Source organism: Choloepus didactylus, chromosome 1, assembly GCF_015220235.1.
Source record: "Choloepus didactylus isolate mChoDid1 chromosome 1, mChoDid1.pri, whole genome shotgun sequence".
NCBI lineage: Eukaryota > Metazoa > Chordata > Mammalia > Pilosa > Megalonychidae > Choloepus > Choloepus didactylus.
In genome coordinates, this window is record NC_051307.1 from 50,504,578 (window position 1) to 50,576,666 (window position 72,089).

The 72,089-nt window shown below is 37.3% G+C and overlaps 2 protein-coding genes and 2 pseudogenes across 2 annotated transcripts; 3 read left to right on the forward strand and 1 right to left on the reverse strand.

Annotated features, from left to right (window-relative positions):
* LOC119508748 overlaps positions 1–6,699 on the reverse strand; it is an 8,300-nt pseudogene extending 1,601 nt beyond the window's left edge.
* Positions 6,700–12,242: 5,543 nt separating this feature from the next.
* On the forward strand, positions 12,243–13,987 carry LOC119508832 (annotated as a pseudogene).
* Positions 13,988–36,040: 22,053 nt separating this feature from the next.
* LOC119508937 (ubiquitin-conjugating enzyme E2 variant 1-like) lies at positions 36,041–37,679 on the forward strand. The gene is made up of 2 exons (XM_037802681.1): positions 36,041–36,239; positions 37,411–37,679. The coding sequence occupies exons 1-2, from the start codon at positions 36,041–36,043 to the stop codon at positions 37,677–37,679; spliced, it is 468 nt and encodes a 155-aa protein (XP_037658609.1).
* Positions 37,680–49,917: 12,238 nt separating this feature from the next.
* On the forward strand, positions 49,918–52,098 carry LOC119529605 (actin-related protein 3-like). The gene has a single exon (XM_037830200.1). The coding sequence runs from the start codon at positions 50,049–50,051 to the stop codon at positions 51,303–51,305; it is 1,257 nt and encodes a 418-aa protein (XP_037686128.1). The 5' UTR covers positions 49,918–50,048; the 3' UTR covers positions 51,306–52,098.
* The last annotated feature ends 19,991 nt before the right edge of the window (positions 52,099–72,089 follow it).

The following is a 72,089-nucleotide window of genomic DNA, read 5'->3' on the forward strand; positions in this document are numbered from 1 at the left end:
TAAAGACACGGCCTATAACCTATAGCTCTTTTTAATTATTGTGTCAAACTACAAAACCATTCCAAAGCATTACATATTCATTTTATCCTTGATCTATCATTCTACTTCAAACCTAGAAATATTGCCTTTTGTTCATTTTAAGAATTTAACTAAAACTTGATTATATGACTTAATTATATGAAGTTATTTATCTCCAAGAATTGTTGATAACAGAAGAATTAATATAGAGGTATAAAAATAAGTTCATACATATGCCAGGTTGTGCTAAAGGATATGAAGAAAAGAAAAGCAGGGTAAGGAATAGAGCAATGGAGGAACTATTTTAGATATGGGGGCAAAATCACTTTGTTACATTCACATTTAAGCAGAGATCAGAAAGGAAATTTGTGGTCAAGCCATGAGGATATCTAGTTGGGCTTACATTCACTTCTATGCACACACTCATACACACACATCACTTATCAGGATAAACATTAATTTTGTGTGACAGTACAGTCAAAAGGCAAAAGGAAAATATTTTCCTATTTTGAAATTATGGGAAATCTTTTCCATAATTTGCAATGTGCTTTTCTTGCCATAGATTTAGTACTTACCATTATTACAGGGAGCACTTACTATTTTCCTTTATTCCCTGCTTGCAGGTTGTGGCCTTTCAAGCCTGCCAGACACAAGAGTATGACCCATGCTGGTCCACATACTTGTTACAAAAAGAGAAGCTTTGAGATAATTGTGCCAATAGAATCACAACTAAGTTCTTTACCAGTGATGTTCAATCCCTCAGTTATTTTTTCTAGGTGGAATGATGGTTTGGGCTTATTCTTTTGGTCACATAAGTATAAGCCACCCCAAAGAGATTTGCTGATAAAAGTTTCAAAAAAGATCATTCTCTTGGTGATTTATAACTGAAGATGATTCAAAACCAACAAGCACAGTTCCACCAGTTACCCTTCCTTCCTGTTTTTACCTCCAAATTTTCAGGGGTTCTGGAATTGGATTCATTGGATTCCTTGGGTACAGACCATAAGTTTTATTTCTATATATGTGTTGTTCACTCTCAAAGTGAAGGGAGGGAGGGAGTGGAGGAGGAGGAGGAGGAGAGAGAGAGAGAGAGAGAGAGAGAGAGAGAGAGACCCAAATACCATTTTAAATGCCAAGCTATACCTGAATACCAGGCTGCAGCAATGTAATCAACAGCATCAATTTGTGACATCTTAATCTCAAATTTAATATACTATATATGTCTCATTGTATTGCCTACATTATGGACTTTTTATTGAAATAGAAAAGATCACCTCTCCATATTCTAAAATGACTTCCCTTAGTAGATATGGCCTGTATCATTCTATCCGACCATAAATGCATTGCCCTACAATAACTACTAACTTTTATTAAGTATTTGCTAGGTGCTGTTGTAAGTAATACTTATTACTGTATTTAATAAGTATTAATATACCCACATTCATTTAATCGTCATATCAACTCATTGTATGTTAATTTACTCCCATTTTATAGATGAACAAACCGAGATGCAAGGAGGGTAAATAATTTGCCCAAAGTCGCAGAGCTAGTAAGTGGTAGAACATCAATTCATAACCAAAACACTCTTGCTCCAAACCCATATTCTAGAACATTAATCACTATCCTATACTGCCTCAGTCTTCCCATTAGTTACTTACCATTCTGTCTAGGATTTCTCCCAATCCCATTTCTTCTTTTTCAGGCAGTCCAGTTGAATAAGATTTTGGGTAATTCACTTCTCCATCTGCCACAAGAAAACACTCAACAAGTTCCTTGCCCCTTTGTTCCAAGCCTCTCCCCACAGAATATCATATCAGTGATTCCACCACTTGTCGATATTGAGGCATCAGCTTCCTTGGATACCATTTTAGTCCTGAAATAAACACTGATTGACAAGAATATTGTATTCTGTAATAATTGACATATTCTTTCCCTTTTTAACATTATTTTTCATTTCATATTCATAATCAAGTGAGAATAACTTGGCATTCCAATGATTAAATTAATACTTTTTCATAAAGGTAGCAATGCTAAGAGCTTTCGATACATTAATCTTGTCATCCCTTTTACTTTTTTTTCCTTTCTATGCAATAATTATAATGGGAAATTATTAAGCCAAGAGTTAAAAGATAATTTTAGAGGGCTTCATTATGAACTCACTAGATATTTACACAGACTGCCCATGTTTTAAAGAGATAAAGAACATTTCAAGGGAGAAAAAGTTATTTAAAAGTGAGGAGTGGGTTCTAAAACACTGTAGTAAATACAGCTTCTCTGGTTCTAATCCCAGTTCTATTTCTAACTTGCTCTGTGAATTTTGGGCAGTTACTTACTTTGTCCATCTGTTAAATGACATTGTTGAATTAGATTATCATAGAAGCTCATTCCTACAGTAAAATTCTATTATTTCCATATTATTGTTGACAAGAAATGGTGAACTGATAGAGACGGTCTTTCTTTCGGAACTGATATGCCAGATGTTTGCAACAACGAAAAAGATATTTATTCAAATGCCACAATAAGGTCACATGGTTCAGAAACAGAATGAGTTAGAAACAAACAAAAGCAGAACAACTGTATTCCCTCAAACCTCTGTCACTCTTCTTTCACTATAAGGGCTTGCTTAATTCTTATGTATTTTATAAACTCTGTGGGTGGGTACATATTCATCAAGAGGCAACTTCTACTCTCTCTAAAGAACCAGATGGACAAAGTTCCTCTAATATCCTCATCTCTCCTGACTAGTTTTGAAGGAGTTTTTAAGCAGCTCTTACCTGCCCACTCTTGGCCACTAACTAGCAGACTTGTAAGCGTCCCAGGTTTCTCTAGGCCAGTCTTCTCAACTTTGGCTGTACATTGCAGTCACCTGGGGAGCTTTTAAAAATACCAGTGTCTAGGTCCCACTCCCAGAGAATCTTGTTTAATAAGTCTGGCATGGGGCCTGAGAATGGGAAATTTTAAAGCTCCCCAGGTGATTCTAATGAGCAGCCAGGGTTGAGCATTTTGCCTTAAATTCTGAAAATATTTGAAGGACTCCTGACTCAGGCTCACTTCAAATTCTGGGCTCACTTTTCAGTATCAGTTACTCTGCAGCTGTCCTGGTATACTCTATGTTTAAAAAAACAGAAAGAAGGAAAAAGAGCACATACTACTCATTTGTGGCTGCAAGAAAAAAATTGCTGTTTTAAAAGAAAAAAAAGAATGCAGATTTTTCTATATTTGAGGGACTTCAGAATTCCTTTTAGGTAGAAAATGGCTCTTTTCTTTAGAAAAAGATGCCCAGTTTTTGGTTCTTCTTTTTTTTTTTTCTCATTATGAAAGACAAAATAATGCAGTTTGAATGAGAAAACATATAAACGTTTTATTTAAATATAAAACAATTTTTACTTTGAACAGTTGATCCTAGGGGCAGCAGGGTGTTTTTGTTGCTGTTGTTTGGGTCTTTGGGTTCTTTTGTGATTTTACTGAGTAGGGGGCATCAGTGGGAAGGGGGTGGTCAGGGATGGAAAGTTTAGAGGAACTAGGAGATTTTGCAAAGAGAATGTAGTTCTCAACACCACAGATGCAGATAGAGCCCAAAGGAAAAACATAGCTGGTAGCAAAAAAGTTCCCTGAGACAGTGTGTGATTGATTACTAGAGCCGTTTCTTACTTGATGCTATAATTCCCCTAACCACCAAAACCTTCCCAATTCTTTAATAAAGCTTTATTAACTACTAACTCATTAATGGCTATCTTTTCCTCATGCCTTGGGTAATAAAAGCTAAATTACATTTTGAGGTAAAGCCAGCTGGAAAGACTGGAGGAATGAAAATGTAGGGGGGGGGGCGGGCAGAAAGAGAGAGAAAACAGCCAAAACCAGGAATTTGGTTCAAGAGCCAACAAGTAACAACCAAGACGTGTAAGCACAATCTCCAGGAATTCGCAGAACTATTTGGGAGGAAAATGAATTTTTTGGAGTCTGAACTGTGACGGAATTCAAATCTATTTCATTTAGAAATTAAAGAAAAAAAATTGTCCCACTTAAGGCTAGAGGGTTCAAGAGGGTTACAGAGTGATATATTTATGGAGAGGGAGAGTCCTTGTAACAGATTTATTCCTTCTTCATCAGTCCCATCTCACTTTTTTGGGGGGATGAGTACATCACAAGGTCCAAAGAAGATCCTTGCAGCTGTCATCCTGTAATGGAGACTAAGAGCCTACATGTAACCTTTATCAAAGGCTAAAACCTTGAGGGAATTCCCAACTTCTAGATAAAAGTCTTGACCTCTTTGAACCCTGTGAAAAGACCTGTGGGATTTGCAACACCTTTTTATCTAAAGTTATAGTTGTTTCTTGTTGTTGTGAGATGGAAACCTGAGCAAAAGAAAAATAATAAGCCATAAATTGTCCGATATTAGGGTAATTACAGGATGCTAAGTAGATTCCAAGTTTATAAATGAGGTAGACTTTATTGAATTACTAGTAGTTTGTATCTAGATAATATTTTTCTTCCTTCAAAGGTCTTAAAATTATGTCTGCTTAAATTCTCAGTAATGGCCAATTTTACTAGACTCATGAGAGATTCTTGATGATAGGTTTGTATTTCTTTTTTTCTTAGAGGTATTTATTTTCTTATAGAAATATTGGTATAATTTGTAATCCAGTGGTTCCAAAATAACATAAAACACAAAAATAAGTAAAATATCAAACACATAGCTAGTTGGCTCTGTAAGAATCATCTTTGTGGCTTAATACAAATGCAGATGCCAGAGCCCAGCTGCCATAGGACAAGAGTGAGGAGCAGAAATCTATTTTTCTAAGAAAAACATGGAGTTATTTTGGAGAAACCCTAGACCATATGATGGATCTCTCCATTGATGTATGGCTCTGCAGTTTAATTATTTTAGGCTGCTAAGAGAAGATGCATATAGTCTGCTTGTGTTGCCCAATAATGTGCTTTGTTTCATAGTTTTATATCTTCTTTCCAACTCCTCTCCTGCCTCCTTTTCCTCTTCTTCACAGTTCTTTTTCACCTCCATGCTTCCATCTGCTCATTTATAGAATTTCTTTCTTTTTCACTTGGAAAGACAGTGATGTCAGAGGGAGACACTGAAGAGACAAACTTCAACCAAAAATGAACTAAGATTCAAGAGACTGATTATATTTAGTTACAAAGACAGGAAACTGTGGCAAAATACTCTGCAATGTGTAATATGCCACATTCTATAGCACATCTGAATTCAGATTCTAGAGCCTGGCACATATCAGGTCCTTAATAAATATTTGTTGATTTAATGAAAGAAAAAATAATCAAAGTAAGAGAAGTAGTATAGCATAAAAGCTAATGCAAAAGTCTCTGCAAAGGACTTTACAGAATCATAAACAAGCAAAATTTCAAGAAGATATAAAAAGACTTTAAAGCACACAGATTAATTTTAAGAGAAGCACATTATTTCTAAAGTTGGGAAGAATGTTGAGCAGGTTTGTCGTGAGCAAAAATGTCACTGGATGGTCTATAACATGTACATTATATCCTGCTCCACTCTTTTATATCCCCAAATATATTTTTAAAACACTTTTTAAAAAAGCAAATTTGCCACTGAATGGTGCTTTATTTTGTTCACTTTTTCTTATCATGCCAAATTTCTCCCTATTTATATCAGCCTTGAAACAGTTTTACTTTTTAGCCATCACCTTATTGTTTCATTCAAGATTCATAATATATGAGAACTGAATTACATTCTTATTTCTTCATTGCTTTGGAAAATAACACTTTGATGAGAAAACAATTACAACTGAAAAAGAAGGGATCAATAGATGACTTAATTAACTAGAATCTCACAGAACTAGGGTAATTAATACGAGAAAATTTCAAAAACTTAATTGACTTTCTGCTGATTGTATCATAAAGTTATAAATGTTATAGAACAGGGCAGGGATCTTCTTCCTTAGAGACGTTATGGAAAGGTGATAAGTTCTGGAATTGGGAAGAGTTACTCTGCTTCTTCCCCCCCCCCCCCCAAACCTGTGCATTTATGAATTGACCCTCCTGGCTGGCTTTTTTTTTTTTTTTTTTTTTTCTTTATTAGAGAAGTTGTGGGATTACAGAACAATCATGTGTAAAATACAGGATTCCTATACAACACCTTCACTGATGTGCTTCTTTTGCTATCTCAGTATAGGGTAGAGGAATCATAGTGCTTTTAAGCTGAAATCTACATGATGATTGGGAGCCAAATAAAGGAATATCTGAGAAAAGATCATTCCAAGCTGAATAGCAAATGCAAAGCAATAGAAAAGAACAAGCTCAGTGGGTTGAAGAAACACCCAGAAGCTGTCCTTAGTGGGTGAGAAGGAGAGTGCACGAGGCAGAAAGAGGTAAGAAAGAGGCCTAGGCAAGAGTCAGATTATGTACAGTTTTGCAGGCAATGGTAAGAGCTTGGATTTTGTTACAATTACACTGCAAGGCAATCAGAAGTTTCTAAATAAGAGGAAAAGGTATTCTGGCTTATATTTTAAAAACATTACTGTGCCTGCTTTCAGAGATGAGCTATGGGTACACAAGAATGAAAGGCTGGTTATGAAGTTTTAACAAAAGTACAAGAATGAAATGATGGGTGTTGGACTTGGAGCAGCTATGAAAAGGATATGTGTTGGCTGTTACCTTTTGGTACTTGGTGCTATCCCCTCCTCCTATCATCTCCTCGGTACTGCAAGTGCTGCAAACTGAGAATTGTATTTCCCCAAACCCCTTGCAAGCAGGCTTCTGATTTAGATTTTTCCTGTTGTAGACACTCACACAAGATTTAGGAGAAGAAAAGGAAATAGAATTCATTAAGCCTCTCACTTTACACAAGTGACAGCCTAGAAAGCACTTCTGTAGTGGTGACAGTGGCTTCATGCAGCTTCTTAGAACCAAAGTCCACTGTCAAATGTCCTGCTTCTTTGATGAAGTTTTAGTATCAGCTTCTTGAAGTTTTATAATTTGTAGGTTACATATCCCACCCTGACATTTACTCCTCTACTGCTTTCATCAATATTGCAAGCACCTGATTTCTGTATCAAATATTTCTGCTTGAAATGTATAGATTGATTTCTGTTTCCCTGAAAGCATTTAAACTGATACCATATTTTTCTTTGCCTAGGAGTATTTCCAAGAAATAGCCCCACAAAGATGGAAATCTAGGAGTAATTATCTGTCTTGGTTGGGTTTGAACATAGAGATGACCTCATCTCCAAGGGAAAATAGGATGCTGGTCATACATGCCATCAGATGACATGACTATTAGTGTATGAGTGAGAATTTTAAGGACTCTGCAAAGGGTTGGTCACTTCTGGATACATTGGAAAGACGACAAATAAAGTCATGAGTTCAAGGCTTTAAATCTGTTCAAGGCATAAGCAGAAAACTGGAGAGTTTCAATGACTCTCCTTAAAAATCTCTTACCTTGTATCTACAAGAGAAAAAATGACCAATATAGGCAAAAAACAGATCCAAAATTTATTTCTGTGAGTTTGAACATTACAAAATAGACAAATTCAGAGCATTAAAGGAACTCTAATTTGAAAGTTTTAGTATGAACAAAAGGAATGGGGCCCTGAGACTTGAAACGGGGACATTTGGGTTGACTTAGATCAATCTGAGAAATTTGACACTATAAATCCTGTTGTACTTCCTGGAGTAAGCAGCTCCTTCCTTGAGTGAGGAAATGAGGGAACAAACCCTCCCTTATCTAATCCGCAGTAGCTACCTTTCAAAGATAAGCCTATCTATTTATAATCCACCTATCACCCCTCATTATTTTCAGCACGATAATTAGAACATGCCTAAGATAAAACCCATGAGTTCTGCCCATAAATTATATTCCAGAATAATTACAGAATTTTGCTAACTTTCATTGGAAAGTCATGGAGGAATATATTTGGAAATGGATTATCATGATGCCTTACCAGGGAGAAGAAACTTTGGTTTTGGCTAAGTTAAAGATATAAGTATCCTGGATCCAATGAGTTAGCTCAGAAAGCTAGAAGAGTCTCCAGCAATTGGCTCAGGTGGTTGACTGATATGTTGATTGAACAGTGTCCTGCATGAAAGTTCAGTTGCCAAAGTGTATTAGTATAATGGAGAGGAAAGAATACGAAGATTTGGAGAGAAGGGAAAGTTTGAGCAGATTTATGATGTATGATTCACTCATCTACCTTTATATTATGGCTCTCAGGAAGGGCCAGAAAACACTGCCTTCACTGGGATATTAAAGGAGAAGAATATTCATAAAATGTATCTAGGAAAGCCTCTGTATTTGCTGTGCTCTTTATGTGGATGGAACTGTGAGAAGCTGCTATCAGAATGAGCTCTCTGATTTTACTAGGCATATAATCCAAGAGTGGAAGCATTTATATGCCTGAGACAAAGTTGGCAAGATTACCAAAATGAGTTGTGGATGTGACATGTAATCAGAATGTTTCACCTGCAGGAATTTTTGTTGGTGGTTAAGTGATTATGGTGAATCTACTAAAGAATTAATTAATGTACTTAATAATAATAATAATAATAAACCCTCTAAGCCTGGTATACAGGGTCCTAACATGAGTTATCAAAATTGAGGTTCTCAACTTCTCACTGAGATCCTAGACCTCAACCAGTTCATATTCCTGAAGCCCCTTGAAAGCAGGTCCCTGATAACACGCAAAAAGTGTTTAGAATAAATCATCCTTCTAGTCTTCCTCAAAGGGACCTATAGCCATATACCAGGGTCATTGTGCACTGAAGAGAAGAAAATACCCAATTGTTGTGGGAGATTATTGGACATTGTCTCTAAACTGACACTATTTCCTGGGGGCTCAAAATGCTTCTGTGGTCTACTAATCAGAAAGAGCTCAGGTGATAAACAATGAATTGGACCCAGTTGGCCTGTGTCTTCCAAGTCTTTGAAGGTAATGTTAATCCATGGTTTCCCCCAGGTATTGGCTATGCCATTTTTTATATATGATTCTGATAAGAATCAACAATTTCAGAGGCTTCTACTTGGTCCTACCTACCATAATGGTCCCAATTTTATTGGATTTGAACCGGGAAAATAATATCAGGTTATTTAAAGAGACATCCTTATTTACTTGCCTTTTTGGCCATTGAAAAGATAGACCAGTCATGAAAAATGGCAGCACACTCCTTTAAACTTAAGGAGGTGGTGACATATTGCAGCTGGTATTTCAGATGAGGTATCTTTGTGAGAGCAAATTAACATATCCATTCTCATTAGGTGTGCAGACTTTTATCTGGGCAAGTGCTCTGCTTCCCCCTTCTGATTCTAATTATTAATGATCACCTAGCAAAGGCAGAGGTGATTTTTATTCTTTTATTTCAGGAGTATGTCACATCTATGACTATCTGTCAAATCTAGTGTTCGACACCTCACAGGACATTACACTGACCTGGTGAATAATTAGTAGCTAATACCTTAAATGTGTTGTTAGGACATATGCATGCCAGAGGAAAGAGACAAACCCCATGAAAATTCAGAGTACTGTCATCTCCATGAAGTTCTAGCAATGCATTAGAACTGAGGAATATCTAGAAATGTCCCTCCAAAGTGAAAGAGAAGTTGCTTTGCCTTGCATCTCTATGACTTAGAGAGAGACACAGTGCTTAGTGGGATTCTTTGGATTTTTAAGGTAATGTGCACCACACATAATATGCTGCTCTGAATCATTTATCAGGCAGCTCTTATAGGGTCCTTGTGGTAGGCAGAATAATCACTTCCCAAAGATTTCCACATGCTCTGGAACCTGTGCATATGTTATCATTCATGGCAAAAGGGACTTTACAGAAGCAATTAATTTGAAGACCTTAAGTTAGGGAGTACTCCTAAATTATCCAGGCAGGAACAGTCTAATCACATGGGTCCCTAAAAGCAAATAGCCTTTTCCAGCTTTTGTAAGAGAGATGTGACTATGAAAGAATGGTCAGAGAGATACAATATTGCTGGATTTGAAGATAGAGGAATGGGATCATGAGTCAAAGAATGTGGGTAGCCTAGAAACCAGAAAAGGCAAGGAAGTGGGTTTTCTCCTGGAGCCTCCAGAATGGAAGGCACCCTGATGACACATTTTGTTGGTTCAGTAAAATCCATGTTGGACTTCTAACTTACAGAACTATAAGATAATAAATTTGTGTTGTTTTAAGCCATATAGTTTGTGGCAATTTGTTACCCCAGAAATAGAAAACTAATACAAGCCCAGAGCAAGAAAAGTTTCTGAAGCTGTTGCAGACATGGTGCAAGCTTCTTCCCTGCTTGGGCAATGTGACTCAGAAGATTCAGTGGGTCTCCAAATAACTATTGCAAGTGGGAATGCTGATAGACCATCTGGAAAGCCCTGATAGGAGAATCATGATGCTGATTCCTAGAGTTTTGGAGTGCAGCTATACCTTCTTATACAAATAAGATATTCATATTTCAAAAAACTAGCTCCTAGGCATGCTACTGGGCTCAGACTTCTCTCAGAAAAGTGCTTAGGCTACTTTTCAGAAAACCTTAGCATGTATATTAAAGAATTTGAACATGTGTCAGCCTCTTATGACCTCACCTGGCATGACCTTCATATCAGTCTTTCCACTTGCCTCAGCCCTGAAGAAAAAGCGAGTCTGGTAGAGACCAAATGTCTCACCTGGAAATACCAAGTAGATAGGTAACTTGAACTGCCCATTTATGAACTAGTGTTTATCTGCTCCACCAAACCACAAAACTGTATGCCCATAGTATGTACTAGATCAAGATCAAGCTTTAGTAGTCCCTGAAAGCACAAGGAAATTATTTATATATATATATTGTGTGTGTGTGTGTGTGTGTGTGTGTGTGTGTGTGTGTGTGTGTGTCTTGGCACCTCTTCCTACTGTATTATCCCCTCTCTTTAATTTGAACACCTAGGTAGGTTTCCCATGACAGTTAACTGGTAAAAAGCTCAAGCCAGGTTTGCTAATGCTACCTAAGGCACTTATTACAGAGGAGGTGATTAATAATCAGGGAGAAAATATAATCTGTTCTCTGTGTATCATTCAGCCTCTTTCCCTAGTTTGTAAAAAGACAAGATTATTAAAGTTATGTACAGGCTCAACAGTATGATATTCTCCTTACCAAGACTTACTTGACTTTTGCTCCTGCTGTGTTCTCAAACTGCCAACAGCAGAAGTCAAAGCTAAGTTTCTACTATGGCTCTATTCTCTAACAGACTGGGCAGCTACATTGGGGCAGGGTGATTACATTGGATTGCATTAGATTGTTTATACCATGGAGGAGGCAAACTTTTGTCTTTACTATTACATACACTTATTCTGAATATGGATATGGCTGCTTTGCCCCAAATTCATTTTCCAGCTCCAGCATCTATTGCCTTAGTCATGATTTTAGAAGCCCTTGCAACATTGTTTCTGTCTGAGAAACTCATTTTTCTGCAAAAGAAGTAAAGGAATGGGCTTCCTCCATTTTACCAACCAGAATTAGCTTGCCTCATGGAATATTGGAAGGCCTATCAAAGACTCAGTTATGGGACCAGTGGGAGAAAACATGTGAGGTTGGGGTGCTGTCTTGCAAGATGCAAAACAATCTTTGAATCTTCTTTTGATTTTTTTGGAATTCTTCTTTTGGAAGTAGCAACGCTTCTTCCAAAGCCAGAACCAAGGGAACCAAGGAGTGGAAGAATGTGGGGATGGCTCCTCTCACTATTACACCTATTCAAATTATTTGTTTGCTGTCCATAGAATGTTAGATGCTGATATCTTAGTGACTCTCATTCAAAAAAAAAAAAAAAAAGAAAGAAAAGAAAAAAGAAAAAGAATGCTTCTTCCATCAGGGAATATATAACAATTCTTTAATTGAAATAAAATTGGCAACTTTCTCAGTGAGCTTGCTTCATCTTATTGATCTGCTGGCTGACTGGCTCCCCCTTCTATCCATACAACAGGCTATCTGCACCACTAAACCTGTATTTTGTCATAGTTCTGTGGCACATGAATACGAAATTCCTCTCTCTCAGTTCCAACTGCAAATTCTTAGGAAAGCAAATCTGAATAATCTCACTGAGGTCAGATTCTAACCCCAATCTGATTAGCAGAGTCCAGGGGGCCAGTGATCAAGGTCAGAGGCCAAAGAGATAAAGGAGTCATCACTGTTTATTCCAACATGTGCCTCAGCTCCCCAACGGTCATGTTCATTATCTCACTAATGCCTCACATCAAATGCAAGGGAAATGCCAACTGAGGACTCCTGCCCTCTGGGCTATAAATATGATAGACTTGAACCACCAATTCCGTATTCTGTGGAGGTTCAATTGCCTCCCCAGTATGTCAGGAAATTCTCAAAAGGATTGTATTCTCCCTCACTGAAACAAAACCATCCACCTGCAAAGAATCTGAGGGTTAAACTTTTAGGCCTGGAATCGTACTGGCTGAATGTTCAAACACCCAGCTCAACGGCTGCCCACCTGTTTCTCCTGAGCATCCTCCTGCTGCTGCCGCCACCCACCCAGGGCCCCCTGTCACGTAGACAACGGCTCTGAGTGCCAGCATGTCCGGAGGTTCATGCCCGGTGCAGGGCTGGCCGGGAGGGGCGTGGACATGACCAGCCTCCCCCGTTCGGGCTCCTTCCTGGAGGGCACACATGGGTCCCTATGGCCTGACGACTCCTGCAGCCTCTGTGGAAACACCCTGCAGCAGGGCGCCCTCCAGCGTCTACCCCTGGCTCTCTTTGGTGCCTCGGGGTTCTGGCTGCCAGCATCATATGGTCTTCACCATGTTCGACTCTCCGGAGGAGGTGGCCCAGGAAGTGGCCGACGGCATCCACAAGCCAGGCGCCTATGTGCAGGTGGCTATGGCGGGCTCGCACTCTCAGGTGGCGGACTTTGCGGCCCAGAAGGTATTCCGGGACCAGTACAGCTTCCGCGCAAACTTGCTGGAATGCCGCTTGTACGGCTTTTGCCTGGTGCATAATTCCCCGCTCCACCCTGATTTCAGGCAGGCTGTCAGGGCCCTACCCCCCCCCCCACCCCCTCACTTCAACGCCTCCACTAAGCCCGACTACTTCGGGCTCATCTCCAACTTTGGCACCCACTTTATCCGGCCATGGAGCTCCGGGGCCGGATCGCAGCCGTCACCGCCCTGCGCACCTGCCAGCTGGCCCCGGAAGGGCTCATGGCTGATGACGTGACCCACTGCTTGACTGCCGAGGCCACAGTCAGCATAGGTGGTCACGCCAACTTCTCAAAAGAAGTCAAGGAGTGTGAGGACCACGTGGCAGACTCCTTCCCCCCAGGCCTACCCCGAACGCTATTCCGAAGTGGTGGGCGGCCACCAAGCCTCTATGCACCAACTGCTGCTGGGGAGCCACACTGGGCTCCCGCAGTTCTCGGCCTGGGTGACCTCACTGCAGGACAGCCCTGGCCTGGTGGGCTACAGCCTGGAACTCCTGCATGTGTTGCTGGAGGGCCAAGATCCACGGGATGTGCTGAGGTGAGCTATTAGTAGGCATGTGACAGACAGGGCCCTCCAGAGGGACTGCAGCTGGCTCTGCTCCTCGGGGCAGCAGAAGAGCCTCAAGTACCCCTGCCAGTGTGTGTGTCATGGCCCAGCAGTCACCAACCAGAACTGCTGTCCACAGAGGAGGGGCCTGGCCAGGCTGGAGGTGACCATCATCCAAGCATGGAGTCTGTGGGGAGACGGGATCACTGCCATGATGCCTATGTGAAGGTCGTCTTTGGTGGCCGGGAGCTGAAGACAGGCATCATGTGGAAGAATGACAACCCCAGGTGGATGATGTGCCTGGGCTTTGGGAACATGCTCCTGGCCACAAGGAGGCCCCTGAAGGGTGCAGGTCTGGGATGTGAACTCTGGTTGGGACAATGACCTGCTCGGCTTTTGTGACCAAAGGCTTACTGCCCAGATGTCGGAGGCCAGAGATACCTGTTATCTCAATCAATGGTTTCTGGAGTTCACATAGGAGGTGACTTGTGCCCCACACTCGAGAGGGGCCAAGTGCCCACAGTACAGGCCGCAGGGAGTCTTGGGGGAGCTCCCAGGGAAATGGGGGAACCGCAGGGGTCTGTGTGATGAGGGCTGGTGGCCGTCCCCTGCGCCCAGAGGCCTGGGGCTGCCCAGCTTCCCAGGAGGCTGGAAGCAAGGAACCAGGAAGCTCTTAGATCCTGTGTCTTGGGCTCGGAGGGATACAGGCTGGCTGTAGTTTATGAGGAGGGCCCTTACAGGGCAGATAGAGGGTCCCCAAGAGAATGTGGGGACAGGAATGGGACCTCCCCCACTTTCCATTCCACCAGATGCCTTCTGCAAATGCACTTTCTTCGGGATTCCTGGTTGTGAAATGAATGACTGAATTTTTGTTAAATTCTTAACTGCGCTCTCCAATCGCCATGTTCAGATCAGAGGGGCTGATTCCTACAGTTTTTGGGCTCTGAGAATGAGGACGGCCAGCTACAAATCATGAAGATTTTATAACATGGATCTTGGGCTGCTCTCTGACCCTGCTGGACCCGTCCTGAGCTCCCCCTGCCATCCTGGGTGTGCAGTGGCTTCAATGAACTTCACCTTGTTCAAGTCCCAAACCTCCTCAGAGTACTTCCTGGCCTTTTTTCCTTCCTTCTCATCCTGGATTGGGAACCAAACAAGGTAGTCCAGCCTCCCCACCCCCCTCTCCCCTCAGTCCTAATAACCTTCTCCTGGTGGGTCCATTTATGGGTGAACTGTTAGTCCCTCTAAAATTGGGAGGAGCTGCTCTGTCATTACATTTCTGTCAATGGAAATGATTTCTGAGGAAAAGAAGGTTGTGTACAGGACTTTAAGCAATGCAGAGGGTTCTACTAAAGTCCTCTTTCTGAGGTGCCTGAGGGTCATAGAATCCCTCTTGTCCTTCTCCCACCTGAGGGTTCACGCTTCCTCTAAGAACCAGTTAGCTTTCATCCAAGCCCTTAGCGAATTGACAGAGGGACCCAGGCTTTAGGCAGTTTCCCCACCTGGCTACATCCTGCCACTTCCTGAGGAAAGGTGATAAGCTCTGCTGGTCGTCCCCAGGCTGGGGGTCCCCAGCACATCCTCCTGCTCCCGTCAAGGCTCCCCTCTCACTTTGCCTCTGACCTGGGAGGAAGGGGTTTGCTGTAATCTGCCACTCTCTAGAAAGACTGGACTGTAATGTTTAACAAGACATATCCCCCCATTTCCTGATGACAAGCTTTCAAACACAAGGGTCTCAGATCTCCCCTTTCTTAATAGAACCAGAGCCTCTCTCAGAGAAATAGACTCTCACTGTGAGCTGGGTCTAAGACCCTGGCTTATCCAGTCACTTTTCTCAACCAGTGCACACCATCCAGCACCTGCTTGATCCTCTCCAGTGATGGGGAACTCACTACCTCTAAAGGATGCTTGTTTCCATGATAGAACAATTCTTAATTAAGTCAGCTGCTTAGCCTAAGTGTTATTCTCTCTATCTTCCTTCTACCTAATGGTTCTAGCCCTTTCTGTGGCATCTGGAGCAACCCTGTCTCTTGGGCAAGGCCATGATGGACAGTGGTAAGGACTCTGTAGTGTTTGTTAGTGGGGCTAGTGTGCCAGTTTGGATATATTATGTCCCCAGAAAAAGCCATGTTCTTGGATGCAGTCTTGTGGGGGCCGATCTATTAGTGTTGATTAGGGTGGAATCTTTGGATTAGGCCGTGTCCGTGGAGATGTGACCCACTCAAATGTGGGCAATACCTTTGATTGGATTATTTCCATGGAGGTGTGGCCCCACCCATTCAGTGTGGATCTTGGTTGGTTACTGGAGTACTTTAAAAAGAGCCGCACAGGCCCAGATGTTTGCTGCAGCTGAGAGACACTTTGAAGACAGCTGTTGAAAGCTGACATTTTGGAATATGCCATTTTGAAACACAACCTGGCAGCAAGCGGATGCCAGCCATGTGCCTTTCCAGCTAACAGAGGTTTTACAGATGCCATTGGCCATTCTTCTCTGAAGGTATCCTGTTGTTGATGCCTTAGCTTGGACAACTTTATGGCCTTAAGACTGTAACTTTGTAACCACATAAAACCCCTTTATAAAAGTCAATCCATTTCTGGTGTTTTGCAAAATGGCAGCATTAGCAAACTGGAACAGCTAGTCACATTCAGCATGTTTCCCAGTTCCCAGAGCCCTTTGACAGGCAGTAGACAGGCTAATTTGGGCACGGACACCTAGCTATATATACCAAGAGAAATGAAAACATGGTCATAAAAAAACATGAATGTTCAAATGGCATTATTCATAATGCTCCTGTTCATAGCCCCAAAGTGGAAACAACCCAAGTGTCTATCAACAGATGAATGGATAAATAAAATGTGGTATACCATACAATGGAAAATTACTCAGCCACGAAAAGGAAAGTACTGAGACAAACTATAACGTGGGTGCACCTTGAATGCATTATGCCAAGTGGAAAAAGCCAGATCCACAAGGCCATGTAATCTATGATTCTGTTTATATGAAATGTTCAGAATAGGCAAATCCATAGAGACAGACAATAGATTAGTGGTTTCCAGGAGCTGAGGTGGGGCTTGAGGGCTTGGAAGGGGTGTGACTGCTAATGGGCACATGGTTTCTTTTTTGGGGTAATGAAAATGCTATGGGATTAGATAGTGGTGACAGTTGCACAACTTTATGAATAAACTAAAAGTCATTGAATTGAATTTGATTCACTTTAAAAGGGTGAATTTTATGGTATGTGAATTTCAATTTAATAATTATTTTCTGGATATGGAATTATTCAATTTTTTTATTTCTTGTCATGTCAGTTTTGAAAAGATAATATTTTTAGGAAATTTATTGATTTCATATAAGCTGTTAAATTTATTGACACAAAATTGCACATAATATTTTGTTGTGAGTTTTGTTGACCTCATTGGTAATGTATGTTTTCTCTCTTTTTTCCTTTATCTGTCTTGCTAGGGGTAAAAAATTTATTAGTCACTTGAAAACAAACAAACAATAAATAAAACAAAACAAACCTATTCAGAAATATCATGCATCATACTAAAGAATTTAGGGTTATAGAAAAGGGTCACATCACAGGAAAATGTCAACAAATCCCACTGTAATGTTTCTCCTCAGATTTTTAACAAAACCTTCATTAAGCATTCAATGCATGCATTGCTGGGTCTCTCTGGTCAATTTTCACTCAGAGACCAGAAAATCAAAACACGGTCATCAAATTCTTTTGTGTTGTACAATTTAAGTCTCTCTTAACTATAGTCCTACAAATATTATCTTTGAATTCCACATATTTATCAAGGTTCCACTGCCCTCAACCCCCAAAAAAGTCTCCTCTTTAAAAATCTATCAGGTATTGAATGATTAATGATACAATGAATTTATCAAATGATAATTTTTCATATAGTTTAATGAGCATGAGAAATTGGAATGATTATCCCCAATTTAAAGAGGAATGACATGAGACCAAGCAATTGTAAGTTAAATGCCACGTTGGAAAGAGATGGGAATTGAATACAAGTATGTTTTCTTCCAAATCCATGCTGTTTCTGCTACAACAGCCTTACTCCCAAATGATTATTAAGGCCTTGCAGTGTGCCAAATACTTCATTTATTCTTCAAAATAACCTCGTAAAGTCGGAAGTTAGGATATTTAAAATTTGGCATCCAGTCAAGATACATCAGTTTCCCTACCTTTCAAATGAGGGATTTGGACCTAATTATCCGTGTGGCCCCTTTTGTTTCTAATCTTAGGGGACCATATTATGTTTTCTAACTGTCATTCTTCTTTACTTTGTCTGTAATATCAACTTTACTCTGCCTTCATAAAACCACAAGCACTTTATTTCTAGCATTTATCATATATATGTTAGAGTTGATTTTTCATGTGTAGTTCTGTTAGCCAGCTATATTCTGGAGGGCAAACCAAGTATTTATTTTTAGGCTCCCAATGCTTGCTTATAGTAAGGTCTTAATGAATACTTGCTGAGTAACAAATGAATACATTTGATCTAACTATATAATCTAGATCTGTTATATGAGGGAATGATTCCTGTTCATTAATAGGCTAATGTGAAGGGTTACATTAATGTTCAGTACCAGTCAAGAGAAAATACTCTCCTTTAACCAAGCAGATTTTATTTTAACAAGTGAAGCATACAAAAATACATTTGCAAAAGTGAAAATGAATTAATTCATGTGGGGAATGTGTTTCTTGTTGTTTGTTCATTTGTTAATATTAAAACATGAGTAAAAAAAAGAAATTGTGTTCACTCTGGCCATTAAGCAGCTTAGTTTGGATGTTATCTCATTGTTAAATGCATTTACTCATGCGTTTCAGGTATTTTTGTACTTATAAGACAGTATAGCTTAACTCCACTTTAAAAAATAAGAAAATTGGATTTCTTTGAACATGTCAATGGGACAAAAAGTCTTTGAAAAAAATATAAATTATTTGACTTTGCTGTTAATTATCTGTAGGAGTCATATGTACCACCCTTTTTTTCTGTGTGGAGAAAAAAGATCAGTTTGTATTTATAGGATTTAGATGAAAAGCTCAATTAAAAAATTAATTAAAAGTTTCCTCTGTTTGGTTCTATTCTGTTGACCAAACATCTCCTGGGCCTGAGTTAGGTGGGAGGTGCTGTGCCACACTAGAGTTTTGATCATGCTTGAGTCTGCTCAACTGCTTTTCTAAAGGGAGATCAATTGTTGCTCTTGATATATGCATGAAAGTTTAGGTGCATTAGTATTTCCTTTTACCAAAAATCTAAAAATAAAAAATAAAACAGAACAAAAAAATCTGTATTCATCTTGTTAGCAGTTGAGTTTTTAAGCCAGTTTGTAAGGAATGTTTTAGATGTAAATGTTCTTAGCAATTAGGTTTGCTTATTTGATTTTCTTGTTTTCTTCAGTCAGAAACATTATCTTATAGATAACATTATTTCATGGAGATAACTGGAAATGAAAAGCAAGGAAACAATTTAACTAGCTAGTGTGATTAGTGGAGATACATAATTGCCTGCCTATTTACTTTGAAGCTGTCATTTAATGAAGTGGTTCTAACTACAACTCTAACGGAGAAACATTCTTAATTTCTTTTTAATATTTCCCTGTGTCTGGAAATATAATTTAAAACAAATTTAAATGCTGATTTTTAAATTATATTCTTCCCCATCAGCACTTCAAGTTGTTTCTCTGTTTATAGACAACAAAACAGAACATTTAAGATGCTATATAAAATAAACAGCCAGTCATTAGAAGATAATCATAGCAAGTCCAACCAAATACCAATTCTTAACCAGTTAACCCAACTTAAATGTTTATTTATTTCTTCCAGTGTTCTTAATATATTTATTTTACAAGTTGTAAATTCTCATATGTTTTCTATATTACACATTATTTATAAAAATATTAAAATAAAGTATTATGGAATTTTGTTCATAGAAATTGTGTAATTGATATGTTGAAAGGTCCCCATTAAAGATATCTACTGAGCATTATGCTGAATGAAAAAAGACAATCTCAAAAGGTCATCTAAAATATGATTCCATTTATATACCATTTTCAAAATGGCAAAATTATAGAAACGGAAAACAAGTTAATGATTGCCGGATGTTAGGATGATGAAGGAGAGGTGATCGATGTGACTATAAAGGAGTAGCCTTGAGGGAAATCTTTGTTGTGATGGACTAGATCTGTAACTCGATGGTCATAGTGGTTACAGTAATCTACACATGTGATAAAAGGGCATAGAAACTTCACCCACACATTGTGTCAATGTCAATTTCTGGGCTTTGATATTATGCTCTACTGATATATGTCAGATGTTCATTGAGGAAACTGGGTGAAAGGACACGAGACCTCTCTGTACTATTTTGCAACTTCCTGTGAGTCTATAATAATTTTGAAATAAAAAGTTTAAAAATACACCTATTGAGGAAGTATAGCTTACGGACTCTAGAGACAGACTGACTGGACTGGAATCCCAGCTTTACCTCCTAATAGCTGTTTTTACCTCTTACCTGCTGTATGATCTTGGGTAATTGCAGGTTACTGGACCACAGTTCTAATCTGAAAAATGTAGATAATAATGTTCCCTACCCCATATATGAATAATTTAAAACATTGCCTAGCATATAGGAAGTACTATATTGAGGGTTTTCTAGCATTATTATCATTATCAAGTTTATGGATTCCATGATTCATGGAATCATTAAGTTAGGATTTGTCTTAAAATTAGAGTCCCAGTTTGCCTAGATATTCACTGTGTAGGACTGTTGTCCCAACCTACTTATTATTAGCATCCTCTTTCACTCTCAAAAGTTCCTATTGGGACTATAAAAGATATAGTTGCCTTACTTAAAAATCTATAATACTAACCTTGGCTCAGGTGCATGCTGTTGCTCTCCAGCACCTTAATCCATGGCTTAAAATTTTCCATTCCATCTACCATTTCTAATGAACAGATATCTTACATTTTCATTGCCTTGGCCAGAATCATTACAGCTTGTCCATGTTTCTCTTTAAATATAATGTCTGGAGTCAACATCCATGCAGATGTGATCTGCATCGTGCAGTATAGTTTGTTACTTCAAATTTTGGATGCAATTGTTAATGCAGTTTAATTCCACATTCACTGCATTGGCAGACATGTCACCATGTAAGGTGCATGTATAATTAGTTTTGAACCTGGACTCTATTTATTGGAATATCCCATAATACATATTAGAATTCATGTTCTTGATACCAATATTTTGATTTAGTTAGTCAGATTATATATTTCATCAGCACAGCAGTATAATAATCAACTTGAGAAAATAATCCTAAATTGCAAAATGTAACCATGTTCATTGAAATGTAGGTGATGGAGAATATAATGTCCATAAATTCACTTTGGGGAGAATAAACATGTTTTCAAAGAAAATGACTCTAAGCTTCCACCTTGAAACTTATAGCAGGTTAATTTGGAGAATATGAGGCTAATGAGAATGTTGCATTTTTGTCTGATATATTGATATTAAAGAGAGTTTTTAATTTAAGCATCTTAATCTATAACAATTTAACCACGGTTCTACTACTTATAGTTCATATAATCACCTTCTAGTCATAAAACATCCCAATGTACTCCCTATGGTTATCTATGTTTTATTACTACCAGCCTATAACAGCCTGTGTAGAGATATAGTTTTCATTGCTTCACATTAAGATATAGCTCAGTGCTACATGATAAGTGTCTTGGAATTGGTTGTTAAACCAGACCTGTGAAGATTTACCACATAGCAACTCATTTTTGCATTTCCTGCAAAGGAATCCTTGCAAAAAAAAAAAAAATAATAATAATAAAAGAATAACTGTGTCTCTAACTTAAAATAAATTGACATGATATATATTATATAAAATAATTCTTAATATAGCACAGTAGAAGATTATATGTGTATGTGCATAGTGAATAATGGTTATAATCCCATATCTCATAAAATACTGCAATAACAAAATTACATGTGATTTTTGTATCTTTTTAATTTCCAGCTTAGCCAAATGATCATCAGAAATCACTTCCTCAGCATTGAGAACTGTAACTGAATTACATAAAAGGCTTGGCAAGTGGTAACCTGGGCTCTTGAGCAAAGTTACTTGCAGATGAAATACCAGAGTACTGTGGACAAGGCAAGTCAAAGACTCAAGTCTCAGCCTGGCTCTGTCACAACTGGCTATACATCCTAAGGAAGTGTTTAACTTTGCAGTGTGTTCAAGTGCAAATTGGAAATAATGAAATGATAAGTGTGTTAAACACTTTGATAATTGTAAAAAATGTGAGGTTCTTGTATGACAACCTGGTAGAGATGTTTAACAGGTGATCCCGAATGAAACATTGCTGCTTTGGAGAAAGCTTCTGGCAGATCAATTGTCCAAATGTTCAATAATGGAGATTCTATGGTCACTAATTCCTCTCTTTCGAGAAACACAGAACTTACATCTCTTGTCACAATAATGAAGTTGAATTAGATGATCAATAAGGCTACTTTCAAACCCAAGATCTGATGAATCAAAGATACATAATTGGGGCAAATTTGCAGAGAATGAGGCTTCAAACTATGGTTGTGAGTAAAAATATTATGGGAAACAATAAAGAGAAGAAGGTCATAAATAAAACATTGAGGGTACGATAGGAACCCCCAAAGGAGAAATAAAAGGGTTGGTTAGACTAGTGAGAGAAGAAGCAAAACTATTAAAACGTAGGAGAGAAAGAAAAGAATTCAGTATTTAATGGACACCTTGCCTCTGCTAGGCATCTGAAAAATCTTTTATATGCTGTGTCTAATTTGATTCTTACAATAGAACTGTGAAGTGCATTTTAAGTATTGCTATTCAATAGTTGTGGTAATTTGGGTTCAAAAAGCCTAAGCCAGAAAGGGTGGAACTGCAATTAAAATCCTGGTCTAGTTTCTGTCCTATGCTGCCCCTTACTTGCTACAAAATATGTGGGAATCAAATTATAAGTCATTAGGGAGGAAGTGATTCATACTGAAACAACTTGGAAAAGTTTTTGGTGAATAAAACATTGGAGTAAAGGGTTAGCCAGATCACACATGCACACATATACATACACACACAAAGGTACACACCACCTCTCCCACACATCTACACATACATGCACACACACACCATGCCTTTCAGAAATATGGATACATTTTCCATTTTTAAAGACAGAGTTTGAAGAGTTGTGGACATTTGACTCACAATCTAAACTTGAAGACTGAAACATCTTATAAAATGGAGGTATGTGAGAGAACAATAGGATAAACAGGGAGTTTAAGTCTGGAAAGACAGGAGGGCAATTTTTCCTCATAAGTGAGATTTTTAGGAAATTTTTAATTAGGCAAGGGTTGTTGTAGATGAACTCAGAATATGTTAGCCTCAATTTCAGTCAAGGAAGCTTTGAGGAGGATCAGGAAAAGGGGAAATAAGATGCTTCAGTTGAATGGACAACTCTGGCAAGAAAAGGTTCGGTTAAGCAGAAATAAATAAAAAACACTGATAGTAAAGAGGACCCAGCTGTGTTGTTAAGAGAATGGAGTCTACGTTAGGCAGAGCTGCCATTAAATCTTGGCTCTGCTACGAGATATGCCATCTTGATAAAGTCATTACCATCTCCAGGCCTCAGTTTCCTTATAATACATGTCATTATTACAACTACTTCTCTATATATGCTTCCACACAGCATTTCATTCATAATTATATATATATTTTATATTTGTAATTGTATATATATAATTACATATATATATATATACACATACATATATATATATTGTTCTGGTTTGTTAAAGCTGCCATTATGCTAAATACCAGAAATGGATTAGCTTTTTATAAAGGGGATTTATTAGGTTACAAATTTACAGTTCTAAGGCCATAAAGGTGTCCAAACTAAGGCATCAATAAGAGGATACCTTCACTGAAGAAAGGCCAATGACATACGAAACATCTCTGTCAGCTGGGAAGGCACGTGGCTGGTGTCTGCTGGTACTTTACTCCTGGGTTCTGGTTTTGAAATGGCTTTCTCCAAAATGTCTCTGGGCTTCTGTCTCTCTTATCTTCTCTCTCTCAGCCTCTGCATCCTTGCTTTTTCTCTCTCAAGGTGTTTCTCTCTAAGCATCTGGGGGTCCTCTCTTAATTTTTCCAGGGCAGACTCCAGGCTTCATCTCTTAGCTTAGCATCTCCAAATGCCCTTCTGTCTACGTCTCCCCATGTCTCCAAGCATCTGTGCTGGCTCTTAGCTTTTCCCGGGGACAAACTCTAGATTACATACCTTAGCTTCTCTCCAAAATGTTTCTCTCAGTTTCTCCGAGCTCCTTTTCTCTGTGAACTCTCTTGTACTCTAGTAAACTATGAAGCCCCACCCTGAACAGGCAGGGATCACACCTCCATGAAAATAATCTAATCCAAAGGTCTCATCCACATTTGGGTAGGTCATATCTCCCCGGAAATATTCAATCAAAAGGTCTAACCCAACAAGATTATATTAAAAGATCATAGCTCTTCTGGAGTCCACAACAGCATCAAACCTCTGCATATGTGTATGTATTTGCATGTATATATATAGAGATAGATAGATAGATACATACATACATACAGTGGCTTGGAATTATGTAGACCTGTGGGTGTGCCCATTTAATGACGTTACTTTAGTTAATGTAAGACCTTTTAATGACATTACTTTAGTTAATGTAGCCCAACTGAATCAAAGTGGGTCTTAATTCTATTATCGAAGGACTTATAGGGAATACATATATATATATATATATATATGTAATATATTACACAAATATTATATACACATATATAATATATTAGACAAACTCTAATATATATATATAATATATTACACAAATATTATATACACATATATAATATATTAGACAAACTCTATTATTTGTTTCCATGTAGCCAGAATACAACACATAAGGAATGAGGTTAATAAACAGTAATTTTGAATTGGTAAATGAATAATAAAACAACAGTAACAGCAATAGTAATCTATTTTTTTTACTGTGTGCACTGGGCCTTGGCATGATGTTAAGCGTTTTCTGTGAGTGCTTATTTAACCTCAATAACTATTGAATATTGTAGTTAGTACCTTCATTTTACAATTGACATTGCTGAAATTTAGGGTGTTTAATAACTTGTCTAGGACCATATAGTAAATATATGAAGGAATGAAAATCTGAGCTTGTGTTGGTCTCATTCCAAAAGTGAATAAAAGGGAGGGGGGAGAGAGAGAGAGAGGAAGAGAGGGACCAAGGGAGGAAGGAAGAGGGCAGGCAGAAAGAAAGAAAGATGGAAAGAAACAGATGATTTATCCAGTTAACTTAAGCTCATGTATGCACAGGTGAAAAGAGACTCGCTACAATGGCCCTGCCCTCTGCTTTCCAGTTGTGCACACTCTGTGCAATCTTTTGGTCTCTCATGGATCTAGCCAACATGGACCCGGAGAGACTAGATGAAATGAATGACTTGGACACCAAAAAGATAAAGTAAGTTCCCAGAAGTCAGATTGTATGCATGAGACTTGGTCTAAATAAAAATACAGATTATATTGTATCCTCTTTAAGACCTAAATGTATAAAATCCCCTTCAGTTTTTTTTTAAATCTAGTGAACAATTCATTTCTATACCATTTACAAACAACTTTAGAGGATACTTACACATGATTGCTAACTTTAAGTTCATCCTTTAGGATGCTTAATAATCACTTAACAGTTTCATAGATTTTTATGATTGCACTCTCAGTAATTTCAAAATTGAAAAAGTGTCCTTCACTTTAAATATTGGACAAAGTCCATTTTTAATTTTAGTGTCATTCTACATTGGTGTAAAGTTAGAGTTGCTCCTATAGTTGCTAGGTGGATTTTGATGGTTTTAAAGTTCCTCGTGTTGTTTAAAGACGAGCAAGTCTTTGGAAATGAGAACTGATGGTGAGCATTCTTTGAAGCAAGCAGCTCTCCTGAAAGGGCGTTGCTTCCTTTTCTTTCTGGAGCTCATTTGAGCTCCTCTCCCAGAGCCTATAGGAGATTGGCTGCGTCTGGTAACAAAATAATCCATTGAGTATAGACTGCAGAGATGTTGATTAAATAAGTCCAGCCGTTGCTTATGCAAGGACATTCTTTCAGGCATGCCTCACCACAAAACTTGTAACTATCTCATTAAGTCTAATCTCTGTAAGAATCCCTGAATTCTCACCACAGAACTTTTAAAATTTCCATTCTTTTGTCTGGAATATTCTTCCTTCAGAACTTCACATGGCTAGCTCCTTCTCATTCAGCTCCCAACTCAGTTTCCTCCAAAGAGAGGTCTTACCTGGTCAGGCCATTTAATAGGGTTTCAGCTGCACCCCAGCTCCCCGCTATTTCATTACTCTGTTATTTTCTTCATAGTGCTTGGGACTATTTGAAATTATCATATAATTCAGTTGCTTGTTTCTCTGGGTTTTAATACCTTCCCCCTGTAGACTATAAGCCTCCTCTTCACCACCAAGGTGACATTCTAGGCCATGAACCAGCCAATAAATTTTAGAGAAGAGAGACGTTACAATGATTCACTACATTTTCCTCAGTTCTCATAGCAGCTTGTTAAAACCTGTACTATAGCATTTACTATTTGGAATCATCTACATCTATATATCTGTATCTATATCTGCATCTATATCTTTATCTATATCTTTATCTATCTAATCTATCTATATTCCTTCCTTAGATTATGACCTCAGAGAATGGTGATGACATTTTATTCATTTCACACAACCCAAAGATTTAGTAAGTATCTGTATTTTTATTAAATAATAAATACTCAAGAAAATGAAGTTTGAACAGAGCTAAGCTTTAAACAAAGCTATGTTTTAAATAAAACTGCATGAATCATTACCTTTTGTTGCTTATATGTTCTGCAAGGTGTTTTATCTCTACTGAAGCATCCAGCTTAGTTCTATGAATTCATTCTCTATCTAAGATAGTGTAGGTAAATCTAAACCTTTATGAAGTACAGTTTCCTGCATCTCTCAATCTTTTGTTTTCTTCCGATAAAACCAAAGGGAGGAGACTATAATAAATAAAATAAATTTCTGTACTTGGCAGTCTATGGAAAAGTGATGTTAAATAATAATACTCATAATGCTGATGAATTATTTTGGGTTCTATATTTATATTCTTTGGGTGCTCCATAGTGATAGGTTAAAAATGTTGTGTGACTTTTAGGCCATCAACTTTATAGTACAAAAAAATGTAGTTCCGGATTCCTATGCCAAAAGATTTCCTTATGTAGCCTGGGTGCTTTTGGATTTAGGAGGTTAAGAGTGACCTCTGGTGGCAGTGGTATTTCTCCTTCACCTTTATGCCCAAGGGGAGAAAATTGACTTCAGTGATTTTTCCATATCCTAACACTAACAGGGCTTATGGTTCAACAGGATCAGTCATAACCAATTGTATGCAGTTTAATGTTGAAGCTCAGGAGGGGCAGGGGAGCACCTTCTTCTCTATCATTTCTCAATTTTTGTGGTGTAAATACATCAACCGTGGCCTATTTCAAGTTACCAATGAGACATTGATGAACACAGGGTTGGTAAGATACACTTTCAATAAGCTCTAGCCAGTGGGGGTGTATGAGCTGGCTCTGGGCACTCCTGGTTGAAACCTTTCATAAAGCCCTCCATGGCCCTCTTCTAGTACACATTCAAGGCTAGCCAAACATGAAACAAGGAGGCCCACTGAGAGCAGTGAATTATCTGTTACACTGTGAGCAGGATGAGGCCTCCAGAGCATAGGGTGGACAGATAAATTTGAATTGCAGATAAAAAACATAATTTTTTTCAGTGTAAATATGTCCCAATTATTCTGGGACATTTATACTAATATATTATTTAATATTTATGAAATTCAAATTTAACTGGGCACTCTGTATTTTTATTTGCTAAATCTGGCAACCTCAACAGTGCCACAGAATGAAAATTTACTTAAGAGAAGATGGACTATTGTTTGGGTTTGGCAGCCTACAAATCCTGTCTATCAGGGCTTCACCAGTAATGAAGCATCCCAGCCAGTGACCCCAAATGGCTTACTGTTGGAGAAGAAATGGATTTCCTAAGCTCTTGGGGCTTTAGGAAGGACTGGGATAGACTGAGCTCCCAGATCACCATTTCTGGCCTCTAATGACCCAGTCCATATTCCCCAGGATCATGTGATAGTTTTCCTGTCTGTTGTCACTATGCGAGGAATGTTGGTGATTTCTCTTCTAATGTACTTGACCCTTCTCCCCCACCTACACTAAAGTCTGCCCTGGTTGCCAGGCACTAGTATAGTTCTGTGTGGAATAACCACAAGGTTGGTTGCAGCCTGTCCACCTGATTAACTTTCAGCCATGGTCTCTGGGGCCACGGAGAGTCTGCTGATGACCACGACGCTCAGCCTCACCTTGGTCCTGGAGACACTAACATAGACAGTGGCAGCTCTGAGAGGGGATTTTAGATTATGCTTAGATCCCCATGGATTGCTATAGGAGATGATGGTATTTTCAGTTATAATAGGCTTTTTCTAAACATTAAAACTGTACTTTATGCAGTTAGACACAAAGCACTGGCATCTGGAGTTTTTCCCTTCTGAAGGAAAGATGGCACCTCTTTGACATGCCTAGCCTCATGAAGAAGAATTCGGAAGAAATGAATAAAGTTTAATGGGAGTCAGACTTGACAACACTTTATCAGAAATAAAGACTAGAGGACGTTAATAAAAACCTGGAAACCTCCAACTCTTTACTTGAGCTTAAAAATGAATACTTTCAGAAAAGGACTGAAAGAAGAGAAATCTAAATGTTTAGAACAAGTTGGGCTGATGGCAAATGTAAGAAGAAAGATTATTTCTTTAAACGGTGTGTCAAAACACTTGCAATTTCAAGTAGCTATGAGTAGAACCACCTTCATTAAACTTCAGAAAAATGAAGCACAACTTCAGACAACTTTTTAAAATGTTTTGAATGACAATTCTAGTCTTGAAGGAAGTAGAAAGATGATTTTACCAAAAAGTGGAAAGATGCAAAGAAGAGGAAGTGAACATTCAACAAAATACAGTGCTAGAAAAGTCTAAAATGGTATGGAACAAGTTCTAAAAGATCAAATCAGATCAAGTCTCTGGCTGGACACTTACAAAAGATGAGAGATCCCACTGCTGAATTTAGAGAAGACGACATGGACTGTGAGAACTTGAATCTGATAAAATAAACACTTCAGAAAATGGAGACTTCTTAAAAAAAGTTTTGAAGACCCTGATGTGGCTGAGTAAAATACTTACTATAGTAGACAGAATGCTGCTGCTTCTCTCAAAGATGTCTGCATCCTAATCCCAGAACCTGTGAATATGTTACCTTATATGGCAAAGGGGACTTTGCAGATGTGATTAAATTAAGGATTTTTAAATGGGAAGATTATCCAGGATAATCTTGGTAGGCACAATGTAATCACAAGTGTCTGTAAGAAAGAGAGGCAGGAGGGTCAAATTCGGAGAAGGAATTGTGTTGACTGAAGCAGAGGTTACTATGATACAGTCACAAAGCAAGGAATGCTATCAGCCTCTAGAAGCTGGAAAAGACAAGGAGTGGAGCGTCCAGAAGAAACACCTTCATTCTGGCCTGATGAAAGTGATTTTGTATATCTGATATCCAGAATTATAAGATGATAAATTTATGTTGTTTTAAGTCACCAAGTTTCTATAATTTGTTATAGCAGCAATAGGAAGCTAATACATGTACTTAAAAACTCTTGAAAAAATAAAAATAAACCAAATGTACACTGAATAAATTGAAGAAGATAAAATAATAGATGTACTTGAAGATTATTTTAAAAGTCTCCCAACTGAGAAAGTGAGAAAGCCTCCAGACAGGGAAAGCCCTGCAGCAATCAGAAAACCACAGTTAGAAAATCAAAGGCAAAAGCTCCAGCAGAAATTTAAAGTCCTTCCTAAAAGGCCTCAAGAAAAATGACATCCATTTTCATGAAAAATTCAATTTAAAGTGAATTTACCAGAAAAAAAGACAGAGGAGAATTTTCCCAGCAATTGAAAAGATCAGACATGCATGTGAAGAGCTGTACACTTACAAAATACAAGCCAAAATTCATCCAGAAAAATTGGAAATCATCATTGTAAGTATCAAAGTCAGAGTATTTCCCAAGAGAGTAAAGCCCATCATAACAGACTGAGAGTGCTGATGGTTGAGAATAACACCAATGGCCTAAGGGGAAATAATGGAAACTTCAACTTCCTCTAGTCTTGTACTATGAGTGTCCAGAATCTTTTTAATTTGGTCAGCAGTTTCTTTAATTTCCATAAGATCATCCATTTTTTTATTTAGTCTTGCAATGTCTTCTTTATGCTCTTCTAGGGTCTTCTTGATTTCCTTTGTATCCCGTACTATGGTCTCATTGTTCATCTTTAGTTCTTTGAGTAGCTGCTCTAGGTGCTGTGTCTCTTCTGATATTTTGATTTGGGTGTTTGGGCTTGGGTTATCCATATCGTCTGTTTTTTTCATATGCTTTATAATTTTCTGTTGTTTTTGGCCTCGTGGCATTTGCTGAACTTGATAGGGTTCTTTTAGGGTTTGTAGACCAATTGAAGTCCTTATCTCTAATTTATCAGATCTACAGCTTCGTGGAGTACACTTTCTCTAACTAACCAGCAGGTGGCGTCCACGAGCCACCTGTTCTCCACAAGCCAGTTCTCCCCTGCTTAGCCTTTTTGGTGAGTGGGGGAGTGAGTTTTGTGGGGTCCAATTGGTGTACCAAGCTTGCGTGTGTAGTTGGTGTTGCCTGCCCTGTATATGGGGCGTGTTTCTGGGCAGTCAGGGAGGGGGTTGGCCCTAACAATCAAATCTCCCTGGTGATCCTAGAGTTTTAAAGCTGCTGCAATAGTCTAATCCTTCCGTTCAGTCCTGCCACAGTTTGTCTCTGCCACTGACCCACAAGTCCTTGGTATTGGCGTACGGCTCCTGAGACTTGCAAGTGGGCCCCTCTTCCAGGCTGTGCACCCCGGGTCCTCTGTTGAGGGATGACTGTGCTATGTCACAGGTGAGTGCCGTCCCCCCAGGGTGGTTCTGGGCTGCTGGGCTGTGTAGGGAGGCTCCCAGTCTGCTGAAATGATGGCTGAATGGGGCTTTGTTAATTCACACTGCTCCACCTTCCCAACTCTGGGACAATCAGCTGAGGTTGCAGGGAAGGCTAATGTCCACGCCCAGTTTTGTGGTGTGTGCCTGTTATTTGAAGCACTTCCGTCACACTGGGTTGTCTGGGGCAGTTCTGGGCTATGGGGCTGGCGATGGGCAGGAGTGTTTCCTGTCCACCAGGATGATGGCTGTGAGAGGACACCCCCCTTTTCTAGGGAAGTTGTGGTGTTTAGTGAAATTTCTCAGCCACTGGATTATTGCCTTTTGTCTCAGAGCTCTCTTAGTTCTGCTCTTGACTTGATGTGCCCAAATTGCAATTCTTTGAAGCTTTCTGTATTGGGCTTCTTAGATTAATTGTTTTAGAAAAAGAAAAAAGGATTAAAAAAAAAAAAAAAGGGCCCTCCTCAGAGATCTAATGGGTTATTGAAATGCTAATAGACAAAGCAACCAGGGCCATTAAGGAAAGGTCCACAGGGCAGAGAGATCAGCTTTTCTTTGGGATTTGCATATGCGCCTCAAGGCCTGAGCTCCGCCCTTCCCCTTTCTGTGTTCACCAGAACTCCAAAAATCCTCTGCTTTTATTTTGGAGTTTTTCGTGTTATTTTTTTTTTCTATGCCTGTCTCCTCTCTGCTGGGCTGGCAGCTCTCAGATTCTCTGGTGTCTGGTCTCAGTCTATCTATGGTTGGAGTTTGGATCAGTAGAATGAGTTTCCGATAAGAGCTTCCACTGCAGTTCTCCCTTCTCCTTCCCGGCACTGATAGCCCCTCCTCCCATGGGACTGAGCCTGGCAGGGAGGGGCGCGGGTCCCCTGGCCACAAAAACTTACAGATTTCGCTGATCTCAACAGTTCCACGTTTTCATGAGTGTTGTATGAAGTATGCCCAAAGTCAGATTGCTCTGTGGTGTCCAGTCCACGCAGTTCCTGGCTTTCTACCTACTTTCCTGGAGGAGTAACTAAAACATACAGCTCACCAGTCTGCCATCTTGCCCCGCCTCTCTGGAAACTTCAGATAAAAATTTTTTGAAGAAGAATTTAAATGTGAACATTTTGAAAAGTATTATTACAGCTCTGATGTTCTAAATGGGGCATTTGGCAGAAGCCTGAAAATACCTCCACTGACCTCCTGAAGAAGGGGGAACATAAAGCTCTAATGGTGCAAGGAACAGGGTCCAATGCTTGGTATGAATGAGATGCCACCCCACGATGTAAGGACCCCAGGAGAAGGATCTCTCCATCAGAACAACTCCATCCTGATGTATCAGCTCCTCCATAAGGGAAAGATGGAACTTGTCTTGATTTACATTTCACTGGTAGATACTGAGGACCTTCAGTTGATTTAACCCTTCTAGCTGAAAGGGAGGCTCTGGTCTTCTACCACATTCTCCTATCACAGGTCATATGGTACAGAGGGACCCAGGGGCAGTTTCTGAGAAGAGGAATCCTATTTTCCCTTTTCTGAAAAGCAAATATGAATCTTCACAGGAATCCTTTCCTTCAAGAGACTCCCTCAGCACAACACATCCTTCACTGACAACTAGAAATGTTTTTACATCAAGCTCTGAATTCGATCTTCTGTCCATTCAAGAGAAGCTTTCAACTTTGGGTTAAGCCTGTCTTTCAATGAGTTTAATTCTGAAGATCAAGGATCATAGCCTGACACTTTCTTTTCTCTTTCCTAAAGCTGTTTTGATGTTCTATTTTCAGCTTTATTGTTATTAGTTAAATGATGATACATTGGCCCAAATGGAAACTTAATAGATTTATAATTCTTAAGGTAACTGTTTATAACTATAGATTATTTAAATGTGAATTTTATAAGTCAATTGCTTCATTTCATTCTATTCATAGGTGGTTAATAACAATAATTTTGTTGTTGTCAATGAGTCTACTAAAATATCCAAGAAACACAAAATTTTCTTTCTTTTTTATTTTTTCTTTTGGTCTTCTAAAATAATTTTGAACTTTTCTACTTTAGCATTATTCCTATTATTTAAGTGATTACACAATAGCTCAAAAGGAAAATTTATAATTTTAGATTATAATTCTTAGGATAGTGTTTTGTAAATGTATATTATATAAAGGTGAACCTTAGTGAATTGTTTCCATTTTACTTGATTTCTAGATAGAATAATTATAGAATTTTTGTTGTTGATATTTAACAGGTCTTTCGTATTGACTTAGAACAATTTTTGTCTCTCTTTTATAGAGGAATTTTCTCTCTAGTTTCGCTGTTATAGTTAAGTGATTATACAATTGCTCAAATGCAAGTGTGACAATAATAATTCTTAGTGTAGTCATTTATAAATGGATTTATGAGTAAATTGCTTCTTTTTCTTCTATTTCTAGGTAGTGTAAGGACAGCATTTCAGTTGATGGTGTTTAAAATGCCCCCATAACATGAACCGTGGTAAGACTTTCACAGGAGCAGCCTTACATTTGGAGACAGTCAAAATTCAAAGTCCATTTGTGTATGTCAAGGGCTGAATTTACCCCAGTTATGAGACTAATACATTTACCTAAATATATTTTAATTTCAAAGAAATACTCATTCACAGATTTCATTGTGCTTAGTGTAAAATCCACCCCTCTCACTGTAGACCACAAAATGCTGCATGAGCTGCACCGTCTCCTTGTCTCTACCTCCAGCTCAATGTCACTCTGGCTTCCTGCCAATGCCACAAAGACCTTAAGATCCTCCTTTCCTTTCCCTCATTCTGCTTTTTCTGCCTAGAATGCTTTTCTCCTAGTTCTTTGCCTCTCTCACGTCTCCTGCATGCTTTAAATGGGATGTTCTTGGAGACGGGTTCACTGATTTCCGAATTGAAATTAATTCCTCCTGTTCCCGTTTTTTATTCACACCTTATGCTTTTCAAATTTCTTTGCTAACACTTATGACGATGTACAATTATACAATTATGTATGCGATTGTCTGTTGAATGTGCATACCCATCTCACATCTGCATCATGTAATCAGGTATTAGATTTTTTTGTTTGTTTGTTTTTTAAACTGTATCCAGTCTTTTTAGGACTGGGCATGGCAAGTGCTTAGGTGTTTAGAGCATTTTGTCAGGACAGTTCTTCCTTGTGTAGGTTGTTCTGCATAATGATGAATAACAAACAACTTCCAAACCTCAGGAGCTATGACAACAAACATTAAATTCTCATTTGCAGTTCTGTGGCTCAGCTCTCATTTCCTTGGACTGGGATGGGCTTGTGTTTCTGCTCTGCTCCATTTGGCGAGGCCTGTTTCTGATTCAAGGACCTGGGCTAAAGGGGCAGCAACCTTATAGACATCTTCTTCACTGCAGATTTCAGAAGCACAAGAGTGCAAGCACAGCACAAGACATTTCTTAAAACCTAAAACAGAGTTGACACTCTCATGTCTGCCCATATTTCACTAGTCAAAGGAAGTCATGTGGCCAAAAGTCAGTGGGACAGGGACATCAACTCCTCCCACTTGTGAAAACCCCAGAGGCAAATAAATTTTCCTCAAGGGGGCTGAGCACCAAACCCTTCTCCCCTTGTCCTCTCCTATAAATAAGCCTCCTCAGTGCCTGACAGACAGTAGGAACAATAAATATTTTATGAATAAACTGATTTTGAGTAATCCTCCTCTAGAATGACTTTAACAATGAATTTGGTGCCTGCAACTGCTATTAGCATTAATTTAATGACTTTTTTGAATTTTTTCAATGATTATTTTATCATACAAAGATTTTGTTTACCCTCTGGCCCCTTTTTTTTCATGGTATGACTAGTGCACCTTTTTACTGACAACTTAAGTTTCCATAAAATTGACATACTACACTTTATTTAACCAGTTACTTGTTATGGGATATTTAAACTGTTTCTTCCTTTTTCTTTTCTTTCTTTATTTTATTTATTTATTTATTTATTTATTTATTTATTTATTTATTTATTTATTTTTGTCTTTTATAAATAACATTGTGATGAAGGTCTTTTAAGTCCTTATCAGGATTTCCATAATATTCTTTTGATAGATCCTAGAAAAGCATGGATCAAGTCCAAGGGCATTTTTAAAGTTCTTTACTTATTTTGACAAACTATTATTCAGAGAAGCTGTACTGCTTTTCACTCCCTTACCCACCAGAGCCTGCCCTGCTAACTTGGCTGCATCCTCCTCAATCTAAATAATAACATTAAAGATATTATGGTCTAATCAAATGGTGATTATGTTCCCTCATTTTAATAGCACCAAAGGATACTTAATGGGCTCTGAACTTTAGGGAGATTGTTTCAGAAGATAAGAGGGTTTGGAAGCAGGACTAATTGGAAGACATGATCTGCTCTGCTGAGAAACTGGAGGAAAGAGTTTGGGAGCCAGAAGGCTTGCAGGGGAGGGGTGGGGGAGCGGGGAGGGCTGGTGGTGGTGGTGGTGGTGGTGGTGAAATTGCAGGTGGAGGGTGGGGGCACATTGCTGGTTTCAGATCCTGCGCCTCATACCCCACGTCTATACGCAGGCATCACAATCCTCAGGGTCATCTTAAGCTGGTTTTGCTCAAAAAGAAGCCAAGCACAGGCACGGGTGGCTTGTGCTGACGTCTCCGAGTATGTGTCAGAGTTGCGGGGCTACAAGCCCCACGCGAAGTGTTTGCTGTAGGAGTCCCTTGGGAGTTCCGGGCCTCGTCGGGTGCGAGAAAGAATTTGGAGTGTTGTTAAATCCATGCAGCTTTGGGAGCCCCAACGCGACTTAACACCCATCAGCCGGGAAGTGCCTGCTCCCCTCCCCGGGAGCAGCCCGCTGGAGCCCCTGTACTGAATGAGCTGCCTGGCTTGCCGGGGCTCATCCGCCGCTGCTGAGATGTTTCTTCACCTCCCTGGAGTCCTGGCGGGTTGGGGGCTGCGGCCGCAACCGGCGAGAGATGTTCTTTCACAGCTTAGGGGCGTCGAGCAGACAAGAAAGGGGCTGCCCTCCCGGATAAGGGCCTGAGCTACCTGGTGTATTTCCCGATCCCGGCCGGGATTAGGAAGAGGCAAGCAATGCGCTGCTCACTCTCAACAGCGTGCTCGGTCCTAATCTACGCTCTCTGTGGAGCTCAGGGCAGCAAACAAGTCAAAGGAGGGCGTAAGTGTAGCTTTCAGGAGCCTGCAGGGGCCGCTGTTCTCTCTCGCCCGGCTCCTCCCGAGGTCTATTAGATCTCGCCAGGGGCACTGCCAGGGTCTGGGACGGTTTTGGATCCGGGCTTGATACTCCGCCTACCTTAGGTTCTCAGGGCAGGACATGAATGGTGACAACCATACCTGAGAGAGGGGAGCCGGGAATTTCCTCCAAAGGCCTCAGGACCACGTATTAGAAAGCACCATGACCCCATGGAAACTGCAGCACATCTCTCACTCTCCACGGGACCGAAAGTTAGTTGTCACTTTGTTGCCGTCTGATATTCATAGAGGGCCTTCTGTGCGCTGGACACTTCGTTACTCGGGCAGTAACACAGAGGAGGATCCAGCTCCAAGACGGTTCCTTTTTGCTGTCCACTTCTTTGGGGTGTCCACTGAGATCGGTGCCCAAAACTCTCTGTGACCAAGCCAGGGGCCATATGGCTGGGTCCAGGTAGGCAACCTCAGGGCCGAGGGTGATTGGGGTGTAGTCAGCATCCAGCCTTCCAGTGGATTTCTACTGAATGCTGGTTGACATTTTTAAATTTTTAACAGATAATAGGAAATGAAAGAACAAAGATGTACTTAAGAACTTCTATGACTTGACCAAATTCTGTGCTGATTTGAATAGTAATTTCTGAATACTGTTGTGTGTGGGTGGGCTATCCATGATGTAGATACATTGTATTTACAGTCTGTAAACTGGAAAAAAAAAAGTCTACATTGTACATGCATAGTCTGTATGGCTATAGAACTGAATACATTTACCTTTAATCTGTATTATTAACATTTATTCCATTAATTTCTTAACTATAGACAATCAACAAAAATATAAATTAAGTCCTGATTTGTAGCACTTGCCAATTCTGCATGTAAATACCCACCATGATCAATTTTAAACTACAATGCACAGTCACTGAACACACATTTAGTAAGAGATTTAGAGTAGCATATTTTTATATAGTATTTCCGCCATAAAGATACAATAGACATAAATAACCTTAAGAAAATAGATAACAGCGAAATATAGTAAGATAAATTAGAAAGAGATGAATGTTTAGTATCCGTTACATTTTTAGGTAACATTCATTTAAACTTAAGTGTATATGATTTAATTTTTAATAATGCTGTGTTTAACAACTGGCTCAATTATTTCTGTAATTTTAACAATCAACTCTAGCTAGCTTGTGTGAGTTGGCTCCAGCATATAATTCCCTCTTGTAAAGGAAAGGTTTTATGGTTCACATTTCCATATGTATTTATATGTTTACTGAAATTCAAAATTTTTTAAAAGTACAAAATTAATATGTATTTATTTTTTTAATTAACAATTATTTATTGAGAGCTGTGAAGAACTGAATTGATAGAATCCATTATCATCTAGTACCAGTGTCAGCAAACTCACAGCATGGTTTTGTACTGCCAGCAAACAGAATGATATTTATTTTAAATGATTTCATATTATAAAGACTATTATCCTTTCCACAAGAACAGTTTCTTGAAGAGTTGAGGACATTGAAAGCAACATCAGTAGTCAACTGTAGGCAAGATGGCAGCCACTATGGGCTTGAACAATTTATGAAAATAGAATATACAGTCTTAAAAAAGAAAGTGGGCCTAAATGCCCAGAAGCACCCCCCTTTGTAAGATTTGTAACAAAAATTAATATGAATGGAGTTAATAGTTCTAATGGAGTGGTGGATCCAAGAGCCATATCACTGCTGGCAAAATGGCAGAATTCATACAGCAACAAAGTTATCCTGCAAGAACTTCAGTGCCTAATGATGTCTGAAGAAAATATGAAACTCCCTCAGCCACATGAAGGACAGTGTTATAGCAATTAATGAAAAAGAAAAACCACAGGCCCTCCCCCCACCCCCATTCAATTTAAGCAGTCTTCATTTTCCACACTAGTAAGTTTTCTAGATACATCTTATAGACCTCAAAGTACTGGAAAGGAAGCTCCTATTCAAAGGCATTTTATCTTAAGATACTGCAAATGATTCTAAGTTTTTGTCCATTTGAAATATATAAGTTGTGCTATAACAAATCGTACTGCCAAGTGTAACCACTGTCCATGTAGTTGAAATTCTGGGATCAAGAGAGCATATTTAAATTGTTTCCCCTCCTAAGTGGTGAGGCACATCTAATTAAACTGTGAAAAGACATCACACAGTCTCCTTGCTGCTGATTACATGGCCTGGGGTTTCTGCCTTCTCCCCCTTTACCTCCCCCTACCTTCCTCCTTCCTTCTCTCCCTACAACAGCCCTCCAGATTAGGTGGCTTATTAGAGTAGATGTGAAGGTTTCAGTCACAGCCTGTGGGACTACCACTGGGTATGTGTGGGTGCTTCATCTTTACCCCCTGGTTTCTTTTTTTAAGTCTTAAATGACTCCCCCCTTCCAAACCATCATCCTCTCCCCACTCTCCACTACCACCTTTGGCTGAAGAATAGATTGTAACCCCTTCTGCTCTCCTCTGAAACTGGCCTTTGGTAAGGAATTCTTTCAGGACTTTCCCCATGTCTCCCCTCTCACCCTCCCCCTTATCGAGGGGTGCTGCTTTTTCCTTCCTCCTCATGAAATCCCTTTCTGCACCTTCACCACCCAATGCTTTCCATGACACCCAATGCTTTCCTTGATTTGACCAGAAACCATCAGGTGAGGTTGGAAAGAGTCTCTGACCTCCCTCATTTAGGACCCGCATTTCTTTACTCTCCACCAGCCTGGGAAATGAAAATTGGGTCCTCAGCCCTGCTACCCTCTACTGTAATCATCAGCTGATGAATTTTTTTAGCTCACATTTTGATACGGTGATAAGAACCCCCACCAGGGTTACTCAGACCTGCCAGCTCCCAAAGTCCTTGGTGGTTAAACTTGGAAAAGGCCATTTGTAAGCACACACAATCCCTCTGAATGGTTTTCTTTTCTTGTAATTGCTTTTGCTTTTAAAAATTGAAGACGTTGTAGACAAACAGGGCTCTCATTTGGTCATCTTTGTGAACCATTTGGGTCTAGTTTGGAATCTGACAGCTGGAACAAAAAGAACCTTGAATTTGGTGCATATTGGGTTTTGGTGCCGCCACCTCATGATCCTCAGCAGGGACTAAGAAAGAACTCAGTGTGCACAGCAGATTCCTGAAACTGGCAGACTTGACTGCCTGACAAATTGCTGTGTTTTCCCACTTTTCTTTTCAGGACCACTAAAGGCTAAAATATGGATGCATTACTAAAATAAAAGCAATTCATTATGTCCTAAAAAAAAGAGTCAACTATAAAACAAGGCAAATGATTTCCAATGATTTTTGATGAATCAACAGATAACAATAGCGCTTCTATTTTGAGGAATCAATGCCAAGTTTGAAGTGACTAAAGAATTATCCTCAATGAATTGTTTATTGGAACAACTACAGGTGAGAATATTTTCAAACCAGTTGAGGAAATACTAATTTAGTACAACCCGAAGTGGAATCTGTAAGATGTGTTTCAATTGATGTTGGGAGAAATAAGTGTAGAGCAGAAAAAAAAATTAGTTTGACAGTGTACAAAGCTTGTGATTATGTAAGATGCTTCAAGTCTATATTTGTTTGCTGTGTTATTTACCAGTAGCTACTTTCCAAAAAAATATTTGAATCTATTGTGTTGTTGACTCAGTAGTGCCTATGGTGATCTTCATTTATTCTTGGGGACAGTTTTGTGATTTTTTCTTTTCTACCAGAAATAAAGGCTGAATATCCTGACTTGTCATATCATGCAGCAGTTTGATAGGCAAGCAGTGGCAATGTTTTATTGTGATTCTTTGAGATTGCGATTCTTTGCTCTTGACCTCCATTAATGAACAATGAATGATTTTGGAAATTAGCTTTTGCTGATAATGTTTCCTAATGAATTCAGTATAAAATTACAAGGCAAAGCAGTGCTTATATGTGGAACTTACTCTACAATAAGTCATTTAGATAGCTAATGTTGTTTTAATCATAAGTAGTATCAGATTGCTCTATTCATCCCCTGTGCCATCAAAGATTAAGACAAGAAATAAAATCTCCATTCCCACAAAAATTTGGAGCAGATATGTTTTCTGAATTCAAAGTACAGCTCCACTAGCACTTTTTGGATCCCAAGGCAAACATGATATAAATTTCCAGATTTCAAAATTGAAGAGCATCTACCTAATCTTCAATTGGAAGTAATTATTCTTCAATGTAATGACATAATTAAAAGGCAAATATAAGAGTAGACTCTGATAGAATGTTATAAATGCTTCCTGGTAATAAATATGTGCAATTAGAATCATATGCTAGTATACTGATACCAGTAAAATTTCATTTCAGATCAGCATTAACAACTGAACATTTACAATCAGTTTTTTTGATGGGGAAGAATAACTATTAATACCAGTTATACAAAAGGTTATTTAAAAATTTTTTATACTTGTACTCAATCATTATTATATTTTTATTCACCAATAAAGTTAGTAAAAATTTGTTTTCTCTTGTTATACAAGTACATATATAATATATTCAGTTTTGCCTCTTGGTGTTTAAAAACTAAAATTTTACTATATGATCCATTACAGAAAAAGTTTGCTGATCCTTGATCTCATTGAAAACAAAATTAGTAAGCATGAATTGGCTTTTTATAATTCTTTGTGGAGGCACTCTGATTGTTTGGTTGCAGCTGGTAATAATGAGTAAAATGGTTTATAAACTATTTTTGTTCAAATAGAGTAAATTAGAATGGTAATACATGATAAAAATTCTTTCAACCAATATTTAAATATTTGGCATTATAGTAGATGACCATTTAAAATAAAATAATGAAAGTACACAAAGCTATTGTTATTATTGGCATGTATTGAAGTATATTTCTGTGTCATGAAGAAATATGCTATAAACATGAACAATATCTTTCTAACCCAATTTTTTCTAATCTGAATTTATATACATTATTATGCATCATTAATCTATGCACCAAATTGCAGTATCATTTCACAGCAATCACTGCTTTGAGACAAGTCGCCAAGTTTCTTGTAAAGTTGTCTTCAAGTTACATTCTTGTTAGAAAGCTGCCTTAGAAAGATAACTCCTTTCCAGCATAAAATTATGGATGCTTGCCTATGGAAAAATATGTACTCTTTTGCAGGTAAAGGGCTTAATATGATTATTTATGATTGCTGTTTTATAAAACCAATTTATATGAATCTTAGGGGTAGCAAATATACATGGATTATACTTGGTACTTCCTTTGGCAATTATTTACTTCTTTCCCTATCCAAAAGGAAAAGACTTTTTTTCCTGATGTGGATATGGATATTACAACATGACCAAATATTCTAAATCAAATATTCAATTTTCAATTTTGAAATGTATCTGTTTTCTTACAGAGATTACTGGACATAGACATAAAATCTTCTACCACATGAACTATATCATGGACCAAAAATTTCCTAACTATATGCCTTTCAGTTTCAGAAAATAGACTACTTTGTTATACTGTCAATTTTGTGCTTAAAATTTCTATGATAATTTTTCTTATGAATAGATATAACTATGTGCTTCACTTGTCTTTAAACTTTGAAAACCAACTTTAAATCCCAGGTCATTTATATAATTTTACACATTAAGTATACACACATTATGACATATACACTGAAATCCTATCACACAACAAACGAGAAACTCAAGAACTCAATTGCCTTCATGTTCATTCATTCATTCAACATACATCTTTTGATTACCTACTATGTGCCCAGCACTGAAAAAGATGGTAAACTCTATCAAAGAATGGTTATTTTAACAACTCCTTTGTATTAAAGAACGTTATTGTTTATGTTTCATTAAAAAGAATCAAATGTTTCTCATACTTTTTAATCAGTGCTTCTAATATCATAATTAATTTTAAAATTTTATTTATTTGCTCCAATGTAGAAAAATTGCTCTATAAGGGAATGACAGTGTTTATCTTTCTACACTATGTTTTCCTTCTATGAATCTTTCAAAATGAGGACATAAAAAATTTTATCCTTAAGAATAATTTCTTGAACTAGCTTTGGTGTTAGCTTAGATTTTGCAGTGTGGCTTCATATTCCAGGAAGATGAATATATTTAATATACTTTAAATTGCATCATATTTTATGAGGTCTCAAGGGATCCATTCTTATATGAACCAAACATTATTGCATAATTATTGCTTCAGATATCTCAAATGTTGGTGACTAATTAAATATACATATAATACATTTATCAGTAATAAAATTGCAATGCCTCAATTTCTATTGCCTCCTGAAAGTGCCTGTCTATTCTGCGGAAACAGAAGTTTTAAGAAGGAGCAAGTGTTACAGCAACTGAGAGCAGGATTTATCATTAATAATTCATAGTGAAATTGAGACACATGGTTAACTAGAGAAATGCCAATATCCTCCAAGTAAGTGTTACTCTTAGTTTCACTAACAAGGTGATATGTAAGGCTTCATGGAAGATTTTAATTTATCTTTGCATGTACATTTTATTTATGATAAAATTTATTATATTATTAATTTAGAGTATTGTCACAGAGAAATTGTAGTCAAGAAGGAAGGAAGGAAGGAAGGAAGGAAGAAAGGAAGGAAGCAAGGAAGGATCTATCACTCCTAAAGCCACAAACTATACAACAAATTCTGTTAAATTCTAGTTCACTAGAATTCCTGTAACCTTAATTCTAAGAAATATTAGCTATTTGGCTATTTCTACCAAGAGAAAATTCCTGATATGTTATCTCTAAACTATGAACTGTAATGAAGTTTTCACCAACCTGTAATGATATTCCATTTGGGAAACACACACACACACACACACAAAACAAACAAAGCAGGAAAAGATTAAACAAACATCCTTTACATGTTCTGAGAATGAAAACAATTTATAGATAAATGATGGGTGTTTTGCTAGTTGATTTTACACTTGTACACTATCAGAGAATTGCCCTCCTAACATCATATTTGTGTTATTTTCCATTTAGAAATGGCAGTGATAGTAATTGTTTTATATATTACAATTATTTTGGTTAAATTAGTTGTTGGCAATACATGTCCATTCCCCATTTGTTGTGTGTGTGTGCGTGCTGTAATTTACTTGTCTTTGAAATACAAACACCTGTGGAAGCAAAAATATTCTCCCTCACAAATCATTAAACAAAGAATCCTAAGTAGAATGCATCTTACATTCTCAACTTGGGAAGTGGTTGTCATAGATGATAATACTGTAATGTTCCTGTAGCTTTGTGGTATATGGAGTATTTGAAAGGTATGGTTAATTAGTGTTCCTTCAAGATTATCCTGTAGGAAAATTCTCTGAATTCTCTGAATTCTGCTAGGGAATAATTTATGTAATAATCTCAAATAAATCAAAGTTTGTTATGTGAGTCTTTGTGTCTACTAAGGGCAAGATGATCATACTCTCTTTGAGTTTGGTTCCTTTCCAATTTATTTCTTTTCATAAATTTATACAAGCCAGTGCCTAATGCAAGAGCATTGTAGGATACTGATGTCTACAACTGAAAAATAATTACCTATCAATTCTAGACAATTGCACAAATAAGTCATTCTGGGAAAACAAAGCAAAATGGAATAGCAACAGGAATATAAGACATGCCTCAAACATGGTGATAGCATTAGGAACTTTCAGGATTTCTTGCTTTGTATTTTTCATTAGAGGTCAAGGAAGTTCATTCCCTCACCTTTGGGAAACTTCATTTCCATCTTCCCACTGTATGTTTCTTCCCTCTATTTTTAAGCAGAAGAAATGGCAAGAAACCTGGTCTAGCTGTTGTTGAAAAAATCAGGCATCATGCACCTGTCTTGATAGGTATACTATCCACACACTTAGAGAAACATAGGGGACTAGAAAAGATACCAGATGATTGTTGAATCAATAATTTGTTAATAATTAGTACAATATTTTGCTATACAAAAAAAATTAAGAATTGTTACAGTCCTTTAATCAATCAAAACCATACTTTTATGCTTTTTAGCAGTAATGTGTCCTCTTTTGGTAATCTTGACCCCCTGGAGTTGCCAGAATCTGCCCAACAGTTAGCTAGGGTAGCAATGAACCCTTCAAGTCCCACTCAAAGAGCTCATATGGCATCCTGTAACATGCAGTGCCTGCCCGTAACCAACTATCAAAGTTTTATTCAAATGGATCTGGTCATTCCTGGCATCCTGGTACAAAGGGAGGCTTGGGTCTTACACCTTTTCCTTTGGCAATGCCAACCATCAGTAGTCAAGGCCAAAACAAAAATTTTATACATTCTACATATCAAAAGGGAAAACAAAAAACATGCAAAGGCTATCAGGTAATGGAGTATGCTACTTAGTACCAGATAGCTCTAACTCCACATAAGAAAGTGCAGGATATTGAAGAATAGTCAACAGTACCCAATATTGAGGGAAAAAATATGTGTATGCTTTTACTATGCAAAGTGCAATTTTTGGAACAAAAAGTGTGGTTTCTTTGAGCCTGTTAGAAATGCAGAACTTCAGGCCCCATCCCAAATATTGAATCAAAATCTGCCATTTAACTAGATCCCTAGGTGACTAGTATACACAATAGATTTTGAGAAGGACAGATGAGAAGACTAAAGAAGGTTTGAACTGAGATCCCCACTCCCTAGGTGCAGTACCTTGCTCACCCAAAGTCAAAATAGTGCCAACCTTAAGTTTCCTTTTTCTGAAGGGGAGTTGTTACATTTTGAGAAAGAAATTCATATTGCAGTCCATCAACTTTAATATGTGGACATAGATAAAACCATATTTATTCTGTGATCTCCAGTGAATGTAATAATAAAATGCATTGATTTCATCTATGCTGTATTATTTGAATATTTTACAAGCATGAATAAAATTAGCTAAAGAACAAAGACTTTTCATTGAAGCAACAAACTACATTCAATTGTGCAAATCTCAAAACCAACATGAAAATAGTTAAATTAAAACTTGAACATTTCAACATTGCTCAAAAGTGACACCATATATCATGGGATTTTTCTGCAACTTTTTAAAACAAACAAAACTAAAGTTAGAAACAATTTTTAAAATGAATAGATGCCATATAACATTTTTAGAAAAAACATAATTGTAACTTTCCTCCTCCCTTCCTACATACTATATACACACAAAATTAGGTTTGAAATAACCGTTCCATCCTTAGTGGATGAAGAGAAGCAGGAACACTGAGCAATTTTCTATGGTGTGTTCAAGCATAAAATCAAGATAATACCAAAAGACATTATTATAATTAGCCATAAGCATGTTATTTCCTAGGTATGATGGTTCTAATGGATTTCTTTTATATGGTTTACTTCTTAGCTATTGCCAAAAGAGAGGGTCTACAGAAAAGCATTAGTTGAATTTGACTAATAGCCCTTGCTTTTTTGCAAAACTGGAATTATAAGAACATAGATGGAGATTCAACAATAAAAATAAACAAGGGCTTAATGTGGTTTATGCAAGGGACTCAACAGAGGTATTTGGACAAGAGACTCTATGGAAGAAAACTGGACAAACTGGAAATCCTTTAGTATATAGTGTCTTATGAATAATAAATCAATAATATCCTAAGACATGTTTTGTAGAATTGCATGGAAAGAAAGGATCAAGGGGAATCTTGGGAACTGAACTATATGTATAAACTCTTATATAATATTTTTTATGAGTAACTGATTTTTAAGAAACAAATAGTAACTAAACAGAAGCATTTTGCATTATCTTGCTATCAATTAGGCCCCCAAGCCATGGTTGAACTACTTCTTGATGTTCTTCTCCATCAGTAAAATTACATTCATAGGGTAGAATTCCTATTGACTTGGTTAAATTCTACCATCTGGCTTGTGTAAAGATTTTCCGCAAAGACACAGAGGGATTATTTACTCCAATTAAGGAACAGGCACTTATAGATCGTCTGCTCAACGATCAGACATACACAACCAAAAGAAAAAGACTGTGTCCAAAGCTCCACAAATTTGTTTTACAGGTTTCTAGTATTAATACTGAATGATGTTTCAAGTTGAATGAATTACTTTGACTTTAAAATTTGTTTTTAAATGAATTAGAGAAATTTGGGAAAAGAAAGATTTCTTAAAATTAATTAGTTCACTTATTAGTTGGTTTCCATATTTCAAGCACTCTACTAAAATTTTTACATCCACCATTGCACATTATATATATCAATTCCTTAGGTTAGCTACTATCTTTATCTCTGTTTTACAAGTCAGGAAAACAGAGAGCTAAAAGTTTAAATTGCTAACTGAAATTCACTTACTTAGAATATGGTAGCAGAGTAGTAAGCTTTGGAAGAAACAATATACTATGAATATAAATGTGTTTCACGTTTAAATACATGTAGTTAAACTATATGTGGATGTCAAATTCTGAGCATTTCTGCATGCTTTATCCTTATGAAATTTCCTATAAAAATGACTTTATTTTTGAAAAAACATAAAGGATTCTGCTTGCAAATATATATGTGTATACACACACACACACACACACACACACACATTTACCTTTTTTTGTGACTACAGTGGTTGATTTATTTGTGATGTTATTACCTAAAGAGATGATATAAGTAAACATATCATTTGCTACAAGTGAGGTAAGAGGTAAATAAGGAGATGAACACAAAGAAGCCACCAGTAGAGGCAGGGACAGGTCATTGGTGACCTTTGTTGGACCATTTTCAAAACTATAATGAGAGCAGATTCTGGATTGCAAAAATCTGGTATGAGAAGGCAGTAAATGTAGAATATTTTCTAAGAAACATATTAATGATGGGAAGCAAGGAAGCAGTAATTTGGAGATAAGTCATAGATTAGATTGTTTGTTTTTGTTTCTAAATTAGATATGGACACTTTAGCATGTGTAATTAAAAGAAAGAATGGAAAGAAGCAAAAAAGGAGATTTTAGAGATATAAAAGGAAAAGATATAATTGAAGGAAAAAGATATAAGCAGAGCAAGTTAAGGGATAAAGATGAAAGACATAGGTGCTGGATTTAGGCTAAGTAGGATTTATATTTATCTGTTGATCCTGAAAAAAAAGGTAATAGTAAGAGAAAATATCAGAATCACTGTCCTTTGGAGTGGGAGAAAATTGAATATATTAAGAACTATGAAAACTTAAACTGACAAAAGCAAACAACCCAATCTTAAACTAGGCGAAAGTCTGGAACAGATACTTCTTCAAAAGAGGATATAAGAATAGCAAATAAACACTACACAGTGAACCCTAAGTTCAACCATGGGCTACAGTTAATAGGGCAATTATAAAAAATGTACTATCATCAATTGTAACAAGTGTTCCACACCAATGTAACCTCTTGATTGAATGTTTCCATGGATGTGTGGCTCCATCCATTCTGCACAGATCATTATTGGATCACTGGAGTACTTTAAAAAGAGCCACACAGGCCCAGACGCTGCTGTAGCCTAGAGAGGAACGTCCTAGGAGAAAGCCATTTTGAAACCAGAATGCCAGAGCAGACACCAGTAGTGGAGTGATGTAATGGGAATCCTGTCTTTTGCGCATGATTGTTCTGCAAAACTGCAACTTCTCTAATAAAGAATTTTTAAAAAAGAATAGCAAAAAGCACATGAAAAAAAGTTCAATACTACTAACTATTGGGGAAATATAAACTGAAACCATGATGACATATTACTACATGCTATCAGAATAGCCACATTTTTTTTTAAACTGATACTGCTAAGTGCTGACAAGAATGCAGAACAACCTGAATTTTCATACAATACTGAATGCAAAAATGGTACAACCAATCTGGAACAGAGTTTGGCAGCTTTATATATACAGAAAAGAAATGACACTTATCAAATACCCAGGAGCCTCACTCCTGGTTATTTACTCTTAGGAAATAAAAACTAGGCATATTCAAATCTCTACGTAATTTGTTATAGCAACTCCATTCATAATCACTCCAAATTTGTAACAACTCAAATGTCCTTCACCAGATGAACTGATAAACTGTGGTACTCCCATGCAGTGGACTGCTACTTAGTAATAAGAAGGATCAAAGTATTGATATTTGCATCAACTTGGGTGAATTTCAAGGCATTGTGCTAAGTGAAAGAAACCAGTCTCAAAAGTATATGCTCCAGGATTCCAATTATTTAGCATTGCCAGAAAGACAAAGCTATAGCATATCGGTGGTTCTCAGGGCTTGGGATGAGGGAGGGTGTATCTATAAAGTGACAACACAATGGAGTTTTTTGAGGTGATGGAACCATTCTGTATTCTCATTATAGTGGTGGTTACACAAATCTATACATATGTTAAAATTCATAGAACTGTAACAAAAAAATACAGGATGATCATTTAAAAAATAAAGTAAAAATGATAGGTTTCAAGACTGATCTGGATAAGAGGAGTGTTCTGGTTTGCTAATCCTGCCAGAATGCAAAGCACTAGAAATGGATTGGCTTTTATAAAAAGGGGTTTATTTGGTTAAACAGTTACAATCTTAAGGCCATGAAGTGTCCAAGGTAACACATCAACAATCAGATACCTTCATTGGAGGATGGCCAATGGCGTCCGGAAAGCCTCTGTTAGCTGGAAAGGCACATGGCTGGTGTCTGCTCTGGCATTCTGGTTTCAAAATGGCTTTCTCCTAGGACATTCCTCTCTAGGCTGCAGCAGCATCTGGGCCTATGTGGCTCTTTTTAAAGTACTGCAATGATCCAATAATGATCCATGCTGAATGGATGGAGCCACACTTCCATGGAAACATTCAATCAAGAGGTCACACCCTAATCAAAGCTGTCACTCACAGTTGGGTGGGTCACATCTCCATGGAACACTCAGTCACAAGGTTCCAACCTAATCAACACCAGTGCATCTGCCCCCACAAGACTGAATCAAAGATAATGGCATTTTGGGGGACATAATACATCCAAACTGGCACAAGGGGGTAAAACAAAGTGCGAGTTAAATTGCTTTATATAACAAGATAATTGGAATTAGAGAGTTGTCTTCTGGCAACACAAGTAAAACGGACTGGAAAAGGAAGACTGGAAAAGAAGATAGGAGAAGAAAGGAGGACAGAAAAGCCAACAATAAGGGGCAAACCAGGACCTAAAAAGAAATTTGCTTCGTGATAAATTGTCTGCTGCAGAAGAGACCAACTTAAAAACAACAGATTTCTTTCTCATTTGGTTGGTAATCTCTCCCCTCTGTTATGATAAAAATTTCAATGAAAATTCTGTTTTGCTACAGAAGTTTTGGGTTAGAGTTGCTTCAGTGAATATAGAAGAAATGGCTTCTGCCCTTTTTAGTGGCGCCTCAACAACCTTGTGCGAAGGGAACAGCAGCTGAAGGAAAGGAGATGGTGCTAGAGAAATGAGAAACCTGAGTAGAAGACAACACATGGAAAGCACACTCCTCCTTTGAAAGAATCCTCAGCCATATTGTAATGGGTGTTGAATTACCCATAAAATAAAAGGATTTATGTGTCTAGTCAAGGAATAGCTGATTCAAAAAAGTTAGAGGACGTTGGGCTACTTAGTTACACATGCACAAATGAAAATTCCAACAGCAAGGTGCTCTTTGAAATTATGCCGATAATAATCACTGTCTTGGAACTTCACAAACATAATTTCCATAATTTAATTATTTGATGTCTAAACTCCTTTATAAGAAGGAAACTTTTCATGAAATCAAATATACCTTATTGGGATTTGCATATTATTAGATCTGATTCTAGCAATGAAATAATTTACTTTTCCACACTTTTGCAAGTACAAATTCACTATTTTATTGTTGTTTTTAACTCTCCATACAAATTCACTTAAGCGTTTGGTAGGAGACTTATGTAAACGGCATTCTATGTAATGTGGTGAGCTAGCCATGTAGCTAATGTCCCTGGGTTGCTTGTGATCTAGGCACCTGCCCTTCTCTGAACCAGTAGCAGCTGCAGAAAGCACTGTGAGCTTTTATGCTATTTGCGTACTGTTCCTTGCAGCTTCTCGAACAAATTGCTCAACAGAAAAGGATGGTGTCATTTGTAGGCACTTAAAATACAACAGAGAAGTATGGACTTCCCAGTTCCCCCCCGGACGGAGAGGGCGGCCCGGTTGTGGATGGTCAGATAGCCCCCATCTCCCGCCGCCAATCCCCGGCCCTAACCAGCACGGAGCAGACGCCGGCAGTGGCAGCAGCAGGCGAGGAGGAAGATGGCGGGACGGCTGCCGGCCTGTGTGGTGGACTGTGGCACCGGGTATACAAAACTAGGATATGCTGGAAATACAGAACCACAGTTTATCATCCCTTCCTGTATTGCTATTAAGGAGTCAGCAAAAGTGGGTGATCAAGCTCAGAGGAGGGTGATGAAAGGTGTTGATGACCTAGACTTCTTCATTGGTGATGAAGCAATAGAAAAGCCTACATATGCAACAAAGTGGCCAATCCGCCATGGAATAGTTGAAGATTGGGACTTGATGGAAAGATTTATGGAGCAAGTGATCTTTAAATACTTAAGGGCAGAACCTGAAGACCATTATTTTCTTTTGACTGAACCTCCACTGAATACTCCAGAAAACAGAGAATATACCGCTGAAATAATGTTTGAGTCCTTCAATGTTCCAGGCTTGTACATTGCTGTGCAGGCTGTTCTTGCCTTAGCTGCATCCTGGACCTCCAGACAAGTAGGAGAACGGACATTGACTGGTACTGTAATAGACAGTGGAGATGGTGTCACTCATGTCATTCCTGTGGCTGAAGGGTATGTGATTGGCAGCTGTATTAAGCACATTCCAATTGCAGGACGAGATATAACGTATTTTATTCAGCAACTGCTGAGAGACCGAGAAGTAGGAATCCCGCCAGAGCAATCCTTAGAAACAGCTAAGGCAGTAAAGGAGCGTTATAGTTATGTCTGCCCAGATTTAGTAAAAGAATTTAACAAGTATGACACAGATGGGTCAAAGTGGATTAAGCAGTATACTGGAATCAATGCTATCTCAAAGAAAGAATTTTCCATTGATGTTGGTTACGAGAGATTCTTGGGACCTGAAATCTTTTTTCACCCAGAGTTTGCTAATCCAGACTTCACACAACCTATCTCAGAAGTAGTAGATGAGGTAATTCAGAATTGTCCTATTGATGTCAGGCGTCCTCTCTACAAGAACATTGTCCTCTCTGGAGGTTCAACCATGTTCAGGGACTTTGGACATCGCTTGCAAAGAGATTTGAAAAGGACCGTGGATGCCAGGCTGAAATTAAGTGAGGAATTGAGTGGCGGTAGATTGAAGCCAAAGCCTATTGACGTACAAGTGATTACACACCACATGCAGCGATATGCAGTCTGGTTTGGGGGATCGATGCTGGCCTCTACACCTGAGTTCTACCAAGTATGCCACACCAAAAAGGATTATGAAGAAATTGGACCTAGCATTTGTCGTCACAATCCAGTGTTTGGAGTCATGTCGTAAAATTGACTTCTAGTTCCCGGGGCTAGGGCGGTGGGGAAGAGATCTTTCTGATTACCTGTTTTGTCTGGATGGCTGGTTTTGAAGTTTAAAGCCTGACTTGACAATAATAAGACCAAACATAATTATACAGGAATATTTTAATAAGTATATCACCATGCGAATGTTGAGGAAAGCTAAAATAAATAAGTGTTTTTCTTTAGATTGAATATTTGAATCTTATGTGTAACAAAAAGAAGTGGATTTTAGTTCTTTCTGTGCCCTGATATTTTGTATATTATTGAATTATCCAAGATTTGATGGGATTTATCGGTATGTAGATAGCTCTATAGTGCTTGAATTGTACACATCTAAGTGTGCAGTGCAAGAGCTTGTTTATATTTCATACTTTTTATACTTTGAGGAAAAAGTCAAAGAAAAACTGTAGTATTTGAGGAAAAAAAGTGACCAAGTAACAAGATAAATTCTAAAAATAGCCTCATGTGACTTGACATACACACTCATGGGATTCCAGTTGTTAGGAATTGCTTCCACCCCTTTCCACCCTGTCAATGGTTTTCTTTGCAAGTGCTTTTGGAACTAAGAAGCTAGTATTTTGGATTAACTGATGCCTGCTAGTGCTTTCTGATTACTCGCATTCTGTTTCTTGCTTTAATAGAAAAGTAAAGACAAGACTGTTGGACCAGTATTGCAATCCTGTAGTGTCATTTCTTATTAAAAAACCAATAATTTGATGATGAAAATTGGTGTATTTAAAGCCTAACACCATTCTAATAAAGGCACACACTTCTTTTTACTACTTGTTTCAAGCTCTTTAATCTCTTTACAAGTTAACCAATCTATTGTCTTCAGACCTCTACAATAGTTCTTTAAAATCACAAGAGTTGGTTAGCAAACTGACTTTTATATGTGATCTATACAAATAATTGTGAACTTTTAATATGTTGAGTGCTTTCATTTTGATAACTGGATCTCCATTGGATATTTTCATTTGTATAAGTCATTTGCAGTTTGAAAATTTTTTTTAGTGCCAGTCCCTGACATATCATGGAAAGTTAATTTTCTTTACATTTAAAAATATCTGGATCATGAAGAAAAAGTGATGGAAATAAATTAAAACTGAATTAAAAAAAAAAAAAAAAAAAAAAAACAGAGAAGTATGCTGGGTTCTGAAAAAATCTGAGAAATGTGAACGGAACAGCCTTTTGGTTTTATTGCTGACTTGAGTGAAACAGGCAGTAGTATAAAGCACTCTTCTTACTATTCTGACAAGAATATAACTTTCCCAAACATTTTGGCTCTTATTTCACTTTTATTCACTTGTTTTGAAACTACATATCATCTTCTCACCCCTTGCTCTCCTGTACAATAATCTATTTAGAGGTACTTGCTTTTGTTTACACCCCCCCCCCGTCCTTTTATGCTTTGCTGCATTACTTTGTGAAGAAATTTGCACCAAGGCAGAAATGAAGCTTCTAGAGAATTCACTTGTTCCTCTATATAACAATCTGTTTTATTGAAAATGTGTCTCTGATTCTTTTTTTCAGTATAATTATGTCCTGATGGACCTTTGAATCTTTACCCCCCGATAGATTTAGGAAATAAGATTATCTGGAAATAGAGCATAGTTCTCTGAGTTACTGAATTGAATCACTTCAATCTTTAATATCTCAGATTTAAAACCAATGAACAGGCAAAAGAAATGTTTGCCACTTATTTCCCTCACACAAAGAGCTATATGAGAAAGGGCATAGTGCTGCCCTTTGGCCATTTTGGCAGCAAAGCAAACACTGAGACATGCAAACCCTTAGAGAAAAAGGGAACTATATACTGTAAAGGCAAAAAAGAAAGAGAAAATAAGAAGAGAAAGAAATCCCAATGTATGGGTTAACTAATTAGTTGAAAATACTGCAACAGTTCATTGGGCAATTTTGTAATCAGATGAGCCCAAGGGATGAATATGATCGAGTTTATACCAGTTCATTTTCTTTGAATGCAGCTGTATACAATGCCCCAGGAGATTCTAAAGGCAATGAAACTACAGCGACTCTTTTGATTAATAACATATTCAATCCCTAAAACCTATGACCAGAAACACATATTGTTATGCCTTCAAGGGTATCCATAGAAGCTAGAGTCTCTTCTGGAGAGAGAATGAAGTAGCTGATACCCTCTTATGAATGAATGGCCATCTTAATTATGTTTGCCTTCTTAAAGATGGTCTTTTAAAAGTTTTTTTTTTTTATTTTTTTCTTTGTACATAGGTTCATAGGGTTAAAATATACTCTGATTGCCGTAATTGTAATTTCTCCCCGAGTGATTTTATAGCTAACAAGGGAACATTAGCACCCAGTGATTCCTTGCTGAAATAGTCTATTTAAAGATACTTGCTTCAATTGAATCTTTTTTTTAATGCTTCATTCCATTATTTTATTAGGGAGAAATTTGCACCAAGCCAGAACTGGAGCTTCCAAAGTATTTACTTGTCCTTCTATTTCTTTTTTCCTGGGAGTCATAAGCCTCTGCTGAACACAGCCCAGATGGATATAAGGGAAGCAATTATGACTAAAAACATGATGGAAATTTGGAGAGCTGCAGAACATCCACAAATACCAAGGACTCTTGTTAAGGTTCTAATCCTACACTCACAGTATGACTTCTTTCTTAAGGTTGTCTATCTTCTAGTAATAACTGTTATTAAATACATGTATTTAACCAACCCTTGTGTAGCACACAGGCATAGTTTCATTTTTCTGCTTGAACATTATTTGCTACATTTTGGTTAGACACAGAACATCTAACATCATCCCACAATTCCTTTCCCTTTAGGTGAAGAAAATTTAGTTTTTAAATGTCACAAAAAATGAAGTAAATAATATGATTTTGCTTAGCAGTGTCTGACATATAAAATAGATGTAAATGTCCATCTCTTTCATCCTCTTTCTAAAGCCAACCTTGAGAGAGGGGAGAAAAACCTGTGGTAAAAAATTTAAAAATTTTTACAAATTAAACCAATCTATTTTTCTTCCAATATTTTTGACAGATAAGGAAAAGGAATCTAAATCAAAGTAATTAAAGTGTAATATGTTCAGTGAATATATTCCTTTGGAGCTAGATTGTTTTGTTCTGTAGTATCCACATTGTGTGAAAAATGGCAATTATAACTCATGCAGGCTTTAAAATGGACTATTTATCCATTTATCTTTGGGAGAATGAGAGCTAAAAGACAAAACAGGAACTTGAGATCAATGGTGGCTAAATAATTAATAGATGGCTGCAAAACAAATATTTATGCAGAAGCAGTCAAAGCAATACAAGGAAATGTAAAAGGACAAAGGAGGTAGCATGGTAATAGTTAAGAGGAAGAGTTTTGTCTCCCATAAATATTGCAGCTTCTAAATAGCTTTTGAAGGCTAGAGCTCAATGCCACAACTCTTGTTCAGAGCAATGCTGGGTTATTAGTAAAGCACTGAACACCTACAAACAGCCATTTATCATAGATGGTATCAGCATATGATTTGATTGTGTATAAAATCATGTATAAGTTCTCTTTTAAGAAAGGTTAAATGTGCAAACCAACAAGAATAAGTGTACAGCTTGGTGAATGTTCAAAAGTATCAAGGAGAAGTGAAAAGTTCTATCAAGACTCAGAAAAAGGATAAACTGTACATGGCTAGAGGAGTTCAAAGAATAAATGAGAAAGTAGCATATGAACAGTGGACTATGTCCTAGGAATGGAAAGAGAAAGAAGAGAACAGAAAAGAGCTTTCCAACAGAGGACAGCAGTGTAAATCAAGATAGTGATGTTGGAAAGCAAACAAATTGTGAAGGAATTGGGGTCACTACACAGACAGGAGAGCTATCAGAGATAGGCTAGAAAGGAAAGTGGGAGCTAGAACATATACAAGGAGTTGTTTTTCTTTCTTTTTCCTTTTCTTTTCTTTTCCTTTTCATTTTTTTCCTTCCTTTTCTTTCCTTTCTCTTTCTTTCCTTTTTCTCTTTCTTTCTTTTACTTTTTTCTTTTCTTTTCTTTCTTTCTTTCTTTCTTTTTTTTTTTTTTTTTTTTTTTTTGGCAATTTGGAGTCTTTCCAGTTACAACTGCCATACAACAAACTAACCCCAAATGCAGCAGCTTAAAGTAACCATTTTATTAAGCTCATGGATTCTAAGGTCAGTTATTCATACAGGATACAGAGGGGATGGCTTAATTCTGCACCACAATGTCTGGAGTCTCTTGTGAGAAGACTTGAAGACTCGGGTGACTCCTCAACTGAGACTGTATCACCTGAAATCTTGTTCACTCCTAGGTCTGGCACCTGGACTGGGATTACTCAAAGTACAAGGCTGTGGCTTGGCTTCCTCACACACTGACCTCTGGGTTGGACTTTTTAGGTGGTATCTCAGGGCTCCAGATGTGAGTATTTCAGCAAATGAGTTGAAAGCTGCATCACATTTTATGCCCCAGCATCATAAGTCACATGGTGTCACTTCTACTGTACTTTATTGATTGAAGCAGTTGCACACATGTGCAGATTCAAGGGACAAGACATGGGCAACATCTCTTGATACTCCAGGGTATAAAGAGTTCTGGGTACACTATTTTAAAATCCTCACAGAAATGCATGCTCAAAAAGTAATCATTAACCACATTTAATAAGCCAAGCCCCTGATCTAAAGGCTTGCCCTTATGAAACTTATCTCTCCAATGGCAAAGCTAAGCCTACTTGCAACTAAGCCTAAGATTCGCCCCAAGAAAACCTCTTTTGTTGCTCAGATGTGGTCTGTATCTCTAAGCCAACTCTGCAAATAAACTCACTACCTTCCCCCCTACGTGGGACATGACTCCCAGGGGTATAAGTCTCCCTGGCAAAGTGGGAAAGGACTCCCAGGAATGAGCCTGACCCTGGCATTGTGGGATTGAGAATGATTTCTTGACCAAAGGGGGAAAAGAAATGAAATAAAGTAAGTTTTCAGTGGCTAAGTGGTTTCAAATAGATTCAAGAGGTCATTTTGGAGGTTATTCCTATGCATTATACAGACATTGCATTTTAGTTTCTAGTGTATTAGAATAGCTAGAAGAAAATACCTGAAACTACTGAATTGTAATGCAGTAGCATTTTTTCTTGATGATGATTGTATAACTATATAGCTTTTATCATGTGACTGTGTGTTCCAGTTTGCTAATGCTGCTGTTAAGCAAAATACCAGAAATGGATTGGCTTTTATAAAGGGGGTTTATTAGGTTACAAACTTACAGTCTGAAGGCCATGAAAATGTCCAAATTAAGGCATCTACTAAAGTATACCTTCAGCAAAGGAAGGCCAATTTGTCCAGAAAAACTCTGTTAGCTGGGAAGGCACGTGGCCGGCGTCTTCTGATCCTGGATTGTGTTCCAGCTCCTCTTTCAGCTCCTGTGAATTCTTCAAGATGTTGCTCTAGGCAACTCTGGGCTAGTATCTCCAAAGCATCCGCAAAAGTCTGCTTTCAAAGGCTGTCTCCAAAACGTCTCTCTAAGCTGCAGCAGCGAGCTCCTACTGTCTGAGCTCTTACATAGGACTCCAGTGATTAAATCAAGACCCATGCTCCATGGAAATAATCCAATCAAACATTTCACTCACAGTTGATTGAGTCATATCTCCATGGAAACACTCAATCAAAGGGTTCCAACCTAATCAACACTAATAAGTCTGCCCCCACAAGATTGCATCAAAGAACATGCATTTTGGGGGACATAATACATCCAAACCAGCACACTGTGTGATTGTGAAAACCTTGTGACTGACACTCCCTGGATCCGGTGTATGGGCAGATGAGTAACAAAGACAAAAATATATATAAGTAATAGGGGGTATAAGGGATATGTGATGTTTTGGGTGTTCTTTCTTATTTTCTTATTTTTTTTTTATTTTAGTTATTTTGGGGGGGAGTAATGAAAATATTCTAAAATTGAGGTGATGATTACACAACTATATGACAACTGTGAACCATTGATTATATAATTTGGATGGATTATATGCTGTGTGAATGTATTTCAATAAAATTGCATTTAGAAAAGAAAAAAAACAAAAAAGTAAGTATTAAATGAATGAATAAAAAATCTGTGGATAAAACATATTACTCATAAAAATACATTGATAACTGATATCAGGGTAAAGGATTGTTTGGAGTTGGAAGAGAATTAAAATATAGTGTAAACTAGGGTGTTATGAAACCCTCCCTAAAATAAAGAATAGACACTGTACTAGATATTTTTAAAATAGGATTTCTAGTAGTTAAATCAACTCTGCAAGATAAGTTTTATTTTTCCTCTTTCATAAATAAGAAAATAGAAATTAGTAAAAGGTAATTGATTTGTTCAAAGTCATACAGCCAATAAATGGCTGAGACCTGATTTTAAAAATCAAATCTGAATTTTGCTCACATGGTAATTTTATTTTCTATTGAATGTGATGGAAGAGGAAGAGAAGGATTCATTTTAAGATACTTTGTGAGGCTAGAATTGATACGTATATGTAAACAATTAGATTTGGGGGATCAGGGAGAAATGAAGTTGAAAAAGAATAATTGTTTTCAACATTATATAATGAAGCAGATATTGTGGTATCCTTCACAAATAGAAAAGATAGAAAGAAGAACAGATTTGCATTGTTCAGCAGCAGGAAAAGAAAGCAGGACAAGTGACAAGTTCGTAAAGCTCAGTTCAAAATGAAAATGTGAGGCCTTGGTTTAAAAATTAAGAATTTGAAGACAGCAACAGCAGTGCATTAAATCAAATGCAGGGCCCTTTGTGACAGCACAGATTGCATATCTGTGAAACAAGCCCTGAAAAGAAGAGTTCAGTTTGATGTATATTAGATTTAACTGCTGGAGATATAGTGAAGGGGAAGCTACAAAATGGATGGGAATAATGATATGGCTCCTTTACAGATAAGAAGGACAGAATAAGAACATTAGACAAATATAAGTCAAATTCAAGGAAAATTCATTTTAAGAACAGTGTGAAAAGATCTGTGTTAGTTTACGTATCTCTAACGCATGATTATTTAGAACATTTCTTTGGATTCCAAGGAATAGGCAGAGGGAAAATGGCATCTGTTTCAGAGAGCTAGTGATGATCCAGGGGTGGAGAAGTTCCTCTGGAACTGGCTTTACCACTTGCATGTGGTAGACAAAAACTGTTACCTGGGACACAGAAAACTGGACTTCCATGACTCTGTCACTAGCAAGGCAAGTGGCCTTTAATAAGATATTACACCCTACCCTTCTTGGTCTAATATATTCATTAATTACATGATAATTTGGGCTAGATATATCCATTTTACAAATATTTACTGAGTTCCTATTTTTTTCTGGGTACCAAACTTTGCACTAAACACTGTCTCTGATTTCATGGACTTCCCAGTCTGCTAGCACCCATGACACTACCTACATAATACTAAGATTTATTTTAATCACATAAAAAAAAAAAGAAAAAAGAAAAAGGTATTTCAGAAACAGCACAATTAGTCGGACCTAAATGAGACCTCTCTATCTCCCTATTACCGCCTGTGTTAACTTGGTCAAGACAGTTAATCTTTCTGTTTTACATTTTTGAACTTTAAATTGAGGGTAATAGTGCTAACTGCTAAGGGATGTTTAGAGATCCCTAAACACGAAAATATGTGACATGCCTAGCTCACTGTCTGGTGCAAAATACTTCTTACTAAATAAATATTTGTGACTTTTTCACTCCCTAACTCCAACCCCCAGCCCTGAATGTATATTTCAGATTCTCACCCATAGCCCCTCAGTGTTAGAGCCTTCATCAAAATAAGGAGTATTCAGATCACATCATCAGGGCATTTTTTCATTTTGCTTAAAGAGCCATCTACAAAAAGGTTTTTTTGACACTCAAAATTTAAGCTTAGGCTAATTCTTCAAATTTACAATGGATGCTTGTAGTTTCTCTTAGTGTACATTTATTTTAGTTAACATATTTTTGACTCATGGATCTCTTTGAGAATATAAGGGAGTTAAAGTCCTTCTCCATAGAAAAGTGCACATTCACAGAATAGAGAAAACAGTTTCCCTGTGGTCCCAGGCTCCTTGGTCCCCTGAAGTCCATCCGTGAATCTCAGATTAAGAACTCCTTAATAGTCCAAGATGTATTTGCCAATATAGAAGACTCAAACTTCAATTTGAAATTCATGAATAATGAGTGGTTGTGGACCTTGATAAATCATTCTTTACCATTGCTAATATCATGAAGAGAAAACTTTGAATCAATTTGGTTTCACAGACCAAGTATGAATATTGATTTCAGCCCTGCCACATAGCTTTTCTGCATGCTGAGTGAAGAGACTATTCTGTCCACATTCAAGGTGAGGCACATCTTCCCCTGTGATAAAGATGGAAAACAAGGCATAAGGAATGTGGCTGCATCAAACTACATCATAGCCTGCTTCTATACATGTATGCAAAAGATTAGTTAAATAATATTGATACTTCTGCGTGTGGTGATGAGCCCTTATTTCCACAAACTTGAAGCTAGAAGCTATTTGAAGTTTCCAAATCTATCTCAAAGGGCAGATGACTTTAACTTTGATTCTCTATATGTAAAATTCCCTAAATTTTAGATCTAAGACAATGATAATTTATTTTAAATGCTACTATGTAAAAAGCCCATACTCCTGAAAAAAATCAATTCGATGTTTATATATATTTTTTCCATTTATGTAATGCATCTGTCCTAGTCTCAGATTTTATTTCTTTTACATTTTATGCAGTATCTTTTGAGAACTGGTTCATGTAAGATTGCCTAAAACAGATCATGACCACTAAATACAATCCTCAGTCGATTTTAGTTGCATCTTTAGAAGGTATTCCTGATTCATTTTCTTAAAATGTCTGAAAATAATCACAAAAAAGAACATGTGTTAAAGATGTTATTGTGTCATGTGGTTTAATATTTATCAATAATGAATAATATTCATCTGCAAAGATTTTTTGTTTGAGGGTTATATTTTGAAACAACTGTTAAAAATGCATAGCCTAGCTCTACTTTTTGTGAGATTTTAAAGTTTTGATTTTGGTATATACAAATGAAATGTACGAGTTGTCTTCCACACCACCCTCTATGGAAATTATTTAAAACATTTTTAGAGATAGACTTCTACTTGGTAAATAATCAGTTATTTTGAAAGATCCACTTAACTCAAAATGAATTACAGGTAAGTTATAGATGTAATATTTAAATGTCCTGATATCAGTACTTGGAGGTTGTATGTTCAAAAACATTGTTTCATGTCACATAGGAAAATAATTCAATTTTTACTTCTTCGATAAACATCTGAGTGAAGCCCCTAAGCTCACAAATTTAGAATTGGAATTATTACACTGCACCAGAATGAATTAAGTATATATACTATTGAATTCCAAAATGAATAAAAAAAAGAAAGCAGGTTTTTTTTTTAATGTTTATCTTCTACTTCGGGAAGGTAAACCACAAATATTATTTGATACTTGAAGCATCTTCATTCTGCTTAAATGAAGATAACTAATCTGTCACATATATCTGTTTACACACTAGATCTTTGCCTTAAAATAATAATGGCTCACATTCTTTGAAAGCATACTATACACTAGCTATTGGCCAAATGCACTACATGTATAATTTTATTTAATCCTCAAAACATCAGTATGAAGGAAATGATGATGTCTTTTTACAAATGAAGAATATGAGGCTTACAGAAGCTAAACGACACACATTGTTGGAAGAATGAAGATTCGCAAGTACCTCTTCCTGTCTCCAAATTCTGATCTGTTCTCCACATACATTACAAACATCACGGCCTTAAATGACTTTTCTGGTTCTGCAGTTTGTGAAATTTTTCACAAAATTTAAAAACATTGGAATCTTATTATATAAAGACAGCATAGGACTGTAGTTATAAGTGTGGACTATAGGAGAAGACTGCCTGGATTTGATTCTTCACCCCACCGCTCAGTGGTCCAAGTTATTTAAACTCTGTCCTTCAAACTCCATATCCACAAAGCCATCATCATCGTAATACACAGTGGAAAGAAATGAAATCCATTCGACAATACACAGAAATCCCTAAAAAGTGTCCTAGCACATAATAAATATTCAAAATATTTAACTGTTAGTGTGATAACTACTATTATCAAGTGATCTTCATGTAAGTCATATTTCCTTCAAAGAATGGAAATTTTTGTCAGATAGAAATTCTATTTTGTGCGTGCGTTGTTTTTTTTTTTTTTTCATATAATGCATATCCATTATGCGCCAGGAATTCTTCATACATATCATCGCCAAAATGTCATTTTTCGGGGGATGAGCTTATAGTATTAAAAAATCCATTCTATGAAAAACCCAGCCAAAGTCAAGAGAGAGAGAAAAAGAGAGAGAAGAAAAAAGGAAGGAAGGAAGAAAGGGAGGGAGGGAGGAAAGAACAAGAAAACTAAAGAAAAGAAATTAAAATCCTGGAAGCTGGGCACTTACATCACCTCTATGAGAGAAATAATAATGCTTCCTTCACAGATTCACTGCCAACACCTTTTCCTTTATACTGGGCGTATCAAGCTGTTTACCATATGGGTGTTATTTAGCCAATTCAATTGCCCAGGATTGGACTGAATGGCTCCCACACACATGCAAATGTCCACACATTTTGCAACTTGAAAAATCAGATAATACTTATTATTATTCTGGATGAAAGACAAATGTGCTACCTTTCCATTTAATGTTCTAACATTAGCTAGCAAACTTCTTAAGACATTTGTTAAACATCTACAATCTTTGACTATCATCTTCCCAGATTTTTTTGTTTTGTTTTCAAGAAGCTTAAATATTTCATCCAGCCTGATGTGATTTTTCCCTCAAAACGAAGGGTATGATGATTTAAATTAATAGTTATTTGCTTTATTACAAAACTTTGAGGTTCAAAACTTGCACAGGGATCCAAAGTCAATTTCCTAAGGAATGAAATTCATGTTATTTAAATACGATTGCATTGCTATCCTGTACCCTTTGGTAGAACAGGGACCCTATTTTAGCAATCTAGGCCTTCAGTACAAAAAGAGAAAACTAAACTTCTAATAAGTTAATGAGAATGGAATGTAAAAAGACAATGAGCATAAGGTAATGAAAAAGCGTGGTTATTTCAAATGCATCAATTTTAACTTGAGAGGAGACAGAATGTCTAGAACTTATTTGCTAACATTTTATCTTGAATTTGTTAAAAGGGAACATGTTCTTCAAAAGAACTACAGACTCTTAGACTAGGAAAGGACCACATAAATCATATAATTGAAAGTCACTCCCAATGTCAAAATTATCTTTTTTACATCTGCTGTATTTATTGCGTACTTCGTATGGCAGAGTGTAAAGAACTAAAGACCGGCCAACGGCAAGCACATCTCTGATTTAGGTTAAGCCATTTTGCCTTTCAGCTCTGTTTGCCCTTCTGTAAAATCAAATAATCAAGCTGATGACTTCTGAGTCTCTTCAAATCTCTAGAATTTTGCCTTTCTATTTCTGGTAGTGAGACCCTCTTGTATTTTTTGATAGCCTGCTGGAAAACTCAAATTTCAAAAAGGTCCTTGGCTCCCTGTGACATTTGTCCATTGTTTCATTTCCTGCCAGTGACCCAGAGACACTTGATTTACTCCCTCTAGAAAAGTCTTTTGCATATCTGTAACCTGCTATTATGTCCTTCTCCCACTATTCTTCTCTTTTCTAAGCTAAGAAGAAAAAAAAAAAAGAATAGATACTGTCATCTATTTTAATGACAATATATGGGTTGCACTCAGTGAAATATTGAATTTTAGGTATTGAAGATTTGAGCTGCAACATTTGTCAGGGCTGTGTTTTGACCCAGAAAAAAAAACGGCAATTTATTTATTTATTCAAACATCTCATTTTCATACTCCACATAGCCCTCTGATTAATTACTCAGAAACACACAATTAACCAATTATCCTCTTTATGTATTCTCTTTATACCTCCTTATGGCTTTGGCTAAGTCTGCAGTGCTCCTAACACTTCATAGGGGAGCTGGACAACCTAAACTCAGCGCATCTCTCATCACTTCTTACCTCACAGTTTTTGGACAGGCACAGAATTGCCTCTGCCTTCTAAGTCACAAGCTGCTGTTTCCTGGTTTCATTTTCTGATTCAAGCCACCACTTCTCCCTCAAAAGTCCTTTGCTCTCTTCACTAGAATAATTTATACTCGTTCTTTAAGCAAAAACCAAAGCATTGTTCCTCAGGAAGCCTCTCCTGGTTCCTCAAAGCCCAGGATAAATTTTGGGTCCTTCTTATGGCCCCATATTATCCAGTGCAAATATTGTACCATTATACTTGCCAAAGTGATTTGCAAATACCACTTCCATTATATTCTTCTCCACAAGATTATTAACTACTTGAAAGTATGAACTCTTACTCGACTCTATATCCCTCACACCCAGAGTAATGCTAGTAAGTATTTGGTGAACACATGAATAAGTGTAAATTGAATAAGGTAAACTGCAACATGTGATAGATATTTGATCAATCTGTGTAAGAAATACCATTGAGCTGTGCAGATTCTGTAAAAAGGGCATCCAAACAATAAAAAAATAAGCACCTATTTATATTGCCAGATAATTTGACACTTAACTTGAAGAAACATTGTGACACATGGCGGATGTTTATCACAATCATGTAGAATGTTCCAGTTCCAAAGAGCATCACAAGTGATGCAACTTGAAAGTGGGAGGAAAGCTGCCCATCCTTGAAGTCCCCTCCTGAGCTTTGTTGTTGAAAGGGGGTGGAAAATGAGGAGAAACTGTATAGATAATTGTGCATACTTGCCAGGGTAGCTGTGTTCAGACACTTTTTAATCCTGCCAAAGTGGAGGTGGTGCATGGAGCATGGTCTGCAAAACAGCAGATGAGGTTGGTTTGGTCCCCATGGAAACCAGATCTCCCATTGAGAAGTAAACATATTTGGTACTTTTGTAATCAAAACCCATGAAGAAATGAAAAACAATCTCTTTTGATCGTACTTGCATTGTCTTAAGAGGATAGATACTATAAATCAGATTCACTACAGTATAACTTCCAGCTCTACCACAGAATTGAGCAAGTGGCTGAGACGATTTATGCCTCCGTGTAACCATTGACCCGGTAGAAAAAAAGTCACTCATTTAACCTTGAGATTTAGTACTCTAAAGGAGTCTAAGGAAATATTTGTATTCTATATTTTATTGGACATGAAACTTGGTAAAATTACCAACATAGTTGAAGTGTGTTTCTAGGTAAATAATTTTTCGCTCTCAATCTCCAGCATGAGCAAAGACATTTCGGCATCACAAAACTCGCAATGAAAATAATGTTAAAAGAAATTAAATAAATCAGATCTTGGTCATAGCCTATGTGACATCATTTCAATGAACCTTTAGAATGCATGTATTATACTTCTAAGTAACCAGAGAAAGATGGGTTTTAATTCTAATATCTTTATTAGGCAGTCTTTAAAAACTGTTTGGGAAAATCTTAAATCTTGCATTTTGTAATTCTTCCCCTGGACATTACATTTCCATCTGTACAAGTGAAATAATCCTGCAACTATTCTTGCTAGGGTTGGAAATTTTGATTATTGGAAAAAAGGAGACCTATAGTAATAAATAACCAGTATGTAGAAAAATACCCCATGTCCTGCCACAATATGGAATTTTACCATTTTCATGAGTAGACGTAATCTGACTCCACCTATACACTCTGGTTTTTGGGAAAGTAAAACTTTGCATCAATGATTATGTATTTATGAGGCTAAAACACTGAGATATCAAATGAAGGAGTAGTTAGTTATGTCTCCAGGTATAAGTGGCGTCAAAGATATTTCTAAATAATGGACTATTTGGCATATCTTAGCCAAGGAATTATGATTGTTCTCCCATTTTAATATATATCTTTTTTGCATTGCCTACTAAAAGCAAAAAAATTAAAATCCATATAAACATGTATTCACCCTTTGTAATATATTTTCATGTGAAAATTCCAAAACGACTGTCTAAACCTTAGCAGACTTTTCTAATTCTTTCTAGCACACTGGACAATTTTATACAAAATTCTTATTTTTTAAATATCATTTATAGGATTTGGCCTCTCTGTGTTGCTAATAGCTCCTAAACCTCAAGAATTCTTGTTGCTGTCTGTTTGTTAGGTTTTGGTAATTTTTTTAAAGGATTTATTCCAATACTCTGTGTTGTTTTCATGACCAATAGTGAGATTATACAAAATTTTCTAATATTTCTGTTAGCATTTTGTATTGTGTTCCAATATAACGTAAAATTTCAAATTTGTAAGAAATATCTTAGCAAACTTAAATAAAATAAGATTGAAAAGGTAACCATCTCGTGGAGGAGCACTTCTCATGTGTACATGCTGTTCTGGAACAGAGTATTGAAATCTGGCATATGAAAGCTGAGGCAAGGACAAAACCTCAGCTGCTGCAGCTTTTGACCTTGCTCATTTCCAGGGTTGAAGGGACCGGGGATGGGAGAGATTTCTTCCAGACTACTAGCCCAAGTATTTTAGTATCACTTTCCTAATGTATTGCCTTGCCCTAGTACCTTACTGCCTATGAAGGCATTAGTCAATGCCCTTCTCTCTTACCTTATTCCTATACCTTACTTTCTTTTGCATGTTCCACCCTTTTCAGGGGACATATCTCTTATTAGGAAGGGGTATACTGAAATTAGAAGACTAATGTCATCATCATAGAATCCTAGTGTAGTAAGCTATGAAAGTAGTCATCTAATTCAATGACTTCTCCAACTGAGGAATGTTCCTTACAGCAGTATGAAATAAGTTTCCCATCCTGTACTAAAGCACTTCTTATGATGGGGAATTTGCTCCTTCCTCAGCAGTCCATTTCATCTTTAGGTGGAGCTAATTTTTAGAAAGCTCTTCCTTACCTGCTAAAGCAAAATTGTTCTGTCTTCTAATTTTAACCCATTAGTTCAAGCTTCAAGTTTTGTTCTCTGAAGAAACACAAAAGAAGTCTGTTTCTTATCTTATTGCCCTTTTATGTGTTAGAACATCAAGTATCTGCTTCTGTTTTATTTATGATACATCAACTATATGGCTGTTTACTGTATTTGACGACTCCTGTTAAAGAGAACAACTTCCAAATTGAGGTCAGAACTGACCAAAAGCTCGGTTGTCATGAGTCTTAGACTTTGACTCGTTTAAGCATACTTCTTGATTGGAACAGAGATTGGCTGCTTAACCACTTCATTGTCACTATCCACACTCAGTTAAGGTACTGGTCAGGGTCCACTGAGGAGACAGAAATCTCACTAGTTATTCTAACAGAGATCAAATAATATAAAGAATTGTTAAGAGGTATAAATATGACAAAGATATAAAGGCAAAAACTGGAACACCAAGTCGTCATGGAAGTTGCAATTGCAGGAAGCAGCTACCACCCTCAAACTGTAAAAACAAATGAAAGGCTAAAATCATTAACATTTAGACGCTCAAAGAAGACGCCTTTAGCTGATACAAATTCTTAGTACAGGAAAAGGAGCCTGAGAGAACGACACTCAGACCTCTGAGGAAAAGCATTAGTCCATTAGTTTGGGTCCTTCTGAGGAGGCCTGTAGAAGCTGGTTCTGTAAGTATTAGAAAAACTATACACTGGATTGGGCTATTGCTACTGGAACAAACTGTCACTGCAGGGTGAAGTAATGAAGATGAAGCGACCCGAATAGCAACAGAAAGCCAATAGGAAACAGCAAGTCCCCTTTTTTTTTCTTTTACTAGCTTTGCAGCCTCCCTTTAACATCTCACACAAAAAGCCTGAGAGGGAGCTAGTTGCCAAAGCAGAAATGTGATTTGCAGGGTCCCAGCCTAAGCCTCCTGAAGAAGCCTTTAGGAATGGATGTAAAAACCAAGAAACAATTGTTTAATAAAGGGCACACTTAAATTATTTGCATAGCTGTCTCTTTAGCCTACAAATTCCTCACTGAGGGCAGGAAATATATCTTTTTCCATCCCAGTATCTGATATGCTATTTTAATGTTCAGTTGTTGTTTGAATAAATGCTTGGTTACTGTATTTATCTTGTATTTATCTATGTTAAAAATATTTTTCCATTAGATACATCAGTTGCTCTAGTTTGCAGAATTTGAATACCCCCCACCCCCGGCAAATAATGCTGAGTCTATTGCTTATCATTACTAGCTTTTGGTTCATCTGAAAATTTGGTATGCATTACCTATTAATTAAATAATTGGTGTGAAATGTGTTTTAAAATAGGGTTTCTCTAACTTCAGTGGATCTAAGACTCATCTGGAGTTTTAGTTAAAATGCAGGTTCCTGGGCCCCACCCCAGAGATTCTAACTCCCAGGCCTGAAGCAGGGCCTTGTGACCTGCTCCTAACAAGCTCACGGGTGTGCTGACGCTGCCCCTCCGTGCACCACTCTTTAGCTGCTCTACTTTCATAAAAGGTCAGATTGTGGCCATCTTTTAGAATTGTTTTACACTTTTATTCAACAAGAAGTTTACTGGACATATAATATATATAAATCACCCTGTTCTGAATTGTAGATGATTAAGACATGGTCTTTCTTTTCAAGGAGTTTATAATTTAGTAACTGAGTATAATGCATACAAGAATGCATTAGGGACTGAAAATAGTACAAATCAAGTTCTTTAGGACACACAGAGGAAGAAATGATAATTAGAAATAGTGCCTTTTTTTGTTTCAGATACTGTAATTGACTTTGGGAAGCTGAATCAATCACGATTTATTCATTTTTATTTGTTCCTAATGGATAAATAACTAATGAGAGTATCCCATTATAGATCAGCATTATTTGAATTCAACTGTTTCTTTTGTACTCTATCTCCATCAATTAAGTTATATGAGAGCGTACTATGCACCCTAATCTCCTCTTTTATATTCCCCACAACATAATAATAACCATTATAATAGTAATAAGCAACCAGAACAGGGCGAGAAAAGGTGGGAAGAACTTCTGAAAGAAGATTGAAGGAGCAATCCCAAGGCAAAGGAACTCAGTATTTCTCTCTTTATTTATGACTCCAAAATGCCAGGGTGTTATCATCAGAGCATTAGACATTTGTCACTAAGTATTATCTATAGATCACAGTTAAGGTGGAAAGATGTTTTTTTTTCTTAGGGGATCCCAAGTATCCAGAAAGATTTGGCCTAAAAATCATCTAACATGATAGGCTAATTAGGCCAGAGTCATATGTCACAAACTGTATTAAACAGGTCTTTGGTCAGAAACAGGGTCCAGTGAAATGACAAAGGTCAAATAAGTAGAACAATCCCTTCTGTAGTTAAGTACTATGGAGAAATATCAGCTTAAATCCAAAACCAATGACCCATAGCTTTGGGGCCTGTCTCCTTAGATTCAACTCTTGTATTCCTTAATTTTAGCTGACCCCTGGATGTATAACTTAATTACTCTGTGACTCAGTTTCCTCACCTGTAAAATGGAAATTAATATGCTATCTATTTCATAGTATTGTTTTGAGGGTTAAATAAATTAATTCAGGAAAATACTTTAAAAATATCTGGGGGAAGGTAGACACTTTGGTTGTTATGTTAATATCCTGTGTCTATTAGTAACATCATCTTCATATACAGAAATACAGTTGGCCTCCTTACCAAAATGAGAATGCTATTTTAAGACCAAAAAAAAATTTTTTGGAAGGCATTGATTATATCATTTTGGAAATTAATGGAAAAAATACAAAATTTTGTTAAAATATCATGAAATATTATTGAAACATTAATTTTATCCCCTTTGTTTTTCTCTATCTTGTGGAGAAAAGGAAAAAAAATGGCATTAAGAAGAGTTTAAATATAGAAAGTGATTTGTATAAGTAATTCATAGGTTGTTGAAATTTATCAAAATTTAAAAGAGCATAAATAATATAACATGAGTACTGTATTTTATCTAAGTTGGAAACCATATAAAGTATGCTAACAATTTGTATATTGTAGGACAAATATTCCAATACTCATTTTTGAATATTGCATATGTATTGTATCTCTTATCCCTAATCCTTTAGTCTTTACTATTCTTAAAATATCAAGGAGAGTTGAACAAAACCAATATGATAATATAAAATCCTTCCATCTGATAACTTAATTGAAACATGGTAAAAATGGTGCCTATTATTTAGAACCACTAAATTTTACAATTCTAAGGTAAATTGGCAAGTTATAATGATCTGGATTTAGTTTGTGTTATGGAATGAATCATGTCCTCTACAAGGTCATGTTCAATTTCTAATGCCTGGGCCTGTGGCTGTGAACTCATTTGTAAATAGGATCTGTTAATAGCTTATTAGTTAAGGTGAAACCAAACTAAATCAGAGTAGGATTATGAATGCAGTTTTTTTAAGCAGAGGATATTTTGACACAGTAGAAGTAGGAGACAGGAGACAGAAGGCCATGTGACAGAGGTAGAGATTGAGTTTTGGACTGCCAGCAAATCACACACAGAGGTAGAGATTGAGTTTTGGACTGCTGGCAAATCATACCAGAACACGACAGACTTTGGAGAAAGAATGAAACTGCTGATACTTTGATTTTAGATTTCTAGCCTCCAAAACTGTGAGACAATAAATTCCTATTAATGAAGCCAACCAGTCTGTGGTATTTGTTATAGCAACCCTGGCAAACTAAGCAGTCTGAAAGCAGAGAGAGTGAAAGTCAAACTACTTGTTAAAAAATGACTTTGTATATTTGATGGCTGTGTTGGCAAGGCTATGTCCTTGACTTCCTCAAAAATAATTATATCACAAATACAGTGTCTAAGGATATCCAGGCATTATACACTGATATTGCAATCCCTTTTCACCACATAATTGCTGGGAAGGTGCCTTAGTTTTCCAGGGCTGCTATGACAAATACCACACAATGGGTTGGCTTAAAAAAAAGGAGCTTAATTGTCTCATGGGTTTGGAGACTATAAATCCAACATCTAGATACTGGCTTGTGTTTTCCCAGAGCCTATAGCATTCTGGTGATCCTCTATCATGTGGCTTTCTATCTCGCCTTGTGTCTGCTCTTCTGATTTTCTCTGACTTCTGGCTTCTACTTCCATGTCCAATGTCCTTTGCTCAGATGGACTTCAGCCATATGGATTAAGGCCCACCCTAATTCAATTTTTACTCATATAAACAGTATCTTTGAAGATCTCATCTTCAAATAGTATCCTTTGAAATGAGTCCACACTTAATAATAACATTCTCAAAGATACTATGTCCAAATGGGTTTACACTTAAAGGAACATGGGTTAAGGCTTGAACATGTCCTTTTTGGAGTACATGATTCAATCTACCACAGAAAAATAATTTAAATATAAGTGTATGTACACATGCGTGCATGTGTGTGAATATTTTCCTGCCCACATACTTTGTTTCTTCCAGATATCCAGGCACTTTTACATGTAGCAGAGTTCTCCACTCTGTTTGCTCTCCTGGTGCCTAACCATGAATGGCAGAATTTTACTTTCTAATCCAACCAAATCAGTGATTCTTAACTTTGACTACACATTGATTGGCATATCCTAGGAAACAGAGGGGCTCAGATATTTTGTAAAATCTTTCCAGGTGATTATAAAGTGCAGCCAAGTTTGAAGACCATTGTTTTAAATTAACAGCTACGTGTATTCTCTAACATTACATTCTTGTGACCCTACCTCTTTACCATGATCCTGCCAACCTCCGATTAAGACAACACTTTAAGTCCAGTAGTGATGACAAAAATATTTTACCTTTTACCTTGTGGCAATTAACATATTTGAAGGATTTCAACTTAATTAAAATGAATTAATTTTTTTTGTGCCAACTATATATAGGGCACCATTCTAGGTGCTACTGAAAACTCAAAGGTAAATTTGATATGCTGTATTTTATCAAGGAGTTTGAAATTTGAGTAGCACAAAAATTTTTGCATTCAGAAAGGCTCTAATGCAATTGTCTCAACACTGGCCACACAATAGAATCACTGGAGCACTTTTTAAAAAATACCAATGCTCAGCTTAACCCTCCCTCCCCCACAGAAATGTCAGTATTAAATTCAGACTGGATCAGAATTTATGTGCTCCCCAGCTGAGTGATTCTAATGTGTCTCTGAGGCTAAGAACCACTTCTTTTATATAATCTCCAATACAGTAAAACAAAGCTGTGACAGTGGGGAAGTGAAAGACATTGAGGAAGAGGTAGCATTTATTATTAACAGAGAATACTCATCATGAACTTATTATATGCCAGACCCTTTACATCAATTAACTCATTTAATCATCACAACTACTCTTGAAATAGATGCTACTCGTCCCTTTTTTACACCTGAGCCATAGAAAATTTAAGTTTCCTATAAAACTTAAGATGCTAGAAGCTAAAGCCCAAATCAGAACTGAGGCAGTCTGACTTCAAAGTTGTCTGTTCTCTAAAATATTACACAATTCTTCCTAAAGAATGGGAAGTTAGGAAGTAGATGAATGGAAATGCATCGTAGGAGAAGGAATAGAATGGACAGTATGGTATAGTGTTTATATTGTATAGTGTTTACCAGCAAAGACTCCAGAGCCAGACTTGCATCAGTTTGATTACTGCCTCTACCACTCACTAGCCTTGTCCCCTACCTTCCTGGTGCATCAGTTTCTTGGTATGTGTAATTGGAATAATAACACTTTTTTCAAAGACTTGCTGTGATGATGAGATAATACATTAATATCAACAATCATGATTGCTCT

Excerpts from the sequence above, each read along its gene's own strand:
- LOC119508937 (XM_037802681.1), top strand. The coding sequence starts at position 36,041 with ATGACCCCATGGAAACTGCAGCACATCTCTCACTCTCCACGGGACCGA. Across the intron at positions 36,240-37,410 it reads TGGGGTGTCCACTGAGATCG|TTTATGAAAATAGAATATAC; the intron begins GTGCCCAAAACT and ends GGGCTTGAACAA.
- LOC119529605 (XM_037830200.1), top strand. The coding sequence starts at position 50,049 with ATGGCGGGACGGCTGCCGGCCTGTGTGGTGGACTGTGGCACCGGGTAT.